Source organism: Dermacentor silvarum, chromosome 6 (genome assembly GCF_013339745.2).
Source record: "Dermacentor silvarum isolate Dsil-2018 chromosome 6, BIME_Dsil_1.4, whole genome shotgun sequence".
Taxonomy (NCBI): domain Eukaryota; kingdom Metazoa; phylum Arthropoda; class Arachnida; order Ixodida; family Ixodidae; genus Dermacentor; species Dermacentor silvarum.
In genome coordinates, this window is record NC_051159.1 from 14,302,315 (window position 1) to 14,364,391 (window position 62,077).

At 44.6% G+C, this 62,077-nt stretch overlaps 1 protein-coding gene across 1 annotated transcript; it reads right to left on the reverse strand.

Annotated features, from left to right (window-relative positions):
* Positions 1 to 11,640: 11,640 nt before the first annotated feature.
* Positions 11,641 to 57,393, reverse strand: LOC119455294 (F-box/WD repeat-containing protein 8). The gene is made up of 11 exons (XM_037716689.2): positions 56,682 to 57,393; positions 52,247 to 52,351; positions 48,489 to 48,653; positions 47,671 to 47,759; positions 40,279 to 40,433; positions 37,509 to 37,699; positions 35,383 to 35,601; positions 34,239 to 34,366; positions 25,237 to 25,410; positions 18,282 to 18,389; positions 11,641 to 11,907 (listed from the first exon to the last, which is right to left on the reverse strand). Exons 1-11 carry the CDS (start codon positions 57,132 to 57,134, stop codon positions 11,754 to 11,756), a joined length of 1,941 nt encoding a protein of 646 aa, XP_037572617.1. The 5' UTR covers positions 57,135 to 57,393; the 3' UTR covers positions 11,641 to 11,753.
* Between the last annotated feature and the right edge of the window lie 4,684 nt (positions 57,394 to 62,077).

A 62,077-nucleotide genomic window follows, 5' to 3' on the forward strand; every position in this document is an offset into this window, starting at 1 on the left:
ATCCAAGTGATCGACCAAGTGATGGCATCACGTTCCCGGCGCGCGACCTGCTGCGGCTCGCACTGAGAAATCTCACAGTGAACACCACGGAATCGGACCGTCGCCGTGGCCCACACCCAAGAATTTACTTTGCCCAATTCGAAAATCGAGTTGACCCACGCATAGGCGCCGACCACGGGGGGGGGGGGGGGGGGGGGGGGGGGGGGCTCTCTTCACCCTTGATCCTGCCCCTAAAGTGTCATTACCGGAGTTCTGTTACCTACATAATTTGAGGATTCTTTTGCGTTGCCTCTACCTTTTCCCTTTTGTTGTGGCTAAAAGCTTACGGCATCATTGTTGGCGCGGACGTGCACGGCTTTTCATTTCTACTTTCGCTTTATTTCGGCAAATCCTGAAAATAGGAGTACAAGCGCATTAGAAGCACCAGCAGCGGCTACCTCATCCGTGTTTCCTCACTTCAACATATTTTTTTAAGTTTCCGCTGACACACAGACACAATATATTTAATATATACACAGGACAAAGTTTGTTATATATTTTAAAGAGAAGGAGGTAGCCAACTAAATGGATAGATTATGCCTAGAGAATGAATATTTTGATGTATGTTCACGTCGCCTCAAGTTACTTTACGTGCTTTTTTGACCGCGAAAAAACAACAACCTGCAGACTTTAGTGACCCCTTCGACAGAGTCTTCTATCAACGGCGTGTGAAAAGCACGTGAGTGATATGTGTGTCAATATTGATTATCTTTCCAGTAGGCAATGCTAACATCTGGCGAAAGAAAAAAGAAAAAAAAAGCTCTTCTAATTATTCACAACATTTAAGCATTAGGGATGGAAACATCGCTTCTTGCATGCAGAGGCCATGAATACAGGGTGTTTCAGCAAACACTTTCGAAAATTTTTAAAGGTTGCCTGTGGCAGATAGCACAATCCTAGTTCATGAGCTGGTGTACTCGATAAGGTGGACATTACTTGCATAATCGACTAATTAAAAAAATCACCAATTAGGTTTTTAACATATTAACTTATGGCCCGTGTTGCAATTTACAAATTCTAGCCGTGGAATTCGCAAGGCGGATGCACTAGGAACTAATTCTCAGGATGGCACCAGCTTCGAGACATTAATTCCCGAACATTGCGGAGAATTGCATTGGCGTGCCAGTTACTTCTGCGCTTACCCGCCGTGGTTGTTTAGTGGCTATGGTGTTGGACTGCTAAGCATGAGGTCGCGGGATGAAATCGCGGCCACGGCGGCTGCATTTCGATGGGGCGAAATGCTAGAACACCCGTATACTTGGATTTAGGTGCACAGTAAAGAAACCCAGGTGGTCTAAATTAGTCCAGAGTCCTCCACTACGGCGTGCCTCATAATCAGATTGTGGTTTTGGCGCGTAAAATCCCATAGTTTATATATTCATACTTTTGTGCTTCGGTGCATAATACGACGTTTTGTTAAGAAAGTGACCGCCACGCCAATGCATTTCTCTGCAAAGGTAGAGAATTAATATCTCGACACTGGTGTCAGCCTGAGAATTAGTTACAAGTGGATCCGAACTCCAAGGCTAGAATTTGTAAATTGCAACATGGGCCACACGGTAATTAACTAAAAGCCTAATTGGTTAATTTTTTTCATTAGTCGAATATGCATTTCAACTTTTTTTTTTTTTTTGCAAGTAATGTCCGCCTCTTCGAGTAGACGAGCTCATGAACTAGAATTGTGCTATCTGCCACAGGCAACCTTTAAAACAATTTTAAAGTGTTCGCTGAAACACCTTGTGTATAGAATTAACTCAGTAATCAAAATGATGCCAAGCCGGATTCACTCGAAATCAAAATAAATAGAAGTTTAGAAGTTATCCGCAACAGCGCTTATACTTGGACTAAAAGTACTAAAAGAAAGAGTGCAGTTTGGCCGGGAAGGCGAAGCAGTATTAGTGATGGCGAAGTAGAAGACAATTACACGAAGGAAGATTCTTACCGTGTAAATCCGTGTAAGGATCGCACCCGTGTAAGGGCCGCACTCTCAACTTGACAGCCAATATTAAAAAAACAAAAACAAAAGACATCCAACTGAGAAGCAATCGCGTGCCGTGAGCTGATTCTGATCGGGCTCAACAGCGAATTGTCACGCGCAGCGTACTTTCGCGCGACGCTAGTGGATGTCGACAGGAGGCGATCGCGGAGGTTTACGGTGGATTTCATACTCGTAGTTGGAAAAATACGGTCAAATGACGTGGTCCCATGAAAGGCCCGTCAAAATCGCGACAGAAGAGTGCGGCCCTTACACGAGTCTATACGTTAGTTATAGTGGCCATATAAATTCTAGTATACATTCACCTAAAATTAAAATAGCAAGCATAGCATAATGCACGGACCATGTAAACCTGTAAATACCTCACTACTGGATGACCTCCTGCATTTGCTTTCACAACGCAAACATTATGAAGAACGCCGGCAGCGGAGGCAAACGGTTCGTACAGCCGCGCGATAAAAGTTAAATTTATCATCATTGTTTGCCTATTTTTATGTCCACTACAGACGGCCTCTGTCAGTGATCTGCAATGACCTCTGTCTCTTAACTCTGCAACGCTAGGGGCGCAGAAAGACAGCCCGGCAAGGAAGACAGCGCGCATTAAGTTAGCAGCCATCCCTGCTCGCCCTTTATCATTGCAGCCCACCAATGATTACCAACAATTAGATATGGCACGCGGGACGCATAAGCGTCAGCCGCGCACAGTCATTCACAGCTACAGCAGGGCTAGAGGAGAAGATGCGTGCTCTCCTTCCCATTCGCCTTTGATTACGTGACTTACAACAACTAAACCGAATATTGACCGCGTGGGAAGACAATGCCAATGAAGCCGCCATCCTTTTCGGCTCACTGTTACGTGCGTTTTCCCGCAGCGAAAGGTCGCTCATTGAGATGGCTTTTGGATTTAATATGGAACATCATGGCGACGACAAGAGCCAAAATTTGATATACAGTCGAATCCCAATAATTCGAACTCGAAGGGGCCCGAAAATTTGTTCGAATTAAAAGAAGTTCGAATTAACGGAAGGCCGTATTTTTGAAGTATTCGAGCACCATAGCTAGATGAACGAACGGTGCGAGTCGTGAAATTTCGCGGCGCGCAAGCGCCTAGCGAGTTGCGCCCACGCGGGCACAACGCTCGGTTCCCGATAACGGCAAAAAACGAAACTTCAGGGAGCGGACGGCGCCGACATGGCGACGGGCGCGCGCGCACGCGGAGACCGTCGAAGGTAAAGGAGGAGGGCGGCAAGAAAGCGGATTTGATTGGCCTCGGCAACTCCGCCGCTTAGGTGGCTCCCCTCGCCCTCTTTCTCAACTCCCTCGCAGCCCCCTCACCTTCGACTGTCTCCGTGCGTGCCCGCTGGCATCGCCGGTGCAGCCGGTTCGGCGCAGATTAGCCTCCTTGAAGTTTCGTTTTCTGCCGTTATCGGGAAGCGAGCGTTTGCCGGCGTGGGTGCCGACGCCGCCGGTCAAGCCGGCCCGGCGCTAGCGGCCACGCTAGCGGCAAAAAACGCGCGCGTCATGCCGCGAGCGGCAAGTTGCTGCGCGTCAACGCCTTGCCCCGAGGCCACCATGGCACGCGTGTCGCGCCGCGCGGCAGCGCGATAAGATCTCCCGCGCTCTCCGAACGCGCGAGCAACACCGCGAGCGCTCGTTGTTTTATGAGAGAGACGACGATCGTCGATAGACGTCAGACTCTGGAGTTTTGCAAGACGCGTAGCGCCACCTGTCGGTGCGAAGAGGTAATAATTGAGTAGTGCAATGTCCGACTCCCTTGCTAAGTTGCCTAAGCAGCTAGCGAGTGCGAAACAACGATTTAACTTAATTTTGGTTCATATTGCGAATGTTTTGCGCATTTAACAGCCAGAATGAGAGCTATGAATTTCTCCGCTAGTCGGACGTGCCGCCGAACTGCCGTAAAGTTCTTGTTAGCTCACTCCTTCTATAGACGTCAGACTCTGCCCAGGCGGCGCTGCGGAAAAACCCGCCACCAGCGCCCCCATCGCAGCCTTGGCGCAAACTGAGTAGTGCAAAGAGAGCTGTCCGCAAGCGAAGCTGCATAGGCCACAATAGAGCCCCGTCTTTCGGTTTTTTAAAGGCACGGTTTCCTAAAAATCAAGGACCTGGAAAGCTTCTTCCGCCCATCCACGCTTCGGAAAGGGAGCAGGGCGAAGTACGTGTACAATGTAAAGAAGTTTCAGGTGTTATTTCGGCGCGCTGCAACTCGCAAGTACAGCGAGCATCGTACAACGTCGAGTTCGAGGCAAGCACTCCGACGTCCGTTCTCTAGCGCCTAAATGTGTTAAATTTGGGTACGTACATAATGTCTAAGCCATGAAGTACATATATGATTAAGTCAGGTAACTATGTAGCTTACGGTCAGTGGTACAAAGCTCGCTTTATCAGGGGCGGACGGCCCTGGCGACCTTCGCCTTTTCAGTTGCGTTCTCGCTTCAGCTCTCGCTTCTTGGGCGTTCGAGCGTGTTATCCCGCATCTTCGAATGTTTTCTTCACGGTTGTCTTCCGTTTGTATTTACTGCAAATGGAGATACGTGCGTGTCCGCTTTCGCGGGATACAACCGAAGGCAAAACAAACCAGCAGACGCTTAAAACAACACACGCGCACAAATGAATGTAAAGAAACGCGACATTTTTTTTTTTCTAAACACGTGCGTTACTTCGCAATTACTCATCCAGTGCTCCCACAGCAACTTTATTTCTCAGATTACAAAAAAAAAAAAAAGAAAAACGCTGTCAAGAGGGCTCAGTGCATTGCGAAACGTGCTCGTTGTATCGAAAAAGCCGAAACTAGAAATAAGCTCGCGATACCACAATTCCCTAGAACATGATTTTGAATTCATAAAGGAACCAAAATGTTTGGTTAAACTGACCTGCCAAATCTCTCCGTTACACTTGCTGAGTAAAGTGGAGGCGGACGTGTGTAAACAGGTAGAAACATCGATGGCACATACGCAGGATGGTTCACAACTTTGTTTATTCTGTTGCCAACGAAGAGGCGGCTGCAGATTCCTCAGTTTTCACTTGGTTTCCATAGTCCCCCGTGAGGGCTACGCAACACAATTACAGCAGAACAACATTATCACACTTTCTCATGTGAGCGGCTGTGTTGTGGAGAATGCGAGTAATTCGCTTACCCAACACGCGAACGGCCCGTATCTAGCGCTCTCTCCTTTCTCCTTCATACGACCGCGATGGAAATCGGTAAAACTGAACGTTGTTATTCAGTCCTTCACGTTCATGGCAATTTACAACGCAACAGTAACGTCGATTGCGGCGTTTCTTCGTAGCGCGCGGAGCTGTCGCGGTTGCCGTCGTGCTCGCCATCGCCATAGAAGGAGTGAGCTAACAAGAACTTTACGGCAGTTCGGCGGCACGTCCGACTAGCGGAGAAATTCATAGCTCTCATTCTGGCTGTTAAATGCGCAAAACATTCGCAATATGAACCAAAATTAAGTTAAATCGTTGTTTCGCACTCGCTAGCTGCTTAGGCAACTTAGCAAGGGAGTCGGACATTGCACTACTCAATTATTACCTCTTCGCACCGACAGGTGGCGCTACGCGTCTTGCAAAACTCCAGAGTCTGACGTCTATGGCGATGGCGAGCACGACGGTAACCGCGACAGCTCCGCGCGCTACGAAGAAACGCCGCAATCGACGTTACTGTTGCGTTGTAAATTGCCATGAACGTGAAGGACTGAATAACAACGTTCAGTTTTACCGATTTCCATCGCGGTCGTATGAAGGAGAAAGGAGAGAGCGCTAGATACGGGCCGTTCGCGTGTTGGGTAAGCGAATTACTCGCATTCTCCACAACACAGCCGCTCACATGAGAAAGTGTGATAATGTTGTTCTGCTGTAATTGTGTTGCGTAGCCCTCACGGGGGACTATGGAAACCAAGTGAAAACTGAGGAATCTGCAGCCGCCTCTTCGTTGGCAACAGAATAAACAAAGTTGTGAACCATCCTGCGTATGTGCCATCGATGTTTCTACCTGTTTACACACGTCCGCCTCCACTTTACTCAGCAAGTGTAACGGAGAGATTTGGCAGGTCAGTTTAACCAAACATTTTGGTTCCTTTATGAATTCAAAATCATGTTCTAGGGAATTGTGGTATCGCGAGCTTATTTTTAGTTTCGGCTTTTTCGATACAACGAGCACGTTTCGCAATGCACTGAGCCCTCTTGACAGCGTTTTTCTTTTTTTTTTTTTTTTTTTTTGTAATCTGAGAAATAAAGTTGCTGTGGGAGCACTGGATGAGTAATTGCGAAGTAACGCACGTGTTTAGAAAAAAAAAATGTCGCGTTTCTTTACATTCATTTGTGCGCGTGTGTTGTTTTAAGCGTCTGCTGGTTTGTTTTGCCTTCGGTTGTATCCCGCGAAAGCGGACACGCACGTATCTCCATTTGCAGTAAATACAAACGGAAGACAACCGTGAAGAAAACATTCGAAGATGCGGGATAACACGCTCGAACGCCCAAGAAGCGAGAGCTGAAGCGAGAACGCAACTGAAAAGGCGAAGGTCGCCAGGGCCGTCCGCCCCTGATAAAGCGAGCTTTGTACCACTGACCGTAAGCTACATAGTTACCTGACTTAATCCTATATGTACTTCATCGCTTTGACATTATGTACGTACCCAAATTTAACACATTTAGGCGCTAGAGAACGGACGTCGGAGTGCTTGCCTCGAACTCGACGTTGTACGATGCTCGCTGTACTTGCGAGTTGCAGCGCGCCGAAATAACACCTGAAACTTCTTTTACATTGTACACGTACTTCGCCCTGCTCCCTTTCCGAAGCGTGGATGGGCGGAAGAAGCTTTCCAGGTCCTTGATTTTTAGGAAACCGTGCCTTTAAAAAACCGAAAGACGGGGCTCTATTGTGGCCTATGCAGCTTCGCTTGCGGACAGCTCTCTTTGCACTACCACGGCCGGGCTCGACTGGCACGCGCGCTCGCTTCTTACGGCCTTCTCACCCGTCGGGGAAACAATGGGAGAGTTTCTCAGCGCGTTACGCCAGCCGTCGGCGGTAGGGGCGCTGCGACCCTGACCCTTCCTCCCCTGCTCCGCGTACATGCGCCTGCCTTCGTGCTCGCACGATCGTTTTCCCGCGCATTTTATTCGGTGCTCTGCCAGTGTTGTTCAGTATGCAGTAAATTGTGGGCTCCTGAAGACGGTCGTACAGCCTTGAGTACGAGCTGCTACAGCCAAGACATCGCGCCGTTCATTGCACATCGGTATATAACTGCTGTGTGATGGTGTATTGCTGCCTTCCGTATTGCAAGTCCCGTTCCGGGAATTTTCACCAGTTCCCAAGCAATGAGTTTCTCGCCCGAGTTTCTAGCGCTTTTGGAAAAGATAGCATCAACTAATAAAGGGGAATTATAAGATGGACATAACAAAGATCGTAGCCTTCTCCTCCGGATACGCTACTCGGCAAATGCATAATTTCACTCTAACTCCTTTTTCCCACGCAGCAACTCTTTTAAGTATTGTTTTTGTTTTGCGCACACAATAGTGAACTGGAACCAGCTAAAAAATGACGTCGTCTCTGCGCCAACATTAACTTCTTTGGTATCATGTTTACAGTGACATTATTTTGTTTGTGCCATGTTTGCAGTGACAGTGTTTTACTTCTTTAGTGTAACGTTGCGTGTTCCCAACCTGTACGCTTTGTATTTATTCAAATAACAGTTTTTTTTATTAACCTGTGCATTTTCTGAACATACCAATGTATTCGTTATGCTTGTACCACCCTGCTAAAATCACCGCTTGGTGAGTGCAGTATTTATAAAATAAAAATAAATAAATAATATCGTTTTTTTTCGATAATGCCTCCGAACACTTACCGCGCAGGAATGTACTAGAAGTACTCGAAAGAGCAGTCCAGCCCTATTTAGCTGCCCCATCTTCAGGGCAGTTCCCATCTTGAGCTGCCCTGAAGGTGTTGACGACAGTCATGCAATACGATCCGCAAATCTAATTGCCGAGAAGTTTCTGAGAATACTCCTTGTAAATAAGTCAAACCAACTGACTGATGAAAACGACAAGCCTTCGGCCTATGTACACAAGCCGCAAAGGAAACACTTTAGATTGTAATTGTGAATAAGACACATTTGTGAGTTGCTGTGCCCGCAAGAGTTTTCGCGTGAAAGTATGGCAACCATTGTAAGTGCATACGAGCAATAAATGTTTATTTTCACTCCTCAAAATGCATTTGATGGCGGAGAGCTGTTCTTCTGGCGCATGCATCCCCAGTGAATTTAAAGCTCGATGTATTAATGCGGTTACACTGCATCCATTTATAAGAAGCCTAGATGAACCATTTACGCGTCATCTACAATTAGGCGACTTATTCTTGAATGCACGGTGAGGTAAGAAGCGCGCCCGACCCAATTTTCCAGTGGTGCGCGCGCTGCACAGATCAGCTGGGAACAGCTGAGCAGGGTGGGGTCGCAGCGCCCCCCTCCAAGCAGCGGCGATAGGCATGAACTAGCCCCGATGCGAAGGCCGTAAGAAGCGAGCGCGCGCGCCAGTGGAGCCCGGCCGTGGCACTACTCAGTTTGCGCCAAGGCTGCGATGGGGGCGCTGGTGGCGGGTTTTTCCGCAGCGCCGCCTGGGCAGAGTCTGACGTCTATTGAAAACCCGGCGCGGAAAAGGCGGCGGTCCGGTAGTGATGGCTTCGTGACGTCACCCTCGTCGCTCTTGGTCACGGTGTAAGAATGCTCTTGGTTCTTCATCTCGCGGCACGCCGCAAAACCCCCGATTCCTGCCGCTTTTGCCGCCCGTGGCATGACGCGTTGCCGCGCGTTTTTGCCGCTAGCGTGGCCGTACCCTTAGGCCGGTCCCTGAAGTTTCGTTTTCTGCTGTTATCGGGAAGCGAGCGTTTGCCGGCGTGGGCAGTTCGTTGGCCGGACTGGGCCTCCGCCGCTGCATGAAGGCGTCTCTCCTAAGCTTCTGCCCTATGGCGATGTCGGAGCGATGCCGGTCGGGGGCGCCGCCGCGTTATTCGGCGCGCTGCTGAGAGCATTGTCGGTCCGCGGTATGTTCGAAGTAACCGTCGCAAATGCTTTCGCGTTCGAATTACCGAGCGTTTTCGCCCATTGAAATACACATAACTTTGACGGGACCAGAGCGTCAGTTCGAATAAACCGGCAGTTCGAATTAAGCGTGTTCGAATTAACGAGATTCGACTGTAATTGCTTTCGCCATAAAGCGAGAAATAAAAAATGGTTAGCAAAGGGTACATATATATATATATATATATCTTGGTAGGTTTCGGGAAAAAATGTCATTTTTCCGAGGCCCAACCTTAAAATTTACTTTGCCTAATTCGAGCACGTGACCAAGCGAAAAGCATCGCGCAGAAGAGTCAGAATGCTTTCGCATTCAATGCACGTAAGGAGACAAAGGGCTGCTCACCAGACCTGGCCATTTTGCGCTGACAAGCCCAGTACATACAACGCGCGCTAATGATCGTGTCTGCTAAGTATTATTACATCGCTACGCGCCGCGGAAAGAGCTGAAATTTCAAACCAAATGCCGTTTGCCCTTCTCCTCGCGGGCACCGCGCTCCAAGCTGGAGGGGTGACGTATACGTGCAAGCGCGCCTAAGTACATGTGTGTGTGTTGTGACGTCACTCATAGCAACACGTGACTTCGAGAATTATTCAAGGAAACATCTGTTATTTGTGTTCGCTCGCTGCTGTGAAAGAAGACGATACGAACGCGTGAGCAGTGGCACGAGCGCGTTCGTGAGGGCCAACGAGCCAGCTGTGAAAAAAGACGACGACGCTCCAGCCATTCCTGATAGTAGTTTTTCCGCACGGACGCCATGGCCTAGCCATCGGCAGCTCCGCTGTAAAACATTTAGAACCCACGTCCCTCCCCCTTAACTACTTGTTGCTGCCAAACCGCAGCTTATAGAATTACAACGAGAATGTTGCAGCGAGGATACATTAGTGAAACGAATCTTTAGAAATACACAGTTGATCTCCGAGTCTGACTTTAGACTAAAACACGCCCGCATACATATCACACTGGGTGCATTGTCAGCCTCAACGGCAACAGGAACTCCAGCCATGCCAAGTTAAATCAGTTTAGCACATCTCACACAACCATTTCCAAATAGAATACGCCACCTCATACTAAGTTGACCAAGCCCGAAAGCCACCACCAGTAACTGTATAGGCCTCGTGCGCTGGTATGGTGGCGCTACCGCTCCGCGACAAGCAACGCCAGCTGCAGCGCATCTCGGCGCATGCCACTTGGGCCCTTGCAGGTGCACAGACTAAACGGCTGCAGAATGGAAGCAACGCCTGCCTGCCGCTTTGAATTCAGTGTACGCTGCAAAAGAACCATTTTAACCTTGGATGTGTGTGCTGCCTGAGCACTATGTGGCATCCATGACTACAAAAAAAAAAAGGTCACGCACCATGTCACTTGAATACACTTATATAACCGAAAATATGTGCCACATATGAATAGCAAAGACGCGCTTAGAAGTAAGTGCCATTTTCACTATTTTTCTTATTCCAAATACACGCTTCATAAGCCTTTGTTATTTTTTGTTCGTATAACAAAAAAATGTCACAGTTTCGCACTAAAGGCGAAGCATCGATTGCGATAGCAAATTAGTAGGCAGCTGTATGAAGGAAATTTGCAGGCGCAAGTTGGAATCAGCTAGCGCAAGACAGGGATAATTGGAGATCGCAGGGAGTGGCCTTCGACCTGCAGTGGACATAAATATAGGCTGATGATGATACAAAGTAAGGATAGTAGTTTTATTGGCCATGTAAGCTTGTAAACATAGGCACACTAACTAAATTAACAAGCATGGTGTCATGTGCGCACAAGCAAACATGACATCATCTTGCTAGATGACCGCAGAAACTCGCTGTCAAAGCACTGGCGTAACAAAGTGAGGCAGCAAGCGAATTGACCTTCGTGCTGCCTCTCGCATCAATGCAAACTAAGCCGCAAAAACACAGTTCTGTCCCCATTGCAGATGGCTGTCAAGATAGGGCGACCGAGGTGCACGCTACCACGCCTTACGCAGCAGCAGCTGGAGTAGAACGCGCCCCTCCCTCCACTCCCCCCCTCCCCCTCGGAGACTTGCACCCGAAGGTAGATGGCGTGCTTCTTCCTCACTTTCCTCCATTGCATGCGCGAGATTGAGCCACCATCGCCGGCTCACCCTCGCACGCTTTTACTCACACGTACAGCATACGGTGCGGTGCGCGGCAACGATTTTATCGCCCTTGGACTTTATATGGAACCTCACAGCAACGGCGACTGACAGAAATGCACCACGAGTGTCCATATAATTGTCACAATAAAATAAGGAGAGTGCAAGCTGCAAGTGAAAAAGTCGCAGTTCTGCCCTAAAGGCGAAGCATTGATTGCAATAGCAAATTATTAGACAGCTATAAACAGGAAGGTTAGTAGTTTATTACAATATAAAGTGCTGTAAACATTCACTTATTAACTAATTAACAAGCATGGTGCCACACGCGCACAGCCAAACATGAACACATTTCACTCGATGTGGCTTGGCTCTACTTCTGTTACCAAGAAACTCACACATCTTTTCATTTCATTTATTGCACCTTAAGGGCCAGAATGGATTACATAAGGGGCAATTGAGAATTCACGTGTATTTTTATTTACAAAACATTCACAGGCCTGCTCGACAGTTCTTTTAAATGGCATCCGTGATCTCATCATAAGGTACAGCCAAGCGAACATTGTAGTTGTAACCAGCTGGTTCGTCATACGATGACAGACATATTGATGGAATTCCTGAAGTCTGCTGGTTGGCCGAGAAGTCGTACATTCGAATGGACCCCCTCTGTCTGAAGTAAAGGAATAAAAAAATGTTTGAAAAAAATTGCAACACACATAATACAAAAAGTAATTTTAAAGCTTACAGAAAATGCAAGCACATCAATTGGCAAGTTAACATTTTGTGCGCTGTAGCCAACGACTGGCCATGAAAGCCTTGGCAAAATAGCCATCACAATAAAAATGTATATACAAGTAGCACCCAATTACACAGTATCTTCCGATTCTCCCAGCGCCTCTGTTATGCTTGCTGGAAGTTGGAAGCATAGCCTTCACTTTGCAAAGCCATTACCTTCCAACCTAAAAAGTGATAGAAGCTGTTTGTCAGGTTCAAGGGACACCCACATGAAGGATCAAAGGGGTTCACAACACCTTCAGTGAAAGGTGTGCAATATCTCTCGTATTGAAAGGAATATCCTCAAAGCATAGAATGTGCTTCTAAAATTACAAAAGGGAGCTTTGACGACAGTGTTGACTTTGGTGCTCCCATCATGGGAGTGATGGTTAGTACACGGATTTGCCTAAATTTTGTCTTCCTGGAATCAAACATTCTTCCAGTTCCTTGTTTTAACCTAGTACTGTCATCTCAAATTTGCTGAATAAAAATGATTATTTTTGTTTACTTTCTAGTTTCTGTCCGCGCATTGCGTTCACAACATTACATACAAAAAGGCCATCCAGATCTAGAGACACGCAGACTCAGGAGTGTTGAGATTTATTTATGTAGTCAAAATTGTATTCGTACATGTATATTGTGTGCATGTAAATATAAACAAATGATGTAGCTGTCAATGTAAAACCCTCCACTGTTACAAAGCTCCGTAGCACAATTAGCATAAAACAACATAAAATACAATTAAAAGAGCTGCAGTTTCCTTTCAAAAGAAAGCCATGGAGAACAGTAGAGAAATCCATGTTCATTTAAACCTCGGTATAACGAAGCCAGTAAAATCGGAAATCTGCTTCATATTACTGAAATTCAATCTTTCATGCAAACAAGTACAGTGGCCGGTGATTTTTCTTACATGTAAGGGGCTGCAGAATTTTCCGAATTATCGGGCAATCGAAAAAAAAAAAAAAACTCTGAACAAGAAAAATATACATTTTGTTGAATTCGGGAGTCGGCAACAAAAGCTACGGTGTCATGCAGTGTCAACAACATCTTCACATGGGCAGTACAAAGCAAAGCCATCCACTCGTTCACATCAACTCCACCCCCGCAGGTGAGAGTGTTTGCCACAGTGGCACGATGCTATCTTGAAAGCTGCCGGCAGCAGGGAGCGAATGCTTTATCTGCCTTTCACTTTAACGCGTCTCTGAAAATCATGATTATGCCACCTCCAGTACTAAATGCGTGGGAAGACAGTGCGCATGATGCCACGTCATCTCGGCAAGCCCACTCTTTGCAAACGCGGCAGATTAGAGCTTCAGCTTGTCCGGTATTCCGGTAAATGAAAGTGGACTGGGCGTTTCACTGGCTGAGCAGGAATGTAAACGTGACCGTCTGACCTAGTGGCTCGAAGCTCAACCAGACAAACAGAGAGCTATAACTGCAGTTAACAAATGTACTTTACTTTGCTGCTGGTGTAAAATTTTGGCAGTAACACAATTACGCTGCCGAAAATTTACACCAGCAGCGAAGTAGACTAAACTTGCTAACTACAACATTAGCTCTCTGCCTATATGAGCTCTGTGGCAACAGGTGGCTGCACCGCTCCGGCAACTCACATTTACACCTCCATCCATCCAGTAAATGCCCAGTCAGCTTGCGTTTACCGGAATAACGGACGCCAGATTTACCAGATCCCGCCGAGGAAACAAGCTAATAATCATCCCAAAAGAAGGCAAAAAAAAAGCGGCGCGACTTTTGCGAAGCCTAAAAGAAGCGGAAGTTGAACAAATTTTCTCATTTTTTAAAATAGTTTAATTATGGTATGAAAGAATTGCATAAATACTAAGAGAAGGTAAATAAATAACTTTAATTATTTTGTACAAAGAAAATATGCGCAAGAATGAACGAAAGTACTCATTTACTTTTTTAATAGTCTCCAGGGTAGTGTGCACCCTGTTCATTGCACGTTGGACAGTACAAGAATCTCACACTCGCAATACTTGCATGCTGCTTTTTTAATCGTCTCCGGTGACTGGGCGTGACCAGTTCATGGGCTGCGTTTCTTTTTCCCACTCTTTACAATATCTTTTGCCATACTTCGACCACTTCGAAGCCATTTTGCACAAATAACACTGGCAACGCACTACGACGACCGTGATTGCTGCCAAGGCATCAAAACATTGATGTATGGATAGGGGCAGTTCCGTACTTTGTGACTCCTGCTGCTAAAGTGTATATTTAACGACAAATGCGCAGTAAACACACACAGGAACTAAAATAACAATATTTGCAGGAAAAACGTGAATAAGCCCCCAAAAAAATGCGACAAGCAACTGTAAAAATCTACAAGTGACTCGGTGAAAAAAGCCCAAATCCGCTTACTATAAGCGGAACTGGCAACCCTGATGGACACGCTAAAGCTCTCTATTATCTCAAAAACAAGGTGCACTGGCTCCGTATGTGCTCAGCCACACCACAGTGGCTAGAATGGGGAAGTGTGTTGAACGTGCCCGGCTCGCGCATGGCCCTTTGGGAGGAAACCATGAGGTGGCGCTGCCACACGCTTACACGTCGGCTGCGACGGTGGCTAGCAGCCGCAGTGCAAGGGCGCTGCGTGGAATCGATCATCCGCGCGCGCAGCTTAATAGATAACAAATAAAGAAAGCTTCATAACATACTCGCTCGTGCAGGGTGGGAAATGGCGATTGAGTAGCTATGCTAGCCCTTTCGTAATTGAAAGGCGCCAAGGTAACAATCCGATTGAGCGTGCGTCGATGGTAGAATGGAGCTTGCTTTAGCCGATTTACTCCCGCTGACACCTTATCGAACGCAAAGCAAGAAAATTCCCAGTGGTAACTTGGCAGCAAACATTTTATTTTTGGCACACTGTTTACGCAAACAACTCATTTTTGAAGAGTGGCTAACAATCCGTTTAAAACAAACCATTATCAGTCATCGATGATGTTTTGCTACGTGACGCACCTGAGCTGGTGCTTTTTTTTCTCACGAGAAAAAAAACTTCCACTTCACAAACACTTCACAAAAACTTCACAAACACTTCAAACACAACGCTGCCAGCCTCATGTTATTCTCTGCTTAGTGACGCGCCTGAACTTCAGGTGCTTCTTCTTTTCACGGCAAGACGCTCTGTCTTGGTTGAGTGCCTTCGTGTAGCAGTGCAAATGACCAAAAAGAATTTTGTAACCTGGTTGGTAAGGCGGTGGTGCACAGCCCAATATGACGTCGTTTTTGCGCAGGCAGGAGAGAAGCTCCTTGCAGAGAAGTCACTGTGCAGCTCATCGTAACTGAACCACATCGAAAAAAAGTGGTTTCAAGGGCGTCTATACAAATGAAAAGAGCTTCTCCGAAGGGTAAATGAGGCCCCCATTGACGCCGAACAAGGAGCTCGTCAAAGCATTCCTTGCGCACAGATTTCAGGATTGGTTTGCGTGCATAATCATGGTCGGGGAGCATTGCGGATTCAAAAGCACAAACTCGTGGGCTAGTTGGTATGGCATTATTTACACAGTAGCGCAGAAGCACACGGACGGCGAAAGAAACAGTACGGGACACAGCACTGAGTGTTTGCCGCGTTAGGCGCCTGTGTCAGTTAAACTTGCTGGGTTGATTTGTCTGTGTGTCTTGCTTCTCCCATCCTTTTGTGTGGTGATATATATATCTGCTCTCGTGCAATAAACATCCAGTTATTAGTTAACGATATGTTCCGTCTGTTTATTTCGCCGTCCATGTGCTTCTGCGCTACTGTGTAAATGAAGCATTGTGGACTTCTTTATCATGTGAGAAGCTTCTTCAACCTTCCCACTATCCAGCAGTGTGTCCAGTTCATGGTTTACATCCTCACTGCTGAGGAGAAGTGTCAGATTCGCCCCCTTCACAGTTGCCACTACTGCGAGCGTTGACCAAATCGTAGAAACTAAGGCAGTTCATGGTGAGCAAAAATTGAGCAGCAGTACGATGGTACCACCCAGGCACGAAACAATGTTTTTTGCGCCATGAGTACACATACAGACTTGCTGCAGCAGAAAAAGAAACGAGCGCTACTTCCACAGGTCAGGGCGGGCGCCGTTACTGAAGCAGCAGAGCCGGCGCGACTCGCATCGGGCGACGTGTCAACGACAGCGCACGCCCCCTTGCGGCGCCCTGCCGGCGGCTTCAAATGCCCTGTAGGCGCTGCGTGCCGCTCATCACACTTCCCCATTCTAGCCACTGTAGCCACACCGACAGCCATGCACAGCCACGGCCACACTAAAGAAGAAGACGCTCTCCAACCTGCCAAGGACTCCCTCCTCCACCCCCCTCACTCACGCGCACTTGATCCCGTTTCCACAAGGGAGCTCCCTTCTCACCCCCTTTCCCTTTCTCACACGGGAAGATGGCATCAAGCCACCTTCCTTCTCGACTCACCCTCGCATGCTTTCACTCGCACGTCCCGCACAAGCAAGGGTAAAGGAGGGAGGGGAGCTCGCTCGCGGTAATGCGATCAAGCACGCGCGAAAGGAGGGGGGAGGTGAAAGGGGCAGTTGGCGAGTGCCACCTTCTTTAGTGCAGCCATGGCTGTGCATGGCTATTAGCAGAGCTGAGCACATACGCAGCCGACGCGTCCTGTTTTAGAGGTAATCTGCCACGTGTGCAAAAAGTGGGCGCGCCAAGATGGCATGGTGTCACGTGCACTGTCCTGACACGCGTATAACCCTTTAAGGCGCTGTGTACACAATTGTGTATGCCAAGAAGGTGCGTCAAAAGCAAAAGCATTGATGAAAGTAATGATATTTAAAATGTGTCGCATGCATCTTGAAACTGTTCTGATTGAAATCGTGTTACAAGTTTGAATAACGGGCTCAAAATGTTTTAGTAAAACGAGTGAGAAGGGAGACGGTTGCGTGTACTTGCTTGGTGTGAGTTTGATGTTGTATGTAGTGGGTTCACTCTTTTCATGGTTTTTCACAGTGTGTTGCACCAGGAATAATTTTTAAGTGCCTGAATTGGTGCTTTTCAAGCCTGCTAGACATTAAATACTTGATGTTATCATATTTAATGTTCCTGTAGTGAGTTTTCGCATGAAGTCCATATTCTGTAGACTTGACAAAACTCAATAAAGAATTGAAAATTGTTCATTTATTCTGCAGCTGTATGCTTTTTATGATTTTGAATATGCAAGAAATGTGATGAAAGTAAGTTTTTAATCACCAGAATTCATTGGCGCCTGAAAGGGATAATACTGGAGGTTGTGCAATCTCGAGTTTCAGAGACGCATTGAAGTGAGAGCCAGACGAAACATTTGCTCCCTGCAGCCAGCACTTTTCACGATAGAATCGTGCCACTGTGGATGACACTATAAGCCACGGGGATAGAGTGGATGTGAAAGCATGACTGGCTTTGCTCTGTACCACCGATGTGAAGATATTGTCGACATGAGATGAAACCGTATTCTTTCTCAATGACTTTCAAATTCAACAAAATGAGTTTTCTTCCCTTTTAAATCGCTTTTTCCAATTGTTAGATAATTCAAAACGTTTTGCAGCCCATTGCGTGTAAGAGAAATCCATCGGCGACTGTACTCATCTGCATAAAAGGTTGAATTTCAATGTAATGATATTTCGATATAACGAAGCAAATGGACGATTTTACCAACTTCGTTACATCGAGGTTTAACTGTATTTCTAAAAGTTCCTGAAACTTGCCATGTTCATTTTTCCTTGACATCAACAACAGCGCCACAGTGCTTGCACGCAGAACACTTTTTGGTTGGCCCCGGAAACTGCCCAATGTTCAAGTGTAGTTCATTTTTTCTTAGGGCCAGCAATGAATCACCTAGGCCCTGGGAAACGCTCTCAAATTTCATGACATCACAGCACATTGGTGCATGAACTTCAAGGCGGCGTCGCCATCCTGTCTTTCCTTTGTTCGCCCTTTTCTGGCTTACCAAGACTTTTTTTGTGGTAAGAGTGGTGCTTTTGGCAATGTAGAAGTGTACTATACTAATAGTGGTGAATCAAGTAATAGTTATTTTCAGTGTCCCTTTAACGTGTGACCAACTCAACATATGCAAGCGTTTATGCATTCCCCCCTCATCGGAATGCAGGAACCACAGCAAGGAATCAAACCTGTAACCTTGTGCTGAGCAGGAGAATGCCACATTGCTACTCAACCAGGGCAGCGGAGTGAATTGATGCTAGAAACTGGTATTCAGTTTGGCTTTGGGTGCACTGATTATGCGGCCAGCCAAATGTGTCAACATTAAACAAAGCGCACCTTGTGTGAACAACAATGTTCCCGTCCTCTGGTTCTGGAAACAGGTTTTGGGGCACATGCGCCGTGACGAGGGTGGTGCGGTTGGCTCGCAAGTGCTTCACAGGGTGCCTGCGTGAGTAAGTTCGGATGAGTCGCCAACAGAAAGATGCAGTAGCAGCACTGCCCTTAGAACTTAAAAATACGAACTTCAAGTAAACTTCAAGCCATTTCACTGAGTTAAGAAACTGACATCTGCAAAAATACTGCATGTGCCAAGGTGACCATAGTGAGGCAAAATGGCAATTCACTCTTTCAGCCATCAAGTAAAAATCGATAGAAAAGTTTATGTGAGGCATCCAGGAAAACGAAGTGCTTGTGTTATTATGTTATACAGTCTTACTTGGCTCACAGTGATGCGTTTTGCCATTCCTTTTTTCCGCCATAATTGGAACTATGGAAAACATTTCCAAGATCAGGGCTGGGCTAACATAAAACTGTTCCAACCCCGTTTTTATTCCAAATCCACCATTAGCCCCCAGTGATAGATGAGGGCTAATGGTGGATTTGTAATAAAGACAGAATGGAATAATGCAGGAATTAGAATAAAAACAGATCAATAAAGTTTTATGTTGTCCCAGCCCTGTAGAGAATCCAAGCAGTATCTGCGCATTTCAACTCTCTTGAAACCTGCGCTTGCAAAATTATGCGGAGAAACATAGATCCTCTGCGCATCTACGATGTATGTTTCTTTTTATTTGTTGATGAGAAGGTTGATAGTAAGAATTTGAAATAAATAAATAAATAAATAAAATAACCTATGAGATGAGAGAGTAAGGAGAAGCTGACAATAAAAATTAAGCTCTAAGTTGTACACTTAGCAGCAAGAAACTGAGCAAGTAGGATTCACAATAACAATTGCGTCGGTAAACAGATCATGCAACATGTGCGCTTCTACTACACATATCGTGTGAACAGAAAAAAACAGACACCAGGCCATACTGATTGTAACGTCCTGGTCAAAAGAAGAAGAGAAAGTGAAGAGAGAGAAGAAGAAGAAGAGGATCGAATGAAATGAGTAAACAGTTGATCAGTCTCGGATCCTTTATTTTACATTTGGCGCAGCCCGACAGAATGTGGATAGAAGTACGAGTTGGTACTACTACAGCGGGACAACCGTACGTCACGTCATACCAAGCCGAAGATGAAGAACAAGTCGAAGTCCAAGAGACAGCGACGTCACCGAGCCTGCTCCAGTTCATCGCAAGTAAGGCTAAAGTCACCGAGGCAGATCTCGTCAGCCGAGGTACGTGGAAGATTAATATCAAAATGTCCGACTATGAAAAGCACTTCAGACAGTTATCAAGTAGCAAGCCCTTTCAAAATGATAATAGCCAGGACATTGCTATGCTTATGGAGCGGATGTTGAAAGTGCAGGCGTCTCAAATTGAGCAACATGGACAATTGCTTGCTATGCTAACAGAGACTCTGCGCGCTGACAATGGTCCCAAAGCTGAATTAGTGAAGCCGGACATGTTCGATGGGACGACGGCCACTTGGTTGAAGTTCTTTGAATATGCTTGTGAAAAGAACTGCTGGTTGACGTCACAGGATAAAGTGCAAAATATGAGACTATTTCTTGTACACAATGCCAAGAAATGGTATGAGCTCCGCATAACAGACCATCCGGACGACGCCTGGGATCACTGGAGAGCAAGTTTTATCTCGGCTTTTGATCAGAACCCGGTCGACCGATGGGACAAAGCTATATTTTTCAAACAATGCTCAAGTTCACTAATTGACTATTTCTACGAGAAGAGACGGCTGTTGCTGTTAGCAGATCCTACTTTGCCCGAGTCGTCTATTGTACCGTTAGTCATCCACGGTATGACAAAGGAATGCCAAAGGCAAGTGCAAATAAGGTCGCCTAAGACAGTTGAAGACCTACTGGGGTGTCTTAAGGACGTTTACCATGAAGCCCCTGGGCCCGTTGCGCTGCACAATTGGATCCATCCAGCCAGGGTTCATCCGGATAATACAGCGACAGCAATGACAGCATCTACCAGAAGCGCAGCTTCTGACTATTTCCCTAGCAACCGAGACGTCAAGGAGACAAAAAACGAATAAACGTGGGTGCACAGCCCCACCCGTGTAACCAAAACGAGGCTGTCTACTTGATTCAATCAAACGTTTTACAAACGGCACTGCTTATTAACGGAAAAGAAGTAAGTGCCCTAGTCGGCACAGGAGCTTCAGTAAGTCTGATTAATCAAACCATGGTAAAAGCAGATGACATGCGACAAGGTAAAGTGGTAACGGTTAAGAGCTACGATGGATCATCTCGAACACTGCACACTTGGACAAGAGTCAGTATACATGTGGCTGGGGAGGACTTCACAGTAGAAGCGCTGGTTATGCGTGATGTCTAATTCTTGTTTATACTGTCAAGACCCGACATGAAGAAGCTACGAATGAACATTTCTTGGAAAGATGAAGTGACTTTAGACTCCCTGGTTTCAAATGTCCAGACACCGCCACAGATGAGGACTGCCAAATGCGCTAATGACATATGGACAATTTTTCCCGAACTTATATGCCTCGATACATATCCACCTGCAGCTTCTGTACCCGAAGTGCCTTTTGAACTCCGCGACACGACTATTGTACGGAAGAGAGCCTACAGGATTTCTCATGAAAAGAAAGTATGGCTGAAACAAGAGCTGCAACAAATGCTGAACGCTGGAATAATAAGGCCCTCAACGTCACCTTTTGCGTCTCCTATAACTATTGTTCCCAAAGAAGATGGTTCACTGCGACTTTGTACTGATTATCGGCAAATCAACACCCAAACAGAACTGTATCCATTCCCTATGCCTTTGATTGATGACATCATTAATGATACTGGAGGATGCCAATGGTTTTCACGAATCGATTTGTGCGAAGGTTACTGGCAGGTACCTCTCCAGGAAAAATCAAAGAAGTACACGGCATTTATAACACCATTTGATATATATGAATACAACCGTCTGCCATTCGGTTGGAAGAACTCGGGTGCTTGGTTTCAGCGCATGATGAACGGGGTACTTAAAGATTTCATCGGAGATTTCTGCAATGTTTATGTCAATGACATCATTATTTACTCCCGTACCGAGGAAGAGCACTGTTCCCACGTCTCTCAAATACTAGAAGCGTTGAGCAAATCACAACTAAAAATAAACAAGAAGAAAAGTGAATTCTTTCAGAGAAAGGTGGTGTTCCTTGGCAGAGTCCTGGACGGCTTCACGAAGACGACAAAGGAACAGTCCGTCCAACGAATCAAGGAAATGCGTAAGCCCTACGATGTTCACTCCCTGCGTGTATTCTTGGGATTGGCAGGACATTTTCGGGCGTTCATTAAAGACTTTGCGGCGATATCCAGGTGTCTTACAAGGCTCACTCAAAAGGAAGTTCCCTTTGTGTGGAGCGACGAGTGCGACCGTGCATATGAAGAACTGGTGCGCGCAATATCTTCAGATCCAATCTTGATATTACCTGATTTCGCCAAACTCTTCGAACTCTGCACTGACGCGTCCAATTATGGCACAGGAGCAGTGTTATACCAACGAGATTCCAGCCAAGACAGAAGCCACCTGTTAAAGGTCATTGGCTATTACTCCTACACCTTTTCAAAAGCGGAAGTAAATTACACCACCACGGAAAAGGAGGCCCTAGCAGTAGTGCTAGCGTTACGATACTTCAGGAGTTATTTGGAGGGCCGTCAGTTCAAGCTTTTCACGGACAATCAGGCTTTGACATACCTTCTGAGCCTTACACAACCGAAGGGAAGAGTGGCAAGATGGATTAGCAAAATTCAGCAGTTCACGTTTGATGTTAGCCACAGACCTGGTGAAAAGCTACCTGACGCGGACGCGTTATCAAGGTTGCACATACCACCAATAAACAACGACCAAGGGGCACACGTCGCAGGTGTATGGGAAGATACTGAAGAACTAAAATTAATCGACGGAAAGTTTGTTGTACCTCAAAGCTGCCTATCCAAAAGATTGCGGCTCTATCATGACAGTCCACACTCAGGGGGGCATGATGGCTTTTGGCGGACTTACTGGAAGATTCAGAAACGTTTTACGTGGAAGAACATGAAAGCCGATGTAGAGAATTATGTCAAGACCTGTCATCAATCTCAGACTATCAAAGCCAAGTTCCGCCCAAAAGGAAACCAAATGGTCATTCCTTTGTATTCAGATGTCCCCTTCGAAGTCGTCCATCTCGATTTCGCTGAAATCAAAAAGAAAGGGGAGGGTGTGCGCCGGACTCAGTCTTTTATAGTGGCTGTTGACTAGTGCACAGGTATGGCGGCGGCCAAGCCGAGAAAAGAAGATGCAAACAGTGTGATTGCACTGATGGAAAGAGAGGCATTTAGACACACCAAGGTGATTGTGTCTGATAATGGACCTGCATTCCGCAGCGAGAGGCTCCGTCGGTGGGCAGCAGAAAAGGGTATCACTTTGAGATTTTCAGCACCATATCACCCGGAAGGAAATGCTCTAGCAGAACGTCTCATACGTGACTTGAAGACCTTCATTTCTATATACGCAGAATTTCATGGAGGATGGAAGTGTGCTCTTGAGGCAGCGGTTAGGCATCACAATCAATCCCACACAGCTGGACTTGGCTGTAGCCCTCAGTTTGCTGCCTTTCAGAAGACAACGTGGTTACCAGCAGATCATGAACTTGGCATAGTAGGGAAGATCCATATTCCAGAACGCAAGAAGACGTCAGAAGAATACCATATGTATAAACGTACCATGAAGAAATATTACGACTCGCGCCATGCAACGCATATGCCCAACGTACAACCTGGAGACATGGTGCTAGTACGAAAAGGTCTTGATCGTTCGAAGACTGCTTTCACGGGCCCTTATGTCGTCCTCAAACCATCCGCGGAAGGATGGCAATAAGAGACCCAGAGAATGTAACGTCCTGGTCAAAAGAAGAAGAGAAAGTGAAGAGAGAGAAGAAGAAGAAGAGGATCGAATGAAATGAGTAAACAGTTGATCAGTCTCGGATCCTTTATTTTACACTGACGAGGCCACAACAGGGCGCTTCAGGCAATAAACTGATGATGGTGCCTCATTAATGGCCTCAATGAAAACTTCAACCAAGATCTCACTAGGCTGCCTGAGTTGCAATGGTAATAAATCTACATCCATAATTGCTGCTGTGATTTTAGTACTCACTTTCACAGCATCACCACTGTCAAATTTCACACAGTCGTGAAAGACACTATCGCAATACACTTGTGTCGTGTCTACACCTTTCATCTGTGATTTTTTTACCCAGCTACATTTGACACTCATGGCTCCCACCAAGCACTTTTGCTTAAAAATCACCAAATGCTAGCCAGCAGCAAAGTCCTCATGGAAACAAGAAAACACACTGTCACAGCATCTCGTCAACTGTAGTGACGACTGATTGATTTGCTGGTTGTTTCACTGATTCATTGATAGACTGATTGGTTGTTGAACTATTTAATTTATTGAATGGGTGAATAATTCATTTATTAATTTGTTGATATGTTTATTGATTAAATTAATGGTTGACTGATTAATCATTCCTTGAGTGGTTTACTAATTGAATGGCTGATTGATTCATTGTTTCATTTACTGATTGAGCAATGGATTGATTGATTCACTGACTGATTGCATGGGCTATGAGAGACATAGCAGTGGTGCGCTCTGAATTAATTTCAACCATCCTGGGTTCTATTGCACCCAATGCTTAGTCCCTACTTTACTGAATTCGACTATAATTCTACAGCCTTCTCATCCACTGACCTGTCACGAACGCATTTCTTGCGGCGGCCTTTGATTAGTAATTCTTCTCATTACCACAGTGTTATGAACACATTTATTATTGTAACTCTGACATGATGCTGTGAAATGCATACAAATAGCCTCAACACATACCATGCTATTGATGGCAGCTTTTTAATTAAGATGTTGTGGCTAGTTTTCTAATATTCTGTCCAGATGGAGCATTCAGCACTGCTAAAGTATAACGCATCATCACTGCAGTTCTGTCCAGAAGGAACAATAATGACCACGTCCAAAGAACAATTAAGGTTTCACAAGTATCAATGCGAAAATGTGAACTGCAAAGTTTCAAAATTGGTAGGTAGTAAGCCTCAATATTGTTCTTTGCAAGAAGTCTCCAGGATGCATAAAAATGTTTAAACTGTGTTTTGTACTAGTGGCTGCACTATGCTGTCTACCACAATGCATAGGTATGACGGAATTCAAATCTGTCTTTCAAATCAGAATATGCTTTATACCATCCCACCCATATAATATAACGCAATCTCATCCAATGTATATTGAGCTTTCAAGAAGAAGGCTACACACTAGCTAGCCAGTTTGGAGCAGTTGCCACAAATGAGCTGCAACCTTGTTTGGGTGCATTACATTCCTGTTTCATCCACAGAAAATCGGACACATGGAGCCTGCCACAATCACAGAGAACAAATGTTTTATTTTGCTGCAATGGTATATAATGTTCCTGTCTGTTATCATTAGTGCAAAACAGCAAAACAAGGCCGTTACAGTGACAGATGGCATCCCGACTCTGTTCCTGCAAAATCTGCATTTCTTGTCTGGTGTCACAATGGATGATATTTACTTTTGATTTACTTTAGATGAAACAGGCAAGTAGTGAATGAACCCAAACCTGATATGAAACTGTGTGCACCATAAAATGCCACCTGTGTGAAAGTTAAGCGTGAATAGGCTGGAAATTTACCAGAAAGTCATGCATACCTGGCGCACACTCAGTTACAACATTAAATACACGCTTACTTCTTTTCCATATGAGTGGTGTAAAAATTGGCAACCCAAGGTATCTAGCTGGCGCTGTCGAGTTCCTGCAACTTATCTACTCAGCATTTCAGACACCTAATCATCATACAAAGTGAAAGGCATCTTGCCTGCAGAACATCTCCCAGAGTTTTGCCTTGGTGCGCAGGTCCCACACGCAGACAAGGCCATCCTGACCACCAGTCACCAGGCTGTGCTCGTCCATCTGCACTTGGGTGACGCCCAGTCCATGTGCACTGATGCGCACCTCGCACTGCAGTGTCCGCAGGTCAAAGATACGTGCACTGCACCAGGGTTGGAGCAGGGCAAAAGGGGAGTATGAGCAAGGATTTCGCAACAGAGAAGGGTCATCTCATAAACTGGTCACATAATGACAGGCAACACAGACGTGCATGAAGGCCATCACCATGGCTCGATCATCTGGTTATTTTAACACGAACCTACCTGCTCGTTTTATTAACAAATAATGCTTCAATGACAACACCATAGCACTTACCACTGTACTCTAAAATGGTCCTAAACTCAAATCTTCGGTAGACTTGCTGAATTAGCCCTGCCTTTAACAAGCTAAGTGCTTAATGCTGAAGAACGGTCTGGCTACTCAGAACACTACTAAGGCTTGTTTTCTCATCAAACGCTCATCAAAACAGCATATTTCTCCTTGCATACACTACCAATAAATTTAGCACAGGTTTCTAACAGCCCAGAACAAAAATCCAAAATGCAAGTAATCAGTTTAAGTGCCTACTTGTTTCTACGCTTTTGAATGAGTCATCGCCATGGTTGAGGTGTTGCTACAAGTTGCCACGACCACAACACAAGGCTCAACTATTATTGCTGGTGCATCATCATCATCATCATCATTACATTTGTACCCTCTGCCAGGGCAATGGCTACTTGCAGTGATCTCATCCCAAGTCAACCGACTCTGCTGTCCTTGACTGCAGTTTCTATCTCATGAAATTTTGTATATTCTGTTACTGCTCTAGGCATCATCTGCTCTAGGCATCACATGGCCCACCCATCTCTGCTTTTTCCTTTAATCTCAACTAGAATATCAACTACCTGCATTTGCTCTTTAATCCATATTGATGTCTTCCTGCCCCTTAACATCACACTTATCCCTTTCTATTCCATCATTCTCTGCACAGTGACCCTTCTCTTCAAGTTTATTAGTTATCCTCCAAATTTCAGCCGTCAGTACTAGAAAAATGCACTGATTGTACACTTTCATTTTCAAGTATTTTCAGAGGCTTTCACAAATTGAAGCGACCCTTTCGTCACTCAAGCAATATCACGAGAAAGTTGACAAGTGTGAAGCAACTGTGCACGCTATGCGCAGTGAAGTTGCTCAGATGAGTAGAAAAATTGATGACCTGGAAAATAGGAGCCGACGCAATAACCTCGTCATATATGGCATCAAAGAGCACGATAAAGAAAATCCTGCAGCCTTGGAATCGCTTGTAACTAAAGATATACTGCATAATATTCTAGACGTTCAGGTCAGAACTGTAGAACGTGTGCACCGAATTGGCTTAAAAAAGCCAGGTCGTGATCGGCCAGTCATACTACGTTTTTATGACTTTGCAGAAAAAATGACAGTTCTTCGAAATTGTTTCAAACTGAAAGGAAAGAACATTTCAATTTCTGAAGATTTTTCCGCTGACATTCGTGAAATACGCAAGAAGCTATGGAAAGCCGCGGCAGGTAGTCGGGATAACGGCGATAAAGTCAGTCTACACTTTGACAAATTAAGGATTAATGAAAACCTGTACGTCTGGAATAATGATCAGAACAAAATGGAGCCATTACACGGCTCGAAACCCCACGTGACAGCGAATGCTAGCACTTCCAATGAATGACAAATACAAAGTACTGCAGGTCTGACGTTACTGTGCTTTAATGCGAGAAGCATTGTCAATAAACTTGAAAAATTTGAGGAACTACTGCTGTTGTACGGCCCAGATGTAATCATAATTACAGAGACATGGTTGAACTCAGATATTCATGATTCTGAGGTGGTTCCTCCCTCCTATACATTTATACGCACAGATCGGCACGGTCGGGGTGGAGGCGTTGCCATTGCTGTTAAGCGGCACTTGTTTTTTCACCGAGAAACCGGTATCGCTGATCACGAAAGCGCATGGTGTACAATAAAGGTCAACGATGTTACTTTACTAATAGGCGGTGTCTACAGACGACCAGGTGCTCCGGACAGTTACCTTGTAGAACTATACGACTTCTTATACAACCACATCAACCAAAGAACCAAATTAATTCTAGCTGGAGACTTTAACTTGGGAGGCATTGATTGGGATAACTTGTTAGTTGGCAATAAAGAAGTCAAAAGTTGTGACCTTCTTTTTGATATTATGCAGAGTTTCTCGTTAGCTCAACTTGTGCATGAACCAACACGCGTTCAAGAGCAAGTGTGTTCAGTGCTAGACCTTGTCTTTGTGTCCACATCTTTAACCGCTGAAGTTAGCATAGAACCGGGTATATCCGACCATAAAATGATTTTATTGACGGTTGACGATCTTGGCACGGGTGCAAGGCACCCTGGTACTGACACCAGAATTTTGGTTAAGGATTACACAAGGGCAAATGATGAAAGCATAATTGATTTTTTAGGAATTATGGAAGATGATTTTTACGATAATACGTTGGACGCCAACGACCTATGGTTAAAATTAAAAGGTGGGATTGTACATTGTGAAAATAATTTTATTCCTACCAAGTTCAGAAAAATAAAGTGGAGAACGCCGTGGATTACAAGAACTATCATACATCTAAAAAGAAGGGTGCAAAGGATGCGCAAGAAAAAACATAATTCCACTATGGTTAGTCAGGTTTCACGAGAACTGAAAGAAATGTTAAGAAGCGCGAGAGATAACTTTTTTTCTAATACTTTACTTGAGTTCATGACAAATCAGCCGCATAAATTCTGGCGGTATCTTTCAAAACCGGAAAGTGCTCCAATCAAATTGGACATTGCCGGTGTAGTGGTTGAGGATGCGCGGACTATCGCTAACTCATTCAATACATACTTTCAGTCGGTCTTCTCCCGTGCCCACGTCCCTAATATGCCCTTGTCCGAGTACGAATCGGCAATGCCTGATATCCTGATAACAGAGTCCGGCATTTTGAATTTGCTATTACAAATAGACGTGAAAAAATCCCCTGGCCCTGATAATTTATCATGCACCTTCGTCAAGCGATACGCGGGTCAGTTGTCCCCTTTCCTGCATAAAATTTTCAATGCATCACTTGAAACGGCAGTGCTTCCCGCGGACTGGTTGTGCGCAAAGGTCGTGCCAATTCACAAAGGTGGAAACAAGCAGCTTCTAGACACATACAGGCCAATATCTCTAACCAGCACATGTTGTAAACTAATGGAACATATAATAAATAAGGCTATCGTAACTTATCTAGAAGAAAATAATCTATTATACTTCAGACAACACGGCTTCAGGCAAGGGCTTTCAACTGTTACGCAACTTTTAGAAATTATACATGACTTTGCTGTAATAATCGATTCAAGACTGCAAACTGACGCAATTTTTGTCGATTTTTCGAAGGCTTTCGACCGCGTTCTACACACTTTACTAATCTTCAAACTCAAATCAATTGGTATTAATCCCAAGATTGTTGCATGGATTGAAGCCTACCTCTCGAATCGGTCCCAGTTTGTTTCCGTAAATAATGCTGAATCAGATTATCTTGATGTTATTTCTGGTGTGCCACAGGGATCGGTTCTGGGGCCAACTCTGTTTCTTGTATATATTAATGACTTGTATACATGTATGGAACCAGGGGTTACAATAAGGCTTTTTGCGGACTGCGTGATATACACACCTGTTAAAACAGTCGATGAACAGACAAAGCTTAACAACTCTCTACAAAACATCGTTACCTGGTGCAAAAAATGGGGCATGCAAATTAACACACAGAAAACTATGTGTATGACTGTAACACGTAAAAAAGAGCCCTTAAATTTCACATATAAATTAATTAATACTTCGTTGGATCGAGTAGACTCGGGCAAATATCTAGGTGTCACAATAACAAGATCGTTGAAATGGGACGTACATAACAATAACGTTTGCGCACGCGCGTTCAAACAACTCGGATTTTTACGAAGAAAGCTAGCGACAGCCCCCACCTCGGTGAAATTAACTGCTTATAAAACCCTGGTTAGACCGATATTAGAATACGGCAGCATAGTGTGGAACCCGCATCAAAAATATTTAAACTTAGCATTAGAAAAGATTCAAAGCAGGACGCTCCGCTTCATATACGCAAGGTATTCAAGGTATGACAGCGTAACTGCGCTTCGCACACAAGCAGGCATACCAACACTTGCTGGTCGGAGGAGGTTGGCCTGTTTGAAGTTCCTTTATCTTCTTTACCATGACCTGATAAACATAACAAAATCCGACTACTTGGTGCCCCCCGGACGTCACTCTAGTCGAACTAACCATGATAAATGTATTAGACCATTCTTTTCGCGTTGTAGCACACTAAAATACTCTTTTTTTCCTTCAACAATAGATCTGTGGAATTCCCTCCCAAGTGACATTATTTGCTCACAATCTGTGCACTCGTTCATGTCGGCACTCGAATTGCACCTCGAGTCATTATCGGAATGATTAACGCATTGTGGTCGTCTTGGCTGAGCGTTCCTCAAAAATTTATCAATGACGTATTGCCCCCAACTTCTTGCACACGCGCCGGTGTCCGTACGTTCTTTCGTACTTTTCTGCACTCGGTTCTTGCGCACGTTTGTCCATTGGATGGTATGTTAATACACATTACACTTGATACTGTTTGTACACTACACGGCACACCCTATGTGCAATTTTTTCTGTATTAACTGCTTCATACACCTTTGAAGGCGTAAGCACTGTATAGTTTGTTTTTGTTTCCTTGTATTTATTTCTTGCTTACATGACACGGCGATTGTAACCATTGCCTTTCTGTTTTGAGCTTGCTGCAAACCACAGTATGACAAAACGCTATGCCTGTACTGTTTGTATGTCCACTCCTGTATGAGCCTTTCAGGCTTACAGTATTGATAAATAAAATAATAAATAAATAAGTATATTGGGAAGCTGCTGACACCCAGCTATGCGCTGATGCTGTCTCTGTGTGTCTGTTTCTTTCTATGTCCTCGTTCAGTCGCGCTTACACATTCTATCATGAACTGATGCTGAAGGAGCACACTTGACAGCATTGTGCGTTAATATACCCCAAAATGGGTCTACACCATGACAGAATAGTGACAGTGAGAAAGCCGAAATGCTTCCTAAAGCAATGAACAAAGAATCAAACTCTTTATTGGGCAAACTTGTAAGAAAGCAAAGCAACATGAAACTGACGACAACCGCGGTGAGAACAATATGGTCATTGAATCTAATCACAGGGCTCAAGTTGGCTCAGTATTTACACATGCATCACTGTACATTCTGAAGCAATCACTGCTGCTCACGCAGATTGGAAATTGTACCACACTATCTGCATAATGTGCAATCTGTTTAGGCAAGCCTATGCCTCTATGAATTGGTAGCAAGTGCACCAAGTTTCAGACGCAGAAGGCACATCTTGTGCAAGAGTGATAAATAGATCACAGTAATGATTCAGTATAGCCACTGCCAAAAAAAGCAAAACAATGCACACATGGCAATATGTGAGTGAAATCTCAATATACAGTGATGCTACTGCGGACTTCTGATTTGGAGCAATTCTTGGAGCATCAGAAATTTCATTTTGAAGAACTTTGGAGCAGGCAATTTGGCATTTGGGAGCAGCTGATTTTTCACATCCTGAAGTATTTCAAAAAAGCAAGTTGCAATTTACATTCAATGACCTGCATAATTCGTACATTCTTACGAGAAGCTTGGTAAACATTTCCATTCATTGCAGATCTCGTGGACAAAAAAATGCTCTTCTGTGCATGCGACACACACACACGCAAATTTATATCGATTCATATATTGCTAGTTTTCCCAGATGTCATTCGGTATATCCAGAAACAGAAATGATATTACACATTGGCGGCATGCAGTTATTATAATCACATGTCATGCTGCGTTTCAATCAAGCTACAGTAGAACCCAGCTGTTACGTTCCCGGGTGCTGCGTTTTCCCGGCTGTTTTTTTTTTTTTTTTTTTTTTTTATTCAGCATTGATTCAGACACAATGAAGGTGTCTGAATCAATCAGAATCAGACGTCATTTTTGGCCGGTCCTGGCATAGCTCCGATAGGACCCAATGCATTGGTAACCCCGCTGTTGCGTCGCAAATGTGGGACCGTTCCCGCATCATGCATTGCGAAATGCAACCCCGCGCCGGCCCAAGCGGCCATTTTTACTTTCCATGTCACTTGGCTTGGTGGCTTGACGATGGGATTGGCTGCCCAAAGTGCCGGGGGCGACACCTATGACATATTTTCGGTTTCGAAGGCCAGCAAAAGCATGGCCTTTGAGATCTGTATTTGCTATCTAAAGATGGTGTCTATGACGCGTTGTAGCCCTAAAATTAGTTTTCGCGTATAGATGTTCCGTATAAAGTCCAAGGGCGATAACACCGTCGCCGCGTGTCGTATGCTGCATGTGCGAGTGAAAGCGTGCGAGGGGAGCCGACGACCGCATCTAAATCTCACGCGCGCTCCTCATTTGAGCGGCGGGAGGTATAGCTGACCGGCGATACCCTGGCGGGACAAGAAGCTCTCGTCCAGCAAGTACGTCAAGCAGCCTTGGCCAGTGGAGTCCTGGAATGAAGACACCTCTCCACTCGTCCTCAAGATCAACGACCTCGATGGTCCAAATAAATGTTTTCTCTCTCTCTCTCATGCGCGCAAGAAAGAAAAGCAGGGAGGGAGCGCACCTTTTCCGTTGCGCTCGAGGCACCGGCGAGGGAGCGAGGGGGGAGGGAGGGGAGGGAGGGATAGCGAGCGGCGTTGTGCTCTAGCATCAACTGCGTACTACGCAGCGGTGCACAGGCCGTATCTTGAAAGCGTTCTGTGTTGGGGGCAGAGTCTAGGCAGTGTAGGTGCGTCGGCGGCTCGTAGCTTTGTGCGTGCTGTGTCTTCTTGGCGCTCCGTTTGCGTGGAAGCGATAGACACCAGTAGGAAGGTCACTTCGTTCGCTGCTGCTGCGGTGCATCCTCACGCCAGTGTTTGACAGCGCGTGTCCACGTTCATAGAGTGTGATGTGTTCTTGTTTGCCTGTTCGCGCTGACACCATGCTTGTTAATATAGTTAATAAGCAAATGTTTACGAGTTTATACGGACAATAAAACTACTATACAACTTACTTTGTATAGCTGCCTACTAATTTGCAATCGCAATCGATGCTTCGGCTTTCGGGCGAAACTACGACATTTTTTAACACGTAAGAATTAAAATAATATTGTGTGCAGTGCAACACTACTCTCATTTCTCAATTTTTCCTGTTTCTCGGCTCTTGCGTATCACGGCTCTTACGTTTTTTGTTTTTTTTTTTCGTTTTTTTTACGGTCCCGTGAAAAACGTATCAGCAGGGTTCTACTGTACTAGCTGCGTTTCCGAAGTAGATAACTTCTGCCGATGAATCGCCAATTGACCTTGAAGCCACAAGCCTCAGCAGAAACCGCACTTTGCCGTCGACCCGCCTTGCAAGGCAGACGCCGCGTCGGCGCCGTGCACGCGTGGCGCTGTGGCCTAATTGGGACGCACGCGTTAGTGCTGTTTCGTCTCCTGTTCGCAACTAAGGTTGCAACTAAGGCTCGCCCTATCATCATATTGCACGTTTTAATTCCCCGGTGGTGCAATTGTCGGCGATAGACGCCGTCAAATCCCAGACTGTTTGGCGCAGTTAGGCGCAATTTTCGTCGATTGTATCAGGATGGCACAGTAAATCCCATTTGGCGCACTTTGGCGCAGTTGGCGCAGGAGTGGAATCACTGAATATAACTAAGTCAGTAAAATATGCTCTTTACTCATTATAACAATATTTCGTTATACTCGTTATACTGAAATACAACCTTTTATACAATTTTTTTTTGTTTACACGGAAGGGGCCATAAAATTTTCTAAATTATTCGGCAATCGGAAAACACAAATTTCAATAAGAAAAAAATCATTTTGTTGAATTTGAGAGTCAGTGACCAAACATACGGTTTCATGCTGCGATTATAACTTGACATCAGCAGTACGAAGTGAAACCTGCGAAGCTTTCGCATCCACACCATTGCCCCAGCTGACAGTGCCGCCTGCTGTGGGACAATGCTGTCATAAATAGCACAGGAGGAGAACGAATGTTTCGTCTGCCTTGCTTCAATGCATCTCCGCCACTTGAGATTACACAACCTCCTTCCCTAAACGAGCAGGAAGACCGCACCCATGTAGCAACGGCCATCTCGGCTCACCCAGCTTTTGCACCCTCCGCAGATTACCTGATAAGACAGGGCACGCAGACTGCATATTCGCTCGGCGCACTGACAGCCACGCGTAACTACCGCCAGGCTAGAGGAGGAGACACGCACTCACATACTCCCCCCGCGCCCCTTTCCCCCCTTCGGCTTGCGCAAGAAGACAGTGCACTCCCCCTAGCGTGCTTTCCCTCACACCCACAGTGTACAGTGCGCGGGGCACGAGATCTTATTGCACTTGGACTTTACACAGAACATGACAGCGAGAGGGTCTTACTGCTGTACTTCAGCAGCCGCTCTCGGTCATGTGGCGCATGATTTGAGGTGCATTCGTGAGCAACTGCACATAAATCAACCGTTTCACGATCTGTGCCCGTGGCAGTATCCATTTATTGCCTCAATAATCCTTCACAGCAGCAGTGAAATTTCGTTATATTTAAATCGTGTATAAACACACTTTATTATTGAGGTTCAAAATACATCGTGTTCTATGAACAAGAATTTATAAAGACTTAAGTACTTTATTTAACGAGAATTTCATTATGCTGAAGTTCGTTATATAGAGGTTCAACTGTGTACAACAAAGAAGCTCCAATGAAAGGTATGCCGTGCTTGCACCTGCTTTTAAGAAACATGTCGTTCGTGATATGGCAGCGAAACAAAGCAAGAACCGAAGGCTTTGGTAATCCTAAAGGGCACGTACTTCTTATCACAGCTCCCGGTCAGCACCAGGTTGTCAGGACAGTGGGAAATGTTGACATATAGAACAGAGCTTGTGTGGCTAGTTAGCGTGCCAAGCAGTCGTCCATTCTCCGCCGCATACAGAGGAACCTTCAATGCAAAGACATTGTCGCAGTGTCATCACCACTGAGCTTCCCATAACTACCACTGTGAGAAGGAAAAGAAAGAAATGGGGTCCTATCACTTGTCATGCATACAGGAATCTTGCTGGCTCAAAATTGAAAGTAAGGGTGTAAGGCATGAGTACATTTAGAATTAATGCACGTCCCCTTTAGCGCACTAATAGCTGCATCTGCACTGCCTAGCCATTCCAGTAGCATTGCTCAACACTGCAATTACTGCCGTATGCAGTGCACTATCTGCAGCGAGGCTTGTCCCTTTAACTTGTGGGCAAGCTCGACTCTTGCATCCCCTGATGACAGTCTTCCCCCCACATGGCTCTCACGTCTCCTGACGTTCAACTCCTCCACATGACATGTGATGGTGGGAGTCGTAGTTATACAGCTTCAATAAGAGACGTCGCAAGTTTACTGGCGTAAGCGCCACCTGATGGTGCAAATAACTCATGCACAAAAAGGAACTTGCTTCCTCCTCTTCAGCTGTAGGACATCAGTGCATGCAGTGTACACCCGTCACCACAGAAGGCCTCCTGCTTGGCTTAGGAAAATGGCACTAGTGTGGGCAAACACAATCGCTCAAGCACACTTCTGTTCATGGTATTGCACCCACAAACAACCTTGGCATTGGTGTTGGGCATAGGCGAACATTTGCTCAGTAACCTAGCATGGTGTGTCGAACTTCCCCCGTTCCTAAGCGTATCTTTATGAGGAACCGCATTCCTTGCATTTCAGCTAGCTAGAATTCTTGTACTAAAGGATCAATAAATAACCTTTTGTATGCTACACTACTGTGTGCTGTGTCCTTTGTTACAAAGAGCACTCTAGCACTCTAGACCTCACAAACTAAATTTTTCGCAGGTGGTCAAGCCTAGGACATTTGCTAAAGATCCTTCCTTTCATGGCCACTATGTGCATGCCTTTGGATAATGTGCACTGTTCTATCACTTACAGAAGTGCTACAGTTGGCTGAGTGACTTCATTACTCACCTGAAAAACATTGACAGCGGACCTGTCAGTGAGCCCAAGGGCAATGACAGCATCAGAGGCATCTAAGCATGTGACAGTGGCACCAATCAGATGATGCAGAGAAAGGCCATCTGCCTCAAACTGGTCTCCGGCATGCAGCTGCACAGCGTCTTCAGCAGCTGACACTAGAGGTGGCTGCTGTCGGCTATACGCAGTTGGGAGAAGTGCCACATGAGAGACCTGAAACAAACGACGGGTGTTGCTAATTGCATGCAAGTATGTGTCATGACATTAGTCACGCTATCACTCCCAGCACTGCTGTTAAGACTTCTTTACCAGACTTCTTCAATTCCAATGCACCCCTCATTTCTAAGCACACACAGATTTTCCCTGTGAAAAATCATAATTACGTTCATTAATGATAAAGTGAGGCATGTGTCAAGCTACATGTGTCGCCCGAAGCCTATCTTGGACAACATTGTGTCATGTTCATTTTCTTGTGTTGTTATTTTTATCCACCATGTTCAAAGCACCCACTTTGTCACCGAAGACACCTAATCAACCCTGATGATGGTAAAATAACCTTAATTGTCAGAAGAACCTTGTGTTGGGCAAATTGGTAAACACTGCTATGCAAACGACCTTTGGACCCCTTAAAATGTATTCACACTGGCAATTGATAGGGATTGCTTTCCCAACTGACGGCTTCAGCAGCTTTGCAAATTCAGCCGCAGAGCTGATTACGATCAATGAGCAACTGGAGCAGCGTCACTGCCTTTGAAACAAAGCTCCCATTTGCGATTGTTGCTTAATGACCAAGTTGGTTGTGCGACCTCTGCAACTTGCTAGTATGAATGCAGCCTTCGTCACAAAAAAATAATGGCAAAAGATCAAAGGATGGCAAACTCACAAAAGAATGACATCAATGAGGATCGGCTATGCTTGCACTCGAGCCAGATATCATTCTTAGATGTATTTGGTTGTGATGCATGTTTCATTCTGTCACTATATCATGACCTGGTTTCTGCACATCCATTAGGAATGCTACATTTTTTATGTGTAACTTCAAGGATAAGTTGCCAGTCAACACTCATTTTCATTGTTTCTTGTGTGTATGCATGTGCTGCGTGCGGTTCTTTTTTTTTTTTTTCTTGCACTCAGATTTCTTGTGAATTTTACAATGCCACACCAACACTCAGAACTACAAGCCCACATGCCAAGTGGATTGTAGACAGCTGGGCCACTGTAGTTGGTGAATTGTAGTAAGACAATGGCTTGCACAATTTTACCAAGCTACATGCTGGTTGCAGCAATTTGGTGAGTATAACGTGGAGTGAAAGTTCTAAATGACCAAATGATTTTGTACACACAGTTTGGACAATGTGACATACGTATGGATGATTGGCCCCGAACAACAACACATTTGCCTTTGGTTTTGCCAGTTAAACTTAATGTACTACACTGCAAGCCATTTCTGCAGAAGCCAGCAATGTTTCATGAAAGGAAAAGATGTCATCCGCTCAAGAGCGTAATGGTGTTGGTCCCAGGTTTGATCCCTGAACCAAGACAGATTTTTTTTTTTTTTTTCGGCTGCGAAACTTTTCTTCTGAGTAACCTGCATGGGTTTCCTTTGCAGTTTTATGCTACTCTTGGGTGAACGACATTATTTCCCTTTCGTAGTGTACTACTATTGTGGACAAATGAAACGTGAGACAAGCTAGGGTTAAAGGACGTAAATGCACACACGCCAGCATCCTTCAGAGTCTGTGCAAAGCACACAGACTCTGACACACACAAATTACCGACTGGCAAAGCTGCATTATAACACAGCGATGCATTCAGCTTCCAACTGCACATTTGCCACTGCATCACGATTTGAAATCCCAATGGCAGTGGGCAAAATATTGTTTTTCTTTGCCCTATGGTGATGGTGTTACTGAGGATGAGACCCGATGACAATGAGAGCCATTGTTATCCCAAAATGGAAAGGACGAATGGGCATGGCATACACAATTTGAAGCTCATTAACTGCTGTCACAGTAAAAAGAAAACTAATAATAATAATAATAATAATAATAATAATAATAATAATAATAATAATAATAATAAACCTCAGTGCTATGAAATGCTTGTGCACATCCACTAACCTTGGTAGGGAGTTGGACCGACTGGACTCGACCTGCTGGATCCACGAGGGCAATGTTTGTGCCTCCGAAAGCAGCAAAGTGGTTGTCCTGCTTGGAGGCTGTGACCTTGGCTGGCCCGGTGAGGGCGATAGTCTGATCACAAACAGCAGCTGATGAAGAGCAGCCACTGAGACCACCAACGCAGACCTCCCCTGCAGGGCACAGGTCAACATAGAACCTTCCTGTGACACGACAAAGTATTCACTGGGACTAAACAAATAAAGGAGCATAATGGATGATAGGACCTTTGTGCTCATCTGAAGCCCAGCAATGCGATGCCATATTGAAATCAGTTATTACTATCAAATAGGAATGATACAAGTCAGCAAAACACTATGCTTACTCAAATACCATTGTAAAATTCGCAAAGTGGCATCTTCATGTACCTGAACTCCTCAGGTACCTGACTGTCTCCTTTAGCTTGTTCTGGTAAAAGCTGCTTTAGTTAACTTTAAACACATAGACGAAGATGTAACATCGTGTGGCAGGTAGTTATGCCAATGCTGTACCCTGGATTATCTCATCTCGCAGTATTTGCAATGTATACTTCAGAGGCGCATTTAGTTGACAGTGACGATCACATAGCCAAACACAAATCAAATCAAGCGTCAATTTTCTCAAATATTGTTGACAATATAATTACATGCCACTGATATAAAATATATGTCCGATACAACTAACTTCAAATCTATGTGATTTATCTTTTATATTATTGCTATCACTTCTTAATTCAATTAGGACACAACTAAATCAATGTCCAAAAACTGTATTTCATGGTTTCATGGGAACTGGTTTCATGGGAACATGGATATGTGCTAGTAGACTCCCATTAATTGAGGACCCTTGAGGACCACACGATGTGGTTGAATTTTCGGAAAGGTCGAATTAGAAACCGTGGTAAAATAAACTAATTCAAATCCTTTTTTTATTGGTTGCAGTAGTCTGTAATGTATTCTTGCTTCTTGCACTTGAAACGCGACTTGAGCTCAATGGATAGCACTGTCACTCAATGCTGGGCTGAATGGACAATGCATACTGCTGAATATGGGGGCGTGACATGACGCAAAACAAACGGGAGCAGATGGCTTCACAGGCGGAAGGCATGACCAGTTCCTGGGGGTCAATTAAAGTGGCACACTGTCGCGTTAGAACTAAACAAGTGCTCCTTCTCTAGCAAGTTATTGTTTCTCACTGAGACTTTATAGTTCGCTCGAATTAAGCTAAAATACAAATTACTGCGGTCAGTTTAATAAGCCTTGACTACATAATAAGCACAGCGGAGTCCCAATCATGCCCCCCCCCTCTTATGTCAAACCCACATTTAAAGAATGGCCAACTAGGGCCATCAAAACAACACGCTCAAAGTCCGAGCTGTACCAATGCCAAATGCCAGCTAAAACGCCTCGTACAAAGACCACTGGTGATCGATGCAAACCAGACTGCCAGATAGACATAAGAATGAATGAAGTTACAAGCACTGACTTAATTCATGGACAAAGTAAGCATTGAAACCACCCAGCAAATGTTGAGCCAGACCGCATCAGTAACAATTACAGAGAGGACCACATGTGCCATGCTGTGATCTTATGATGCATGCGTGATGATAGGTTCACGTGAAATTTTGCAGCCGGGATGTTGCCTTGGTGCCAGGAAACAAACAAAGCCAGCTATGAAGAACAAATGTAAAAGTACTCTATTACAAGGAAAGATAAATAAGTGATATAAAACGTCCACACACCATCATCAAGAAAAAATGCAATTGACCGAACACTGATTGCACAGTACACTGTGCAATTTCTAAAAACATGTATCTGTGCTACAGCAGGCAATATTCAGCGCAAATGTTGAACAAATTAAGTTCTCACAGCCCAGCAAGTTTCTAAAAGTTACATGCATCACCGTAGGAGATAAAAATTTAGAAAAGTATCAACGTTTAAAGAGCGTCGCATATTTGGAAATTTTTCAAAACTATTTTCATTTCACCAAGAATTTTCAAAGAATGCTAGGTTCCTCCTCTTTCGATATAAGTCTTACACAAAAATCAACATATTCTTTGTAGCCTCAATATTTTGTACTTTAATTGGAAAATGAGACACCCACCTAACTGTAGCAATTGCTAGAAAGGAAACCTATACGGTTTCCTCGAAAGAAAAGCCTCACAGTTGAAGAAAAATTCATCCTGGTACGGGACTCCAACCCAGAACCACTGCCTTTCCAGGGCTGCCGGTCTACCATCTGAGCTAACCAGGCAGCTAGCAGATGGCAGGGCGAAGTCTAACTTATCAACAACTCGAAGCAAAGGTAAGTGTTTGATATAATATAGTTCAGTGGAAACCCGCTAGGTGGAGAGAAGTAATTAAATGAAAAATGAGACAAAAGTGGTTCAAAGATAATGCCATGGAAAATACCTCACTGGTGTTTTTGAGTAGGCTCTACAACTTTGAAGTACAACTTATGCCCTCAAACAAATATTTGAATAATTTAACTTGACTAATTAAGTAACTAATTACACTTCAAGAACATGGCCTGAGTAAGTCAAGGTGGCAAAAAACAACATGCCCTTGGTCTCAATTTGGCTAAGATGCACCACTTCATAAACTTTCATTAAGTTATGTAAAACACTCACTGTATGCTAACTTATACACACTAAAGATAAAAACAATCAATTTGCAGTGTTTCACGAAATGAACAACTACGCTCAATTGTCAATGTACATGTAAAGATATCTCACCTTCTGCATAGGTGACTACAAAACAGCTTTTGGCCAGGGCTACCGAACTGATGTAGTTTAAGTTGTTTGGATGTATGGTGCCATCCAAGATCACACTCCTCAGTTGCACACCTGAGCTGGTTCGTTGCCACAGGCGCACCTCACCACTTGAATACCTGGAGGGAAAGAACAACATGCTACAAACCGGAATGGGTACGCTGAGGTGGTTGAAATTCAGCTGCCTGTTGAAGTTGCAGCATCCGTCTGGCTTTCCAGCTGCACAGCCGGTTTTTCCACCACGGTGCCAGGTACAGTTTTGACACCCTCACTGGTGTGTAATTTGGCACATTAAAAACTGCATTGGAAGCGCTGTGAGGCAGTCACACAGAGAAGGCATCTTAAACGTTGTAACTCAGTTCCCTCCCAATACAGGGGTGGGACAGCTGTAAGAGCTTATGGAGCAATTTTCAGAGCTGAAAAATCTTGGTTTTGGAGCAGGATACTTCAAATTTGGAGCAGGTTAACAGGGGGGAAAAAAAAGGCATTTTTAGAGCACTAAATTTTAAATTTGGAGCAGCACCAATGAAATAAGTTATCGTAATTTTTACTCTAGCCCTTCCCCTTTGTATTACAGTGGAATCTCGATGATACGATCACGGCTAATACGAATTTCCGGATGATACGAATTTTTCCGTGGTCCCGGCCGAGCCCCATTACTTTGCAACGTGCTCGAGAACGGTTGTTACGAATCGATTTTCGACCCGCGTCGGTTGATACGAATAAACGCCGCCCCGCCGACGGTCGCGAAAGAGAACAGCGCACAGTCACGTGCTTTCTCCCTTTCTCTTTTGGTGCAGAGGCGCGGACGCGGCGCCGGACAGCGCGGTGGCCGCGACTGGGCGCGAAGAGAGTTTGAAGCGGTGGCGCTTTTGTGCTTTTCCTCCTTTTCAGCGGCCGCCCATCGGACGCAGTGGCTGCTGTGCTTCGGGCCACGTTCTTTGTGTTGGCGCCATTTTGCGTAGTCGCAGCGAGCTATGTCTACCAAGATACTATCTCGGCTGATTCGCGCGGCCATACGCCAAGGCGCGGGTAGCCTCCGTTGGCGGATCTTCCGTCGACTGCGTTATCGGTGCCGATGGCACAGGGCGATTGCCGGTTTCGCTGCTGTAGTCACACGGTGTAAGATAGCGCAGCACGTTCAGTCGGGTGCTCCTCCGCTTCTCCCGCTAATCGCCGTATTTTTCTTGCCGTAGGAGGCTTGCGCGTCCGTTTTCGGAAGGCGTGCCTCGTCCGAAATTTCTTCTCCTACGAGCGACGATCCATCACTAACCTGGGAGCTCTCAGTAATCCGAATTTTGCATGTCAAGTGAAGGACGCCGGCGTGGTTTACGAAGCAGACAACTGCGGTTGCAATCTTGCCCCTGCCACAGCAGCAACCAATGGAGAGATGCCTTTCAGCCCGGCAGCCAATCGGAGGCCCGCTTTCATCGGAGGGCCCGTGTGACTACTTATTGCAGACCCGCGCTTCTTTTGTGTTTGCGCGTTTCTAACAAGATTGTGACGACGTACGAATTGAGAAGCGGAACGGCGAAACTTTGAGCTTTCGAACGATACCAAGATGGCGGCGCTCAGTGGCGGGAAATACGAGATATGTCTTCGTTAATTGCGGTAATTTTGCGCGATTTAAAGCTGTTTTCTCGCCCTGGGCGCTGACGAATAAATCTTTTTCGGCCACTTTTAGTGCGTTTTCAGCCAAACCATTTTCATACAGCGTAGATTAGGCGTTGCAGATACCAAAACGCGTGGTTTTCAAAAATGAGCTTTTCTCACGATTTTCGCGATCTGATCCCCTCATCCCTCCATAATTTAGCTAGTTTTAATTGTGTTTCGATGATACGAATTTCGGCTAATATGAAAATTTTTCGTGACCTCGTGAGATTCGTATCATCGAGATTCCACTGTAGTTCCTGGAGTGTACACATTTCTAGTGTACCAGAAGTCCCTATAACTGTAGCTCCCATAGTTTGAACTAACGAATAACTCTAACAGTATTTTGGGTCTCGTCACAGTGCCAGACATTCAAATTGAAAAAAAAAAATCACAGTATTCTAACTTATTAAGGTGTGGTAAGGTCATTTTGAGCAAAATTTCCATTTCTGCCTGCAGCTCATTGCAGAAGTATGATGCCCAAGCACAAACAAAAATCTGTATGAACACTATAGAGCATGCATCAATGTATCATTTTTTTCTTTTTTTTTTCTGCGTAATAATCAGGCTCTCCGGTGCAGCTCTAGCATATGCTATAGCAATTTCTGTGTACTACTGCCGAGGACCACATTACACTAGCCACACAGATATGCGACAGTATACCTGCAGCCCTATTCGCATTTGGCTAAAAGGTTGCTTTACAAGATGCAGGCATTCTTCCAATATTTCAAACCATGATTTATCTAAAAATACTTTGTAAGCTAGCAGTAATAATTTTGAGAGTTTACAAGCATGCTGTCTGCCCATGGATGTGGTGATGCGGAGGGCTTCAGTATAAGGCCGTGAATGACTGGGTGGGCTTGACGCAGTATAATGAATCTCCTTATCGGCATCACTGGTCACCACGGCCAACCCAGTCAGGTTTCCAGTGTGAGTACTTTCATGCTTTATAAGTCTCGATCGGCACAAACATATTTGTGCATTTCGCTCCTCTCCGCCTACATTTCTACGTTAAACATCTTATTTTTATGGCTTGTTGGCATAGATGTGACAGCTATCGCATGGCCAAAAAATTTGCGGTTAGGCTTCTACTAGCATGCTTTGCGCGTGTTTAAAGCAGCTGCGATGTGGTAACTCGTGAATTGCAGTGTAGCTTTGCATCAAAGGGACCTCCTCTTGGTGCTAGTATCTAGTGCACCATGCAAGAATATATTAGAATTCTAAAAAGCGGCAACATTCTTACAAATGTACATGGGCGCTTCAAATGGCTTTATACCGAGTGTCCTTCGCCTCAAATATGACTTGTGTGCAGCTACAGTGTTCGTCACAAGCACCGTGTCTCACATTATAGGTCTGAAGGTATGTAACTGATAAGTCCCCGACCAAATATGAACACGTGTTTGCAGGTGTGCTAATACGGCTGCGCATTATCATCCATAAATACAGTAGAATGCAGGCTGGAAAAGCACAATACTTGACTACAGCAGCGACTCTCAATATCACGAGGATGAAGTCAGTGCAACCAAGACAATTTATCTAGTTACTGCATGCACCCTCTAAAAGTGGCCTGAACACAAACCCTTTGCAGTCGCGCTCAGTGTTTGATGCAGCTAGGGTGCAATAAGAGTTATTTTTATGGTTTTGGCACAGCTTGGTGCAGCAAGTCCATCTTGGGTGCAACTGGTGCAGCTGCACCACACTTGCTAATTCCCGTCATGTTATCCAAATTTTCAAGACTGAACCGTCAACTACATCCTTCCACTTTTCTTTTTTTTTTTTTCTTCCGAGCTTTATCCGTCAAGTCCAATCGCATTCGCTGCTTCCCTCCGATTCATGTTCCCAGCAACCACCCATCATTAGCGCTCATTGCATCAGCTAGCTCATCAGCAGCAAGTATAATGCTTGGTTGTCCATATAGATTACTAATATGATTTACTAATAAATTATGTACGGCAATTTCATAGAAATCGTAAAGGTGTGCCAAATCTTACATAGAGCCTTTTAATAAATTTCAATCATGCAAAGTTTGTACTCATCATATCACCATTTTATTTTTTTGTTCTTTCTGTTTGCATTTCACGTACGAGGTGCGCTTCCTCCTCTCCCATACCTGACAATTTGTAGACCTCAAAATTTAGATTTGCCAAGCGGACAGATGAGAACTGCCAAAATGACGAAAACATTTTTTTTTTTTAATTCTGTCTCTTTTTTTTTTTCTTTCTGGTTACAGCAACGGTATAAACAGCTCTGAATGGCTGCCAGTACAGTTATTTGACGTCTCCATGTTCGTGTTGTGACTGGGGACGGGTGCGTGTGTATAATTTAGGAAGATGTACAGTGGCCGCTTTCCATTTTTCATATTGTTACATGCGAAGGAGACCATTTATCTATCACCCTTACAGATGAAGGGGGCCATTTATTGTAGGTCGCAAAGGTGAGCGCAAGAGCGGCCAGCTGGTTGATCAACTCAGCATCGTCGTCCTCTTCTTTTCCGACCCGGGACCGCAAGCACGTTCACCGGTCATCGTTCTTCTCACTCACGCATGCGTGCAACATTCCTCTCGTCGCAGACGAAGCCCGCCGGGCAAGTCAATCCTGTTGTCTTGACGTGAACAATTTCAAGCGGGCGACATGGACCACTTGGGTCTTGGCAGCTCTTCTACCACTCGCTGTGAGGCGAGCTATGGTATAAGCGACCTCTATGCTTCATCGCATAAAACAACTGTATTGTGGCAAAACAGACCTAAGAGAACAGGCCATTATGCAATGCATATTAGACCTTTGCCTTAAGCACACTCCTCACCACACGTCTCAATCTGAAGCGAACTGAGTTAGGCCTACACTGTCTACAAACAAATCATCATCATCATCAGCCTATATTTATGTCCACTGCAGGACGAAGGCCTCTCCCTGTGATCTCCAATTACCCCTGTATTGCTCTAGCTGATTCCAACTTGCGCCTGCAAATTTCCTAATTTCATCACCCCACTTAGTCTTCTGCTGTCCTCGACTGCACTTCCCTTCTCTTGGTGTCCATTCTTTAACTATAATGGTCAACTGGTTATCCATCCTACGCATTACATGGCCTGCCCAGCTCCATTTTTACCTCTTGTCAACTAGAATATCGGCTATCCCCGTTTGCTCTCCGATCCACACCGCTCTCTTCCTGTCTCTTAATGTTAGGCCTAACATTTTTCGCTCCATCGCTCTTTGTGCGGTCCTTAACAAACAAATGGCTCGGATTTAAATTGGACTTCGGCTAGTTACTTAGCACATAATGCCAATTACTAGGGAAATGTGCTGCACAACGTGGTCTTTTAGGGCAGTGTATTATTGCGGTGGGGTTGGGGCAGCGTTTCAGCAGATTTATGGGCGTGCCGTACAGTCGAGAGGGCTGGCAGGTAAGCTTTCCCCTCCAGCCACGCTGCACCTCTGATACCCTACCCATGGAGCGCTTCTGCTCTGGTGACGTCAGGTGCCTCCTCCCCTTCCACCTTCGTTGGCCGCCTATCCTTTCCATTCCTCTCACCTCTTTTTTGACAGACAAAATGACAGAAGGGTTTTTGTTCACACGAGCGCTCTAATGCTAACGCATTTTATAAATGTTGGCAATATCACTATGTTTATGATACAGTGTGTTAACTGTGACTAAAATAATAAGTACAGAGACAGACACAACTATGCACCCATGCCCGACTTTCTAGATGTCATTTTGTTTAAGCTAACAATGTTCCACTATAGAAATCAACAGCAACCAAATGCTGAATGTTGCTAGATACAACAATGCAAAAGCATAATGCTGACAATGTTTGTGAACTACTGAGCTAACTGAAAAGATAGGAACAGTTGAAGAACAGCTACACAGAGAGGTATCACAAGAAAAAAAAATTGGTTTGGAAAGCACGTTCTACAGGTTGCTTCCTCTTCATAAACTCAATATTTCAGTGACTTGGCAGAAGCTGAAGCCATGGTACATATGAATTTCAGGGATCATGTGGCAACAATTCTTAACCAAAATTGATGTAAACTGCATAACGATTATGCAGGCTATGCACATGTTGCAAAGGTGTTGCGAGAGGCCCTGCAACACCTTTTGTTCAGAACTGAGGAAGAAGACTCACAGGAGTGAGCGTGATGCCTTTCAATTATTATTTTCCTGCATAAATTTTTGACAGGGACCTAAGACTAATAACAGAGTGTGACATGTACATTTCCCCATTCCCCCTCAAATGAATGTTTCCTCTCAGCTGGAGTGCTGCCAATAGCAACTCTCTGCCTATTGCGCCTTTCTTATTAACACAATTAGCATTATTTGAATACTTCAGGCTGCCAGTGTCTGACCTCTTACACGGTGCTTTTCAATTTCTACAGGTGCTCTCCCCGGGTCATGTCGGACTGATAAAAGTAACAACACCTGCTCTTCTAGCTGACAATGAATAAAAGTGTTACACCTGAAATAGGTGCGTATGCAATAGCACTGCAGTTCACTTGAAGTCACACATGCTGAACCCCAATTATACAGCATCAGCAGGACAAAACTACAAAACTAGCTGGAGTTGGGAGGCCGTGTTTCATGACACTTTCTATGTAATGTTCGAAAGTGTAGACGCTGTGGCCTGTGGTGGCGCTGTTGTTCATGCATGTATTATTGCCCTTAAGATTCTTTGCCTGCTTCTTCCACTACATATTGTAAATACAGGTGCCCTCGGCAATACAGTGTGACGCTACATTTCTTGAATGCCAACTGCATTAACGTTGCCCATCGTCATAAGGTGAGTTCTGTCAAAATTTTTTTTCTTTCTGCAGTTAACTAATGGTAGCCCTTCAAGGCTGCAGTCAGGATGGGTGACAGGATGGGTGGGATGCATTAACACAAGCAACACTTCCCAGTTTGCTTGAAATTTGGTGGAGTGCGCATGCATGCAGTGATCTTAAGCTCAGAAGTAACTCGTCGTCATGAACAATCGTCCAATGGCTGGCGTTTATTAGATGTCACGCGAGTCTATAGCTTCGTTTACATGAACTCGAAGCGAGCAAATCAAGTCGAAAGTTGTGCTGATTCAGCTCGACCAGAACGCATTTAGATGCATCTTGCCAAGCGGGTTGGGTGAGTCAACCCACCCCTTGCAGGCAGTCTGACCGAACTCACCTCATTGCTCACTAAGGCCGACACACTAGCAGTTACATGATCCCGATGACAGCTTTTCAATCCAACTTAATCAGGTTTATGTAGGCGTAGCTTATGATGTCACAGGCAACACATCATAGAGGGGGCCCATAGTAGTAAGATTGTGAGCTACCAGAATATATTTGGCTTTCATGGTAGCACTGTTTACAAATCGCCAACATTTCCTTAGTGCATTCAAAACGTGTTGCAGTGCCCCTTTATGTAGACCACTGATGAAGGTAGTGCAGCTTACAAACTGTAGTTTAGAAAATGTGACCACAGTGTCTCAAATGTTTCGCTTCACTAAGCTAGGCTAGGTTAGGTTAGGTTTGGTATGGTTTGGTTTGTTTAGGTTTATACTTAGCTTTAGGCTCAAGTTAGGTTAGGTTAAACTAGGCTAGGCTAGGCTAGGCTAGGCTTGGTTAGGTTCAGACATTGCAATAAAGTCACAAAGAGAAATCAAGTTCTTGATGTAACCACCTATGGCAAGCTGCTGCAGCTAGCTTAACACACATAATACAATCAGTGTGCTTACAAACCCTGCAAGGATGAAGTCTTCCGATGAGTCAACTGCTGACAGCACACCGGCTCTTGAATACTCCAGCTCATAAAGCCGTCCAATGCGATTCTGGTAATCACGAGATTTGGAAAGAATCTCTGTTAGTGATACATCTTACGAGGCTGTATATAGATATTTCCATAATTTTCAAATTAATCTGTAATCGACTGATAAGGTTTAACGTCCCAAGGCAATGCAGGAACAATGAGAGCTGCTGCAGTCAAAGACCCTGAATCAATTTTGACCATTAAAACTTGAAGGTTATATTAGCGGGTTATAGTTAAATTTATACATGTGTAAGAAGGCAGAATGGTGTCTGCCTTTTTTTTTTTTTGCCGTGCTAACATGTATCAAGTTAATTCTGACCACCTAGAATTTCAATACTGCAAAAAAACTCGACATGTGAGCATTTTTGCACTCTGCTGCATTTTGTATGCAGCCGCCACGGCTGACGAACCACTGCAGTGGGTCTAATTGTGAAACTAGTTCTTCTGCAAGACACTTGGCAACCTAATGGAGGCAGTCTCAATTTTTAAATCAGTAGATGCACGCAACAGGTTCATATCATGCGATAAAAGATGAGTTGAACTGCTTCAATTACTTCTTCAGGATAAATACAGGATCCAGACAAGAAATCTAAGAGCCCACAAGAATGAAATCAACCAGCCCACACCAAGCCATCATCCACAATTCCCTGCTTATGCCTTAACTAATCCCCAAATGTTCTGCATAAGCATTGTCTGTGGAATGTAAGTACTATTTGGCTGCGGATGGTGCATGAAGCACCAAGAAACAGACCTTCCAGTTGTGCCTGAGAAGAGACTCCCTCTGCACCTGCTCCTTGAGGTAGTGCTTCCAGTTGGTCTTTTCTGCTGTCACCGTCTCATCTGCAAATCCCATCCGACAGCAATGTCGATGCCACAACAGCTCGTCGTCTGCTACGCATCTCCAGCCGCGGCTGACCTGAGGACAAAGAGCTCCACTTAACTAACTGCCATGCTAGGCTGTTCCAGACCTAATGCTAAGAACTTAAGAATGGTCCACCCAACATCATTCAAACTTCTATGGATCACAGTTATTTGCTCAAGTTGTTTCTAATTTGGGTTAACAAATGTTTGAATTATCTGAAGATTAAAATTAAATTATGGGGTTTGATGTCCCGGAACTGGTCAGTGGGTTATGAGAGATGCTGTAGTGGGGGGCTACGGATTTATTTCAACCACCTGACGTTCTGTAACATGCACCCAAAGCACAGCACACAAGCATTTCAGGATCCCGCCCCAATTGGAATGCAGCTGTAATGAGTGGGAATCAAACCAGCAACCTTGTACTCTGCAACGCATAGCCACTCGCATGCCATAGCCGCCACCATGGCAGGTATATCTGAACGTGATTGAAATGTGGTCCCGAGCAAAATTACATTTAAAACATAATCATTTTACAAACAGATCGATATATGCATTCGTGCAAAACTACTACATAAAGTAAAAGAGTGAGAGAATGGGCCGGGCCATGTTCCCCGATGGAGAGAAAGAGAATCTCAGTGCATGCACACCCGAGGTACCAGAGTTGCAGAATGTGCAAGTTGGTCAGTGGCGCCATCTTGTAGGGGCACCCATCCACATCAACATAAAAAGTAAGCATGTTGTGTTTACCGACGAATGAATTCTCATCAACCACTTTCTGGCTGTTCGTCCACAAGTGACAAGCTTTTCTGGACTATGAAGAGGAGCAAGTGGAGACTGACAAAGAAGGGCTCACAGTTACACAGCAGCTGCAGTGCACAGTAAATTGATTTCCCTGTGCTTAGGCTTCATTAGATCTGTATTCTCCATACCCAGAAAGCTGTGTAAATAAGCAATCGTTCTGAACGGTCACTTTCACAGCAAGGGAACATATTGAAAAAGCTCTGTTTATGTACAAGGGGAGAAATGCCAGGTTTATTTCTTCAGTGCAACAATGTTGTTTTCATGTTCTCAGCTTTCAATAGGTTTTTTTTTTTTTTTTCCCCGTTTTCGTACTCGAACGGTTGCGTTCGTCCCCAAACACCAACTCTCTGAGACACGCATGCTGTTGTGCGAGAGCTTTATGGTGTCTGAGGGTATCAATGCTGTGCTCAGTGGTAGCGTTCTGACACATTTCTCAGCCACTAATTATTTTCCTACCTTCGAGTCCATGCTCCCAAAATGTAACTCCTTTTTTATGGGTAATACACATTTCAATGCCATATACTCACAAACTTATTTGTGACTACTTTTACTATTCCTATGTCATTCAGCGGTCACAGCTTCTGCAATAACCTAATTTTCTTCAGAAATCAAATACGCAGTCCTAAAATTTTTTCAATGCGTTAGGCATTAGGAGTGTCAAAGTGGAAAAATGTGTGAGAAGCGTGCAAAGCTTGTCACATGGTAGAGGTGTGTGTGTGTATGTATATATGCCTTCCTAAGTTCACGTGTTTAGGTTACACCATTAGCCAAAAAAGGATGTTTCACATCCGCCCGCCATGACTCTGAGTGACGCTAACCAACACTCTTAGGGCTAGATCAAGTGCACATAAATACCCAAGTTAGTGGACCGATTGATGGCCGTCGCCATAGCACAATTGGTAGTGCATCGCACATGTAATGCGAAGGCTGTCGGTTCGGCTCCCACCGGCAGCAAGTTATCTTTTCGTACACTTTCACTTCCCTTTATTATTTTCTACATGTCAATTTCACCCCAGCTAATTTCCCAATCCTTTCCTTGGCATCATTGTCTGCTGGCTTTATATGGTCATGATTAACAAAATCGAGCCCTTCGGTTACCCTTCTTCTCTCGTTATATACATATATAACGAGAGAAGAAGGGAGTACGTCTACATACAGGGTGACCGAAAAATACTGTAACGCACTTTGAATTTTATTTCATTTTATATTGTTCACATTTTATTGCGATAGCAATTATATGGACACTTCAACCGGATTTCCGCCGTCGTCATCGCCGTCGCTGTGAGGTTCCGTATAGATTCCAAGGGCGATAAAATCGTCGCCGCGCGCCGTATGCGCGAGTGAAAGCGCGCGGGGAACGCACGCTATCATGGAGAGACAACGCACGGCGGAAAGCAAACGCGACCGTCGCGCGAAAGGCTGTGGGGGTATGGGGGGAGGGAGGCGGGGCGACGCTGTGCTACGGCACCAAATGCGTATCTTGCAACCGAGCGCAAGGGGAACTGGCAACGCAATCTCCCACGCGAAAGCAAAAAAGCGGCAAGGCAGCGCGAGGAGGGAGGGGGGGCGGGAGCAGTTTTTACTCTGCCAACAAATACGCTTGCATTGGCTGTGGTGGCGGTGGCCCGCACCGTCTCTTATCTCCACACGGCTCTGACCTTTGTATGCACTGTGCATTCGCCACTCAGTTTCCGTTGAAGCGATAGACCGCACGATTTTTCGCACGCTGCGACGGCTGTGCTTGCTGCCAGCGTTTTGACAGTCGTTGTCTGCGGTCATTCAGTCTGATCTATTCATGTTTGCTTGTGCGCGATGACACCACGCTTGTCAATTCAGTTAGAAAGTGAATGTGTCCAAGATTATGCAGCCGATAAAACTACTACCCCTACTCCGAATAGCTTTCTGCTAATTTGCTATCGCAATTGATGCTTTGCCTTTCGGGCGAAACTGCGACATTTTTTTTAGCACCAACATCATTCAATTTGTGTTCCTTGTGCTTTTTTGATATAGAACTGCTATTTGTACTGTTCTTGGTGTCTCGTCTTTTAAAAAGAATGGTCTCTGAAGAGTCGCGCCACACATTCGTTGGCCACCACAAGCAGGGTATAACGATTCCAGAGATCGCCAAGATGCTCAAATTGTAGTGTGTTCAAGTCCATCGCGTCGTGATATGGTTTGAGGAGAGTTATTTCCAATCATTCCAAACGTTCCAGTTATTTCTTAACAAAACGTTATTTTATGCATTGAAGCACACAAGTAACTGGAACGCCAATGCATCTCTCTGCAAAGTTTGGGAATTAATATCTTAAAACTGGTGTCATCCTGAGAATTTGTTCCAAGTGGATCTGCTTTGCAAACTCCATGGCTAGAATTTGTAAATTGCAATATGGGACATAGGGTAATAGTTAAAAACTTAATTAGCAAATTTCTGTTAATTAGCCCATTGTGCATTTCAATTTTTTGTACAAGTAATATCCGCCTCTTCGAGTAGACCAGCACATGAACTAGAAATGTGCTATCTGCCATAGGCAACCTTTAAAAATTTTTGAAAGTCTGTCTTCAAAGGCTGTCTTCAATGTACTTTTCTTTTACTGCCATGCTGCCATAGTAAACCGGGGACGTGGGGCTAGTCAAGCTGTTTTTAATGCAGCTTTTTTTCCCTCGTCTCAACCACTTATGTGAAACTCCATGTATGTGGTAAATAAATGAACTTGAAATGAACTTGAAAGTGTTTGCTGAAACACCCTCTATATATATAGTGCAACTGATGGTGGTCTGCTCCGGGCCACTGTCAGTTAAAAAGCTCCTTGTGTTGTAACTGGCACAATTGCCAACTAGAAACCTCACCTGAGCACATCTGCAGAGATCAACGATGTCCAGGTGCTTAAATATGTCGATGGCCACTTCACGAGGAAGATAAGTGTCGAAGAATGGAATTTCAGTAATTTCATTCTGTAAAAAATAAAAGACAGAGAAAATGTGTCAGCATGTTTATCATATTAATGAGAAGTCAGAGTTATTGTGGAGTATGACAACCTCATGCAGCCAGTTGTTACTGATAATTAAACACGATAAACTATAATAATATGTCAGTGCACTCAAGGTTTGCTCGATTCAGGCAGGGTTCACAAGTTTGAGGTGTGCTACACCGCAACACCCTCGGTTCTCTGCGTCAAAAGCGCACTCCTTCAACACAGTCTCCTGTTGCAACGTGGCACAGCCCCTGGTTCAGGGAACCTCTGCATCCACTGGCGACATAGTGCAACCGTTTGATGACGACATTCACCAAAGTGATGTTTGTTGCCACACAGGGCATTTTCAGAGCCCTCTAAACTCTTCAACGATGTTTTTACACAGCGGGAATAGGCTACAATTTGTTGCAAGCACAACATATTCACATGCTGATTACAATTTTAGTAGAGCGCCACTGACAGCTATCACCTTCTATATAAATATCTTGGCACCCTTAATAGATTTAGCAATGCTAATCACACACTATGTTTCTTACACCAAAGTTTTTCACATGCTACCATTTTTGTAAAGCTTCAATTGTATAAAACACTTGTCTGACCTAAACTTGAATATGGCTGCTCATCTTGGAATCCGGGACAAATTATAGTAACAAACCACCTCAAACCTATTCAGAATTGCAATAGTATTGCGCGTGCCATCATTTCAGTCTGTTCTAATAATTCCAGCACTTAAGCAATGAAGCAAGTCCCTCAGTTCAACAACCTCGCATTGTGCCGAAAGAACCTTAGATTATGCCTCTTTCATAAAATCTTCTATGGTAACGAGCTTCTTGAAGATGAGATGCTTTTTTCAGCCATCGTGTCACCTCTGATGGCTCATCCCCTGAGGGTTGAAATTCCCTTGTGACCGCATCCCAAAAGCCCCCAATGACTGCAACTACGCGTACCCTCTCACTGCTATCATTTGTCCCAAAAACATACGGCCACAAGTGCACATATGCTCATGCTGTGTCAGATGGTTTGGCTGATGGTGCAATATGGTGCAGCACCATATGGCACCTTTTCAACGTAAACTAAAAACAAAGTAAAATATCTCATTGCACCGAAAACATGGCCATACACAATAGGCTGACCAGGTCACCGAGCATTAGGCCAAGCAAACGATGTCTCACACCTTGGCACTGCGTTCAAAAGTGCACGCAATGTGCTGCGCTGGCACAACCTGAACATTGTCAGCACCACTAGAGCGAAGTGTGCACAAATTGAACCTATTTTCAATATACAAGATGACAATTCTACAACTTTCAATGCTTGTAACTCGGGTGTGTCCCTTATTCTTCCCCTAGTTTCTGCGACTCTTCTATCTTCCAAAAGCCGTCTGCACTGCTTTGGAATGCCCAGCGGAGCTCTTAAAACGCAGTTACTTGGAATGCAAGGTTACTTAAGACCACCAAGACCACCAAGGTATCTGTGCATAGTGATCATGGATGCAAAATCAGAGAATACTCGGCCAGAAAAGACCTTGACACAGTGGAATTGACTGTCAGTTGAGCAAGGGTGCACTGTGAATGAGGATACATTCACATTTCGTGCTTATAACTCCCCTGCTTAATTTGATGTTCCTCCCATTATCATCCCCCATTGTGACCCTCTTTCTTCCCCTCCTCCCCTTCCCTTACGTAGAGTAGCAGGCCAGATGCTCCATATTCCGGCCGACCTCTCTACTTTTTCACATCAATAAACTACTTCTTCTTTTCTTGATGCCTTCTGGCAAAGCAGCCTAATCACTGAATAAAGAATAAAGCTGCTTCTTGCCCGATAACGCATTTTCTCTCTATTTTTTTATGTTGCCATCAGGGCTACACAGAGGCAAAGAAGAATAATCATATACCCAGTGGCACAACAGCACAGCCTGCGAAAAATGGTCTACAGGATAGGTTGCATAACTAGGAAAAACAATGCCTCTTTATGAGCATGTTTCAGCAGTCCAGCATGTCCTGTGGCTTTAACGGAGACAACATAAGAACCCAGTGCTGAGACAGTGAATGACTGGCAGAGGGCTTTCAAGTGCTACAAGGTTCAGTAGCAACTATCTGTTCTCAGAACATCAAAGTTGGTATTATCCAATAAAGGAACTTTACGTTACATGCCTTGTAAGTTATGCTATTGTCACAATGGCAATTTCTATTCTCTCTGAAATCTACCAACATTGCATTTTTTTTACGTAATCGAAATGCAAAGTGTGCATGATCCTACATTGGACAGCACAGCAAACAGTGCCACTAGAGGAAGAAATTTTGTCTGCATCATGTTGACCAGACGACAGTCCAGAGAAGAAGGATATTAAAGGTTCGCATTTTTTAGTTTGAATCATTAAAAGGCTGCAATTTGCAGAACAAACTGTATGTTTATGTGATCAAAGTGTGTAAAAGTGAATTTAATATGGTGTCAATGGAAATTTTATTGTGCAATTCAGAGTTCCAGGTGAACAAGATCTATGCATATATCTCACACATGTGTCAGGTTAACACCATTAAGTGTGAAGGAACTTAAGTTTCTTAATGTCAATATATCTGAAGTTACTGCTCCATGTGCACTTTTAATGTGATTAAATGTCATGACGATAACTGAACTTTGTTTGATAATCTTAACATAACAAAAAAAAAATAGCTTGTGGGCAAGAGTATAAAGTATACCACTAAAGATATTAATAGGCATAATTTATGAAGAATTATTTCAGTTTACTTCAAAAATGTATGTTTTGCTTGCAGCTATAACTGCTAACATCAGGAGCGAAATTACGCACTCAGCGGTTAAATGAGTGGCGAGAATGTGCGGGATCAAATCCTGGCCACGCCATCCGCACTTCGATGAGAGCGAAATGCAAAAATTGCCTGTGTACCTTGCATTGGGTGCATGTTAAAGAAGTCCAGGTGGTCAACATTAATATAGATACCCTCATTACAACTGCCTCATAATCATATTGTGGTTTTGGCACATAAGACCCCAGAACGTATTTGATAACATATGTTGCACATTAGCTGACATTAGCTGTTGCACTCTCACAGCTTTCTTCTTTCCTCTATCATTGCCTTTTTTTTTCACGCTGCACAGGTGCATTGTAGTAGCATAGGGGAGTGGTATGCATCAAACGTGTGATACAGCAGCTCATTGGTATTGAACTAGAAATTGCTTTGTTCTTGTTTTAGTCATAATTTGAATATTGTAGTAAACTGTCACAGGTTGTTGACAAGTCTGAATTTTGGTAACCAGAACAAAAGCATGGGTCTAGCTAATTTAAGTCACACAATTAACTTCAGCAATGTTACAACGGCAACGTCAAAACGTGAGTATAATGAAAGTTAGTAGGAAAGGAGCAACTAACAAAGTGAACATGTCTCACAGTCAGCTAGTGCAGTTGCTGGTGTGTGTGGTTATGCTTGTCTGTAGCATAGCACGAGCAGGGGCTGTGTTTGTTGCAATGTGTTTTCAATGCTCCATTCACACTAGGCTGTGTCTTCCCATGCCTTCATTGTAAGTATGATGCAATCCATCGTGTGGGCGGCAACCCTTGCGACCCCACAAAGCCCAATGTATCATATTTGATACGCTAAGTTTGATTGCTAAATATACTGATTTGAGTGAGAGAACACTAGCATAAAAGACATTAGTAGCATTTTTTGCATGCTGGAGCAAAACTTCAGTTGCCGGATAACTTGGCAAAGCAATTACTAGTTAATAATTAATATAATAATTGTATTGTACCTCAAACATTTCATTTTTCTCTTTTTTGTGTGTGTGTGTGCGTGAACATACACTTTGTGGCAAAACAAAACAAGTTCTAATTTTGCTTAACGTGGAATAGTGTTTGGGCTTTCTCGGTTAATGTCAAAAAAGTTTTTTAATGCAAGAACATGGTTCTTTTTTTTTTTTTTCAGCCCCAGGAAACGAATCCACACTTGCACCCTACATTTATTCCCTGAAATCTGCTTTGCACGCTACGGACTAACTTATCGCCACTGGTGTTGCTGTTTGCTAAAGTAGTTTCTAAGCAATGATGGGGTTATGCTTGTCTGTAGCATAGCACGAGCAGGGGCTGTCATATGACAGCTAAATCAGCGTTATTATAGAAAAGTCAAATATGCTTGAAGATGTTCTGTAGCAATGGCCGATATGAATTGAGTTTGACTATGGCTATATATGATTTGACACACTGTACAGTATTGACTCCAGCCCGCTCGACCGTGCCATTGCGTGAGAGAAATATGCATCACACTTCCAAAAATGTGTGAAATCTTAATGCTCATCACCAAATCATTGATGAAAGTGTCCACCAGCGATGAGCAGGCGTCCTCTACAGACAGGCAAGCAGGCACGGCGGACAATTCTGAGCACTCCACTTTCGTCGTGTGACCTAAAGCGCGCTTCTTTTCTTCGCACTTCCCGAATAAATCGTCGTCGGTCAGGATTTCGCCCTGAAGCAGGCGGTCCGCAATGTCGAAGGCTCTAGGCTGCTCCTGGCAAAGCGTGTTAGACTCGAGTTTGACGAATCGCCGCTTGGCAGCACGTTTGACAGTGCGCGCGCCACCATCACCACAATCAACTCCGACAAGACGATCTTCGCCGTCAACATTTGCGCCGTCGGCACGAAGACCCTCGATGACAACACCACCTTCATGTCCAACCGGCTTTCGAGCCGTGTCTACTTTCAGTTCTTGCAACCACTGCGATCTGAAGTGCTCGAGTTCGAACATCGTGAACATAAAATGATTGAAACGTCTTCTACATTAAAGAAACATCTTCGGCCAACAGCAGCGCGAAACCTATTCCCAAGTGTAATCTCTGTGCACGTTAAATGCTTCTTGTACTACAATGCACAAGCGTTTCAACCACAGCATTTCCGCTGCAAGGCAATGCTGCAAACCCGAACTGTAGCGATGTTACGATGTTCCAGCCGCTATAAATTATTTTTGCGTTTTTCGAGCACTCCGCAAAGCGCCATGTTTGCTAGGCGTCACATCATTGTGAGCAACGTCCTTGCAAAAATGCGCTAAGCTACAGTAAAATCGCAACGGCAACCCGCAGCATGACGTGCTTGTAATGTGCAATCTGCCTGGTGTGACTTTTTTCATGCCAAATCACTGCTTTGTCACCAAAAATAAATGTTTAATTTAAAGGCTACAAAGCCATTTGAGAAAAGTTCAACATTTTCTATCCATTTTTCTGAATAATCAGAATCCGAAACTGCATCCGTCCGCGGTAGCCTCGCTAGCAGTGCCCTGCAAGTTGAACCAATGCCTCCTTTACTAGATGCCTGCCGCGTGGTCCGGTTAGAGTGTAATACTTGGGTAGTGGAAAGAGCGGCGGGCAGCATGTGAGGCACTTGATGTTAACGGCCCCGGAAACTCGCGAGTTCACCAAATGGCCACAGAGGGCGAAAAAATCGCTGCTAACAAAACAAGCGTAGTACATCCCCTCGAAAAATGCCTAAGTGAGTTCAGTAGCTCCCGCTAGAGGCGCCGTAATAAGCGCAATTTTAACCTACAAACTTTCTCCCGCGCTTATCGAAGCGTTTTTGTTAATTGACAAAGGGTACAAAATTATTATTCTTAATTAGAGATTGTACTATTGAGCACTAACTCTGTTCTTTTTTTTGCAGTTGTAAACGCAAAATAACGCTCAGCATCATCGATCTCTCACGTGACCTCTGGCTTGAATTTGAAATTTTTACCGGTATTTTCGCGTACACGGCAAGCACGGATTCATTGGTTCGTACACTTATGGTGGTTGCTTATTTTGTGCTAAAACCAGTTTATTGCGCTTCGACACCTCGCGTTATTTAACTTGGGGTGAAGTGACGGGTTTGCGAGCGGAGATGTAAGCAGAAAGCTAGGTTTTGATCGTGAGCCATGCGGAACAGTGTATGCATCGCAACGGGAGCCGGATTCTGCTGCGACTGAGGATGGCAATACCGGTAAGTCCTTTAACATCGCTGCTGCTTGAATCGTTATGTAATATTCGTCTCGTTAACTTACAGGCGGAGACAAATTGACGAACTAGATTCTGCATTACATATGGGCAGTCAGGACCCTCCGTTGCTGTTTGCGAGGCCGTCGTTAGCAAACACAATCACGAAAAAAAGAGAGCGATATCGGAAAGCCCGTCACATTTTTCATCTCTTTGTATCCGTGGCCGTAGGCGACTGAGTAGCCTTATCAACACATATATATATATATATATATATATATATATATATATATATATATATATATATGTTTTGTTTCGATTCCGCCGGCAACTTCTTTCGTCCACAAAACCGGAAACCCTTTGGTAAATTGAAGTGAAAGTACTGAATTTAATGTATTAAACAGTTGCACGCATGGTCATTTACCCATATTTCGTACTTGTTGGTTCCAAGTGTTCTTGCTGTTCCGTTTGATTTACCTTGGGGCATTTATTTTTGCAGTAATGAAGTGGTGCATCACGTTCGTGCAGAAAAACAATGCAGCAGTTCTAATAGCTTCATGTTTGTTTTGCATTTGCTTGTGAAACCAGCAGTGTGATCTCTTCTAGTGTATAAATGGGCGCGAAAATGTTCTCATTTGTGATCTTATGGACAGTACCAATATTTAATTAACACGCTGATGAAGCACCCTAGAACAAACAGTGTGCATTTGCATGTGTTATGCAGTCTAAAACCATTACAATATATATGTCTCACCTTCTTGCATTTCATATTGCAAAATTGTGCTTTTTCAATTTCTGATGCAATCAAAATTTCTGTTCCAGGCATGCAGTAAAGAGGATGGCGCCAGTGTAAGGCAACACACTCCACACACCAAAGACAAGCTACTTCCTGCTACAACAAGGCCATTGTGTGGACTTTGGCTGTAACTACAAGGTAAACAACACCAAGTTCAGAAACAAATATGCTTAATATATACTGTATTGGCTGTATTGGTATTATGGCTGTATTGGTATACACATGTCATTTGTTTGTAGGAGATATGAACGTTTTTCCACATTTACGGTTCAGCATAATTGGTTCAAACAAAAAAGAAAACACTACATGAGTTTGGCTAATCTGTGCTGTATCTCATGTGTTACTGTTGTGTCCCAACAGAATCTGCACCAAGCACACCATGGTCCTCATCACAGAAGCCCCCATCTACTCTGACAGGAAGGGGCTGGAGCCAAATTTACAAGGATTTTACACCACAAAGAAGCGGACGCAGAAGTATTTGGATGAAATATCAAGTCTACGGATGACTGTGTCAAGAGTGAAAAGAGCCTCAGCCATCATTCCACCAGCACGGATATTGACCGAGTCATCCAGGTACCTCAACAAAGACTTTCTAGAAATTCTTCATGTTGAGATGCACCTGCAACCATTGAACAAGCACGGACGACGCTGGCCAAAAGAGTTCCTTCCATCAGTATGGCCTTCCTTAATCAGCTTCCTGGTCATGTCAAATTCCATTTGTGCCAAGTATACATTTTTTTTCTATACCATGCAAGCTTTTTCATTCCCCACTCTTGTTAGGGATAATTCTTCTTCCTCATCCAAACATAAAGGTCAACCGATTCTTTGCTCATACTTAATACCATTCACTGTCTAGTAGCATACCATATCTGTAGCAGTATTTCTTAGTGTATGTTGCCATGTGCAATTCCTCTCCAAAAATAGCCGATGCAGCATCAGCATGCGTCTTGCATTAACCGTTGCAACGTGTGCTATGTAGCATTCAACTTTTCTTAATGTTTTTGGCCTTCAGTGCTTGCAGAGCCGAGTGGCTTCTTTCATGAATGCAAGCTTTCTGATTGCCATATTTAATTCCTAGTCTCATTCAGCATTGCTCTTCTTGCTCGACAGCCTGGGTGTAGCCTTGCCTTGTTCGATAACCTTCAGTGTAGCACAAGCTACACTGAAGTGATTGATTACAGAGTCTGGTTTCGCTGCTGTCCCACTTGGTCGTGGTCGCCGTGTTACGTTTCTCGGATGTGGGGACCTGGTAAGTTGCATTGGGAAGCAGTCTCTCGAGGTAAGCACCTGCTCCTGCAGTTCGCACAGCAACATAGACTCCCAATTTACACGCACCGTGATTGGTGCTCCCCGTTCTGTCCTTTCCTGCTGTAGCCATGTGCAAATTTTGCTTTTGGCCTTCGTCAGCTGCAATTTGGCATAAACATAGACCAGTATACGTGCTTACATGACCTGAGGTGTATGAAGTTGATAGCCACCTGGGTGGAGTGGCCCGCAAAAGTGGCTGCCGAAGGTGATGCCCACAAAACCGACTCGTCCATACTGAGACCAATTGGGGCACCAAGTGTGAGCCATACATTAGCGGCCCTCTAAAGAAAAGAAACGTGCAGCCGGGAAAGGAGGTAATGGTAAAATGCTGGGTAGTCCATGTTGCTGTGTTGACTGCGGCAGTAGATGCCTGCGTCACCTGATTGCTTCGCAATGCAAGTTGCTAATATTCAACAGTGACTGTCGGTGCAAATAGGTGGGACACGCCGCCCAATCTGTTTGCGCTGCTTGTTGTCGCTCATTACCAGACCCCCATGTGTGACGGAGGCCAGCACTATGCCTATAGTCGGACAGCTGAATGTGCCCTAAGCGACCCATGTACGTGAATGCTCACTGTTGCCATATGGATCTTCACCAATGTATAATGTATTGTGTGGACCTTATGCGGTCATTGATTGCAGCGTCTCATTTCACTGTTATCTGACTTGGTTATGGTTGCCGTGTTACGTTTCTTGGATGTGGCGGCCTGGTCAGCTGCATTGGGAAGCAGTCTCTCGTGGTAAACATTCGCTCCTGCAGTCCGCACAATGACAGACTCCCAATTTACATGCTCCGTGATTGGTGCTCCCCGTTCTGTCCTTTCCTGCTGCAGCCGTGGGCAAATTGTGCATGTGGCCTTCCTCGGCCACGATTTGGTGTGAACGTAGACCAGCATATAGAAGAGTGTGGGTGTAGGCCAGTTGGTGATTCATGATTTGGGAAGTTACCGCAAATAACACGCCAGAAAAAGAGAGACAAGACGAAGCGGTACTGACGACTGTTTATCTAATGAAATGATTACCGAGCTCATACAGATCAGACACACGTGTGCACCCGAAAAGCAACGAGAAAACCAATAATAACACACAGCGACCTTCAAGAGGGGTGCGATACAAATGCTGAGATACACGCTGATAGATTAGTGAGGCACTTAACACGTGTGTACACGTGGAAAGAAACAAAAGTTCTCTCTAAGTAACAGCAGATTATCGGCAGAAAAAATGGCCAGCTGAAAAGAGAGGTTGTAGAGGCAATAGCCATGCAACACTTTAAGGATGGTGATTGCGTTAGTTTTCAGTCAGTTGCTGTTACCCAGAAGGAACTTTTGTATTTTTGTACGTTATACACACGTGTTAGGTGCCTCGGTAGTCTACAAGCGTTTATCTTAGCATTTGTATCGCAACACTGTTGAAAGTCGCTCTGTGTTTTTATTGAATTTCTCGTTGCTTTTCGGGTGCAAACGTGTGTCTAGATCTATATAAGTTCGGCGTTCGTTTCATTAAACAAATAGTTGTCACTACAGCTTCGTGTTATCTCTTTCTTCGTCTCGTGTTGTTTTTTTTTTTTTTTTTTGCGGTAGTCCTAGACCAGCATACATGCTTACATGGTACGATGTGTGCGAAGTTGAAAGGCCCG

Excerpts from the sequence above, each read along its gene's own strand:
- LOC119455294 (XM_037716689.2), bottom strand. The coding sequence starts at position 57,134 with ATGTTCACGATGTTCGAACTCGAGCACTTCAGATCGCAGTGGTTGCAA. Across the intron at positions 52,352-56,681 it reads ACACTTTCATCAATGATTTG|AATGAAATTACTGAAATTCC; the intron begins GTGATGAGCATT and ends TATTTTTTACAG. Across the intron at positions 35,602-37,508 it reads CGGTCCAACTCCCTACCAAG|GTCTCTCATGTGGCACTTCT; the intron begins GTTAGTGGATGT and ends CGTTTGTTTCAG.